Below are 72089 nucleotides of genomic sequence, written 5' to 3'. Positions count from 1 at the left end.
TTTTATCTTTACAACAACCCTGTATAGGTAGCTTGGGCTAAGAGATGGTGGCTGGCTCAGGTTTGAGTCACCATTTGAACTGACGTCTCCATAGTTTAACTCACACTTTCCTTTCAGTCACCCTGTTGGAGCATGCCTCTCCCATGTAAAGGTAGGGGTGAACAGAGCTGATGGGGCCGAATCCTAGTTTTGTAGAGTTCTATATCACACAGGGAGTCTCCAGGAGTAAGGCAGGCTCCCTGCATCAGACTTTGTCCAACAATTCATGGAGAGCAATGGACCTAGTGATGCATTGGCAGTTACCATGTTGCCTTTATGCATAAGCCTGTGTGGATGGTTTGTTCAGCTTTCAGCTCTATGTTCCTGGCTGCCACTACCTGTTCCCATTCTCATTGGTTGGTCTGGAACTCTTAGATGCCTTCATTCCAAGACTGAAAAGAGATGATCCTTAGGTAGTGGGCATCCTTGGTAGCCTTAAGATCAGATCTTGGTATCCTTAAGATCAGACCTGCACAGCTTGTTACCCACCAAGCCAATCACGGTTAGATAGCCAGGAGGTTGTTAAGCCTCAAGATCTCACTGCTGTCCATGACTGCAGAAAAACAACAACTAAACAAAGGTCCACATACCAAACCAATCAAGAAGTTAAGCCATCTGGCAGGCCACAATACACAACCAATGATGTGTGTTCAGCTTAGTGAGTCACAAATTGAGCATGCCTGCATTTGAGCTATCTTGTCCCATCTGTTATTCCATATTAATCTGTGGCTACATCAGATTCCTTAGCCTAGAGAAAAATAACCTCAACTATCACTGAGGTCACCCCCAACCCAAGCTGAGTCCAGCAGACCTGGGTTAAATTTGCTGTGGAATTTCATGCCTTGATGAGTCAGTTCCCCAGGAGCCTTTCACTTCACTGAAAGAATGTGCTAGGCACACTCTGTTTGAATGGTCCCGCTTCTCTGGGCATACAGACTTGAGTAGTACAGGCAAAGAATTTATGAAGCTGCCAACTTCATGCAACCTGAAGTTGGGTGTCAGCATATACTGAGGGCACTCAGCTATATTTCTCTTTATTGTTTGAGGACATGTTGGCCTGGTTTCTGGCCACTGTAACTGGATGAATGAGGGCTAATAAACTGAGACTGATCCCTGACAACATGGAGGTACTCTCCATGGGCAGTTCTTGGGTCCATAGCTTGGGGAGGGGGAGGCTTCTAGATCCAATTTTGTCACCAGGTATCTTCAGTGGCTCGAAATGCCTTAAGCCACCTTGGCTTGCCAGCTATAGTCTTTCCTAGATAGAGATAATCTCTGGCCATGGTAATCCATGCTCCAGTAACCTCCTGACTGGATTATACGACATTCAATGTGGGGCTGCTCTTGAAGACATCCCAGAAACTGCAATTGGTATAGAATGCAGCTGCTACACTGTTAGGCAGTGCCCTGGTTCGAAATCTGTCATACTTCCAGCCAATACATTTCCTGTCCATAAGTGTTATCATATTGTTTTAAAAGTATGGTGCGAATGTGGACAGCCTTCTTGGAAATGTGGACACTGCTGACTCGTGGCATTGGACCTAGCCCCAAGGGGAGGGAGAGGGTCATAACTCATTGGCAGACCATTTGCTTTCCATGTAGAAAATCCCAGGTTCAATCCCTGACATCTTCAGGTAGGGCTGGAATTAGGGTTGCTATCTTTGTTCTGACAAAATACAGGACAGGGTGGGGAAACTGGTGCTGAAGTGACTTTAGAGCAATCCATTACACTCCATTGCAGCCTAACAGGATGGTCCCTCTGGAATTGGACCTCCCACCCAGGGGCATCTTACCCATAGAGGCTAGTGGCGCGGGGCGCTGGGGCGCCAAGTTCTGGAGGGTGCCAGGGAAGAGGCGGAGGCTGGATGCGGTGCCTCCTGGCATCAGCTCGCTGCCCTCGCCCGCCTCTGCCATGCTGCGCCGAAGCAGCGCCACGCCCGGAGCCTCAGTCTGCCATGGCCACTGCAGCACGAAGTGGCCAGCTGGCCCGAGAGATGTCGTGTCCAGCCTCCACCTCTTCCCCGCCGGAGGAGCCGCCCTCCAGCCACTATCCACCTCCTCCAGCCCCGCTGGCAGCGCCGTCTTCTCTTAAAAAAACCTCTGGGGAACGGGGGAGGGGGGCACCCGAGGGAGCTTTGCACCACACGCCGGATATGCTTAAGACAGCCCTGCACACACCCAAGTTTGTAAATCTGCCTGTTCTTGGCTACCCAGACCTTAAATACTTGAACTTTCACACACCCTTTCAAACATATGCACCATATGTTTAGCCAGGTATTTTGCATTATCCATCCAGATCCAGTGGGACTACACCTCCCATCATCCCTGCCTGCACTGAGGCTGATGGGAGTTGGGAATCCAACAACATCTAGAGAACCACGGCTTCCCCATCCCTGGTGTAGGCATCACAGAGCTATATGGACCAGTCTTCTGATTCAGCATAAGGGAGCTGCCTGCCTACCTCATTCGCTACTGCGCTGCCATTCCTTTTCGGTCAGCATTGTGCAGTGAGCAGAAATTCCCCTCCAACTTCCCTTTCTTCCCCCTCCTTTTCCTCAGTGCCTTCAGGCTTGGGGATCATCCAAGGAAGCCTGCTGCCTCCAGACACAGGGAGAGAAAGGGAAGCTCATCCTCACCAAACACATCGTTAACTCGCCAAATGGTTTGCTGGGAGATATGCGGCAAGGAAGCCAATCTGATATAAGGAAGCCCAGTGCTTTGGATTTGGACAAGACTGGGGGGTATGCATGTCTGTGTTACCAATGGCATCATCTGTCACCTAACTGAACAGGGTTGTTTTGAGGACAAAATGCCACCCTGTGTTCCTTGGGTTGCTTCCAGGTGACCTGGTCATGGAGCAGTCATCCTGATTTGTTTGTGGGCAGGCTTTATGACTCTGGCTGTTTACTGAACATGTATCCCAATCGGTTCATTGGGGGGATATGTCCATTGCATTTCCACGCTTGTTTCCTCACTGTAAAAAGTCCAGTTTTGGAAAGCAGGGGAGAAGGTTTCACCTAAGAACATATTGCTAGATCAGGCCAATGGCCCATCTTAGTCCGCCATCCTGTTCTCACAGGTGGCCAACCAGATGCCTGTGACAAACCAGCAAGGAGGACCCTGAGCCCAAGAGCTCTCTCACCTCCTGTGGTTTCCAGCAACTGGTATTCAGAAGCATTGCTGCCTCCAACTGTGAAGGCAGAACATGGGCATCATGTGATAGCCCTCTCCATCAGTTTATCTAATCCTTTTCTAAAGCCATCTAGGTTGCTGGTCATCACATGCCTCCTGGGAGAGCGAGCTCCAAGAACTACCCTGGTCAAGAAGATGACGTAATTGTTCCTTCTATGGGGGGGGGGAGGCCTGAAAGTGAGCTCCCCATCCTCTATACCACTGCCCCCATCGTTCCAATACTGGGCTAGAATGGAAACGGCCTCAAAATGAGCCAGACCATTGCTCCAACAGGCTCGTTGTTTAAAGCCCAAAACGGCCTCGGTCCAGTATACCTGAAGGAGTGTCTCCACCCCCATTGTTCTGCCGGGATGCTGAGGGCCTTCTGGCGGTTCCCTCACTGCGAGAAGCCAGGTTACAGGGAACCAGGCAGAGGGCCTTCTCAGTAGTGGCTCCCACCCTGTGGAATGCCCTCCCACCAGATGTCAAAGAGAAAAACAACTACCAGACTTTTAGAAGACATCTGAAGGCAGCCCTGTTCAGGGAAGCATTTAATGTTTAATAGACTATTGTATTTTAATATTCTGTTGGAAGCCACCCAGAGTGGCTGGGGAAACCAAGCCAGATGGGCGGGGTATAAATAGTAGTAGTAGTAATAATAATAATAATAATAATAATAATAATAATAATAATTCTATGCTAACTTGCAGCTTCTGCAGCATTTCATTTCAGAGCCCCTCCCAGCCCAGATGCCAGGGACTGGACCTGGGGCTTTCTACATGAAAGGTATATGCCCCATCGCTGAGCCATGGCCCTTACCAGCATTTCATAGAATCACAGAATTGTAGAGTTGGAAGGGACCTCAAAGGTCATCCAGACCAAACCCTTGCAATGCAGGAATCTCAACAAAAGTATCCATGACAGGTGGCTATCTGACCTAGGCTTAAAAACCTCCAATGAAGGAGCATCCACAATCTCCCGAGGGAGACCGTTCCACTGTGGAACAGCTCTTACTGCCAGAAAGTTCTTCCTGATGTTCAGTCCGAATCTCCTTCCTTGTAGCTTGAATCCATTGAATCAAGCCCTGCTCTCTGGAGCAGAGAAAACAAGCTTGCTTCATCTTAAACATGACAGCCCTTTAGATGTTTAAAATGACTTTAAATTAAGACATGATGCTATATGACTTACTATACAATACGATAATCTTTACTGTCATTGTCCCATGCAGAACAACGAAATTGAAAAAATCTACATCAGACATTCAGAAACTAACAAGCCTGCTATCCCAGCTATCCCAGCCTGGTTAGCCCCCTAAAACTGTAATATCCCATAATTAAATACAATATACTCCCATAGAGACTACCTTACACTGCATTTAAAACCAAAATCGCATTTGAATAGAAACTGTTTCTCAGGCGGCTAGTCCTAGTCTTTATAACCCTGTACCTCCTTCCAGAAGGCAGAAGCTGAAAGAGATCATTTCCGGCATGTGCACTATCCTGCACTATCTCTGCAGCTTTCTTATGACACCTGGAAGCATAGATTTGATCCAAGGTGGGAAGAGTGCACCCAGTTATTCTCTCCACAGTCTTTACAACCCTGGACAGCGTTGTTTTGTTAGATGGAATATTATAATTTTTAAAGAACCGGAGAAATTAACAATGGCATATCTGAATAGTCTGAAGCAGTCACCTCATCAAATGCAGAGGAGGGGGCCTGTCAGAGCATCAGACAGATACTAAGGTGGGTGGGAATGATCAGAAATAACTATTGCTTTCATAGAATCATCGGCTTGTGGAGTTTGAAGGAGCCACAAGGGTCATCTAGTCCAACCCCCTGTAATGCAGGAATCTTTTGCACAGCGTGGGGCTGGAACCCCCTGCCCCTGAGAGGTTAAGAGATTAAGAGTCTCATGCTCTACTGATTTCTCTCCATTCAGCAATCTCTCATACTCCATTCTTGAGTTTCCCTGAGCAGCCTGGCTGGCTACTGTGAGCAGTTTCTGGATTAGGCAGATCTCTCCTCTGATCAAGGAGGGTGTTCTTGCCTCCTTAATTGCAGAAAACTAAATTAAAAACAACAGCAACTCATTTTGCTACCAGCATGTGGTCTTCAAAACAGCCTCTCCCCCTGGCTGTTTTCTGCTCCTCCCCCTTCCCCCACAACTTGGCCTATTGACATTCCTGCTCCTGAACCACCTCAGGTAAGATTGTAATGCAAAATACCTGGCTAAACAAGAGCCTTCCAATAGGGCAGAGTTTGTTCCATTATCTGATAAGAAACCACCAAGGGGGAAGAAGCTTCCATTGTCTTCTCGATGGGAGGTTTTCCCTTTGCTTATGTGTGAAAGCTGCTAATCCCTCTCTAAATGGGTTCTGTGATTAAGAGGGGAGGGATGGGTAAATAGCTGTTAGGTGTCTGGAAGCAACGCCAGCCATCAAGGGAAATTATAACCGTGAAGAAGCCAGCTCTGTGTAAAAGAGGCTGATAGACTGATCCTTCTCCACATGGTGGGCTGCTTGAAAAAATGAAAGCACAACCTGAAGAAAGAGACAATGCACTTACTTTTGGAAACAAAGTAAATCTTTAATTATATATATATATAATTATATATATATTTAAAAAATCAGGAGCAGGACACCATCTCTGTTGCAGCAACTTGTCTCCTGGAAGGGATTTAACAAGATTGTCTGGGTGTTGTTGCATGTGGAACTCAAAACTGATTTCGTTTGTTTATTTTTGCATCTGGCAGCTTTTGGTAACGTGGATGTTACACACATCTGCTAAGAAGTATATTCTTCTTTTATATTCATTTATACTTCCCTCTTCCACTTTCTGTCCTGGAACACAGGAAACTGCCTTTGATGATGATGATGATAATGATGATGATGATGATACTCCGCCCATCTGGCTGTGTTTCCCAGCCACTCTGGGCAGCTTCCAGCACATATAAAAACATAATGAAACATCAAACATTAAAAACTTCCTGATACAGGGATGCCATCAGATGTCTTCTAAAAGTTGTGTAGTTCTTTATCGCCTTGACAACTGATGGGAGGGTTTCCCACTACTACTGAGAAAGCCCTCTGCCCTGTACATTTAAAGTGCTATGATGCCCCTTTTAAATAGTCCTGGCTTCTCCTAGAGAATCTTGGGAGATGTAGTTTGCGAAGGGTGCTGAGAGTTGATAGGAGACACCTATTCCCCTCACACAGCTACATTTCCCAAAGTGGTTTAACAGTCAATTCCTCTTCACAGGGAATGCTGGGAGTTGTAGCTCTGGGAGGGGAATAGGAGTCTCTTAACAATTCCTTGGCACCCTTAGCAAACTACAGTTCCCAGGATACTTTGGGGGGAGCCAGGACCAGTGGCGTAGCGTGGGTTGTCAGCACCCGGGGCAAGGCAAGTAATTTGCGCCCCCTAACCCGTGGATTTGCGCCCCCTAACCTGTGGATTTGCGCCCCCTAACCCTAACCCCCAGATGTTGCGCCCGGTGCGGCCGGCCCCCCCCTGCACCCCACACGCTACGCCACTGGCCAGGACTGCTTAAAGTGCTTTAAAAGTATGGTGTGAATGTGGTATTCTGACAGGCAAGGACTCATCACAGAGTCCACCTGTGTTAACAACATTAACAGTCTTGGGATCTTTCTAACCAATGAACACCTTTCTTCCAAGTGGGGTGGAGACTCAGTATCAAATAGTGCAGCAGATGGTTAAAAGTACATAATAATACTGCATGTCTGGGCAGGGTAGCCCTAAACAAGATTTTTTAGGGTAGCCCTAAACAAGATTTTTTTTTATATACCAAGTGCTGAAAACAGTACAATGAAGCATTGCACTGGGTTGGACAAGATGGGCCTCAGGATCCCTTCCAACTCTGCAGTTCTAGGATTCAATAGGCTTGGAGTTCTGGAGAACAGGAGCTGCGATGTTAAAATTGGCAAAGCAACAGAAAGCTGTCTTGTGCATGTGGCAGATAAACTGCAGCAGGAGCCTGAACCCCCAAAATTTGCCTGACCACTCTTGAGGGTCACAGAAGATGGGTGGCTTCAGGTGGTATCAAACACCAGCAGGTGGCGTGTTATTGGTAGACTCTTGGGCTTGACATCTCAATGTGTCTTGGTCCTCTTTGAGCGTCTGGTGTCCATTTCTGCTCTCCCTCATCATGCAAGCGTCTCCCTCCTTCCATATGTCACAAGGATGGTATCAGAGCACCATGAGATGTGCAGACTGTACTCATTGGGACCACTGACATGACTGGGTTGTTAAGTCTTGCAGATGGGACCCCTTTAATACTGATGTATTATCTTCAATCTGGGCTGCTGAAGGGGGCTTGTGAAGAAGGCGCAGCAGAGACTGTATTTTTTGAGAATACTAAGGAAAAACCATCTTCCGCAGAAACTGCTGCTTGCCTTCTATCACTGTGCCATTGAGAGCGTGCTAACTTATGGCTTATGTGTGTGGTACGGAAGCTGTACTACCCAGGACAGGATGGGGTTGTGCAGGGTTGTTAAGGCAGCAGAGAGCATTGTTGGCTGCCCACTCTCCACCTTAGAGCAGATTTATGCCACAAGATGCCATAGGAAGGCACTGGACATAGTAAAAGATCCATCGCATCCTGGTCACTGTCTCTTCGAGCTCTTGCCGTCAGGACGGAGATACAGGACGATGAAGACAAGAACGAGCCGTCTTAAGAACAGCTTCTTCTCCAGAGCGATCTCGGCCCTGAATGGGAAGCCTGGACTTTGAAAGTCATCTAATCTCCCTTGCTGTATTATACTTGTCAGAGCTGGCTCCGGGTCCCAGCTCACCAAGGACCAATGCTAGCCGATAGTACAGTATCAAAGTCTTTATTGAAGAATAGTCTCCATTTACAAGTCTCAGCGTCCCAGCTCTACGTCTGGACTTTAGACCGGCGAAGCTCTGTCTGGGTCTCCGCCCCCTGTGCACCAGTTTAAGACTCTAATCTTACTCCACCTCTTCCTTCTCTCTCTCTTCCTCTGGGTCTTACTACCCCCCGGGGTCTCATTCCTCCTGGACTCTTCTGACGCAGACGTTGACCCCTCTGACTCCTCCCCCTCTCTTCGGCGGGCTTTAGGACCTGGCTCCCTACCCGGGCTGCCCACCTTGCCGCCCTCCTGTACATTTGAACTTGGCGCGCGCGCGCGTTTAACTTTCCGGATGACCGTTTCCTCGCTCCCTGACGAGGGTGTGGTCACTCCTGCCTCACGTTCTCCCTCTGCCTGCGCGCTCCCTGATCCCGATGCCTTGGACTCCTCCCCCCTACTGCACTCTGGGGGGGACGCTGGTCCGGATTTCCAGCTGCTACTCTCTGAGTCCCCTCTGGCCCCTTCTTCTCGAGGTGTCCCCCTGGGCACTCCCCTTGCCCTGACCATGGGGGCCCCTTTCTGTGAATCCTCCGAGTCACTGGAGAGACTCAGAGACCTCGGACTACTGTCGTCGCTGACATTTCCTTCAGACTCCTCCCCCTCGCTCTCCGTTTCCTCCCTCTCCTGTGACTCTGCTCCTGAACCCCTGACAATACTGTATTGTTTAAGTAGTGTTTTTATGGAGCAATCAAGTAATTTCGTTGTCCCCGAAGGGGGCAATGACAATAAAGATATTATTATTATTATTATTATTATTATTATTATTATTATTATTAAATTTGTAATGGGATGCGGGTGGCGCTGTGATCTAAACCACTGAGCCTCTTGGGCTCAGAGCAGAATGTCTGTGGTTCGAATCCCCACAACGGGCTGAGTCCCCATTGTTCTGTCCCAGCTCCTGCCAACCTAGCAGTTCAAAAGCATGCCAGTGCAAGTAGATAAATAGGTACCGCCGTGGCGGGAAGGTAAACAGCATTTCCATGCACTCTGGTTTTTGTCATGGTGTCCTGTTGCACCAGAAGTGGTTTAGTCATGCTGGCTACATGACCCGGAAAGCTGTTTGTGGTTAAATGCCGGCTCCCTCGGCCTGAAAGTGAGATGAGCGCCGCAAACCCCTAGTCGCCTTTGACTGGACTTAACCATCCAGGGGTCCTTTACCCTTTTTTAAAAAACCTATTTAATTTGTGTAACCTGATTGTTCCTTTCCATTCCTAGCACAAGGTCTCAGGACCCAACTTAACTGTATAGCTGTTTCTTCGGCATTTTCACATTTAACCTCCCATTTATGTTTGAAACTCAATTTAAAGAAATTGGGATGGCGCCGACTCTCAAACATCTAATCCAGTGGCTCCCAAAATGGGTGGTATCACCCCATAGAGGGCATGGTTGATTTAACTAGGGGGTGCTAAGAAGCAAGGAGGCAGTGGGGGCAGCAGCTCTGGGGGTGTCAATGATTATCAGACTTTGAAAAAGCTGCTAAGTTCATCAGTTTTGTTGAATTGATTAAAGCAAATAGTTTAAAGTGGATTTTGAATAATGGTGCAATTAATGGTTCCTGTTTTGGATTTCATTGTGTTGCTGTCTTCCTTAGTGGGTTGTGAAAAGTGCTATTCTGAACCATGTTTTTTAAACAGGGGTAGGGGGCACTGGGGATGAGTTTATGGGACCAAGGGGGGCAGTGGCCCAAAAACGTCTGGGAACCGGTGGCCTGGTTCACGGAGAGTTTGATCAAGAGTGCTTAAATTCAGGCATCAGAGCGAAGGATAATGAAAAGGAAATACGGCAAGGGGGAGATCGGCAACCTCTTCTGAGGGCTCTGCATGCGTAATCTAAAACCTTCATGTTTGTCTAATTAATACATAGCATATTGAGTGTATCATCCATGAGTGCTTCATTAAAAAAAAATACTATTTGGAGACTTGAAGTTATTAAAGTTAGAAAAGGCTGAGGTGGGGGGGACGGGACCCTGAGGGTCTTGGATGAGTCTGCCTGCTTGCCTTTCAGATTCTCTCTGCAAGTTATCTACCAGATTCCCACCCTCTTTTAATTACCGCTTCATGGTTTACATGCCGTCCAATTAAAAGAATATTACATTTAAATCAGGAACATATTGTTGATGGGAGTTCAGATTCAGATTCACTCTTGGCATCCTCAGCTTGTCACTAGAATTTCACTGTGGCTCTGGAGTCTTGGATGAGATGTGGATCCTACCAGAAAAGAGGCACGGCGAATTTTCTGGTACATGTGCTATATCAAATTGATAAAATATGTGGTGCGATGGTTAGCATGATGGACAAAGACTGTATCAACCCAGGTTTAGATCCCCACCCAATCATGAAGCTCACTTGCTTTTTTTAGGCTAGCCAAGGGTTTCCCAAACTTGGGTCTCTGGCTGTTTTTGGACTACATCACCCCTAGCTAGCAGGATCAGTTGTCAGGGATGATGGGAATTATAGTACAAAAACTGCTGGAGAACTAAATTTGGGAAACCCTGGTAGTCAGTCCTACCATGCAGGGCTGTTTTGGCAATAAAATCAAGGGGGCAGGGACGTCCCATGCAGATCACTTGAGCTCCTTGGAGGAATACATAATAATAATAATAATAATAATAATAATAATAATAATAATAATATGCATTGTATATATACACTGTTTTAGAGAATGACTGGGCTGTGTAGCCACCTAAGTAGGCTTATTGGTCTGCTCTGAGTATGGCAGAGTATTCCACAATATTAGGTTGATGACACTAAATGCTCAGTTGCTTGTTATTGTCAAATGGCCCTTGCCAACTTGGGGAATGAGCAATGACACTTCTGCAGATGATCTCAGTGACTGAGCTGGGATATAAATGCTCAGGCTGTCCCTGACGTATTCTGGACCTAAGTTGCTCAGGGTTTTATAACTTAATAGGAGAACCTTGAGCCCAACTTGGTAGTCGATGGGCGGCCAGCGAGGATGCTGTAAAAATGGTGTCCCATGTTCTCAAGCATGCAGTAAAGGTTAATCCAGTCTAATTGCAGACCTCAAGGCTTCAACATCCTGGCTGATTTTTGTAAGCCCCTTTCCCTTATTCCCCTTAACTCCTGCTTTGGGTAATGTCTCTAGCCCAATGGAAAATAATTATGGCACATTTGACAGCTTATGCACCATTTCATTACATTTTGTTTGGTCCGGCTGTGAGCATGCACAGGTACATTGTCCAGCTATGGATTTTAGAGCCCCCCCCCCCGCTTATGGGCCAACACAGCTGCCTTTTTAAAAGTAATAATAAAAAAATCTTGTTATTCCCCTGAGTGAGTCAATGAATCAGTCATTCCCAAATATTTCTATGCAGACAGATAAGTCACTGTCTCCTCACTGTAAATCTCCATTCATTTTATTTATCTCTATCCATACAAATAAGTGTCTGTGTTCTGTATGGTAGACCACACGTATGTGCCTTTCATACATTTCTCCTTGTCCTTGAAAACAAATATAGGTTTATGACTTTCTGAAAGAAGTCAAATTCAGCCTTAATTGTAAAACCACACAGAACTCAACCCTGCTGATGTAGATTAAATCAACTCCCAAACTGTGTAGTCTCATCCCAGACACACTTTTTTACTTGGAAGCAAGTCCAGCAGAAATAAACAGGGTTTCTTCCCAAGTCATTAGGGGATCTTTATGGTGAGGCTAAATACACTTTCTCAAAATCAACAGGACATATGCACACAAACATATTTAGGATGGAGACAGCAGAGTACAAAGGAAAAAATAAAAGTCCAGAGTCTCCTTTACCTAAGCTTAACTTTGGAGGTTACATCAAAGTGGCAAAAGTGAAGGCATGAATGACTTGTGTATCCACAGTTCACACTTCTGATGAATCTTGTGGGGTTCTTGGGTTTCACCTTCAGTGATAGAAGCCTATTTTATATTATATTACATTAATAATATAATATAACATAACACAATACAATACAATACAATATATTATAATATAATATAATATAATATAATATAATATAATATAATATAATATAATATAATATAATATAATATAATATAATATAATAAATGTTAGCTACAAAGTTTATTTAAACCACCTTCAAAGGCCCATGGTTTGTTTTAAAAGAAAGGTTTAAAAAGCCTGGGTGGATAATCAAGTCTTAACCTAGTATGGAAAATATTGTAAAGGGGAGGTTGGTGAGCTTCTCTGCAGAGACTATTTTTTAAGTGGGGTGCCAGCACTGAGAAGCGCCCCTCCTTCAGTAGCCACCTGAATTCATAAAAAATAGTAGCCACAATTTATAAAAATTGAAGAGAGGAATGCATTGCCGATGGCGCTTCCTCCCTTGCCAGGAGCCTTTCCACCGAAGACCAAAACCCAGGAGGTGAAATTAATTGATTCTGCTGCCCGCAAATCTTCCGGCTGGTGGCAACTGACAGTTTCAACGCCACTTTCTTTTGTGCGGGTGACATGAGCGGCACCACACTCCGCCAGCCCTTTTTCTCTGAGGACTGGATTCGAGCCGGCTGCCTGGAGCCGCCGCCCTTCTTGCCAGCTCTGATGCGCTCTCCCTTTGTGTTTGCTAATTAGTTGCTAACAGCGCCGTCATGCAGACCTTGATGGATAAGCGCACCATTAACACCCAGACCCTGCAATTCACGTTCTAGCTGAGCAGGGGGATCAAGGCCAGCCCCAGCCTGAGAGTTGTAGGTTTAGCATTGCAGCTTTCTTTGAGGACCATTTTTGGGGACTTATTTTCTAGTCACGACACAGGACACACACCAACCGAAGTTTTTGTGTGTGGAATCAACTTCTCCACTTACCAGAGAAATCGATCAAGGCGCAATATTTGAAGAGGGAGGTTTAAACACTCTGTAGCTCAGAGAAAGTTTGTAGCTCTTCCGCCCATGAGATAAAACCTCACAATCCTTTGTTGATGGATATGCAGAAGTGAGTCCCGCTGGATGCATCTTAGTTCTATTACTAGCAAAACATTTGTGTCTAGTGGGGTTTACTCTCAGGTAAGTGTGTCTGGGATTGCAGTCTCAGGCAATCCCATTAACCTCAACGCGATTTACTTTTGAGCAGATAGGCACACAGGGGACTGAGCTGGGAAATCTGAAATATTCATTCGCCTTAATGAAGGGCGCTCGGTCCATTTAAGACTCGCCACTTTCCTCTGCCTAGAAAGCAAATTTTCTGTTCGCCTCATTTAACACCCTCGGCCAACCTAATCGCGGCGATTTATCGCGGCATTGTTGCAACTGTGTATTTTAAATCGGATTTATGTCTGCCCCTCCAGGCAAAGGCGATTCAGCGCCGATGGCTGAGCCCCGCCTCCCATTTACACAAATGGCTTTCCAAACGACCCATAATTTGTAGGTGTTATGGGGCTGGCTGAAGGGGGGTGGGGTAGGGGAGGTAAAGTAAGGTTGAGCTTCATTCAGTAGCCTTAAAATGCCAACCTGTATTGAGCGGTGATGCTGAACACCGACATGTTTAGAGTAGACCCATTGATTTCAGTGGGCCTACCCTAAACGGGACCAAGTCTGGCTTCTACCCACTGACTTTAAAGAAACCACCCATGTTTACACGGGAGTAAACTCGAGTGAGTTCCGTGAACCTTGTTTCCTTCTCACGTAAGCAACCATCGATATTTGATATTGATCTCTAGCAGTACAAGGGCCAGCTGCGAGCGTGGCACAAGCACAGTCTGAAATAAACGTTTATTCCTATTTATTACAGACAGGCATTTGTCCATAGCTTTAAATATGTACAAATTAATAGGGAAAGCGGTTCATCAGCGCTGCCATAAAGAATAAATGACCTCAGGCAATTCTGAAGTTGATATTCAGTTTGGGACATATTTTTGAAAGGTCAGCAGTGGGGGGGGGGGGGGGGGAGAAAAGCAACTTTCCTCGTCTCACCCATCCTTCTTCTGCTGCCCACTTCCCTCGCTCACATCGGCATTCCGACGCGGGCGCTGCCTGTTCCACAGAGGCTCCTTCACGCGTATGATTCATGGGACAATGTCAGGAGGGCGGCAGATGAAGGGGCGCGGCGGGAGGGTGAAAGCGACGGAAGTATCTGGACAGCTCTTGAAGCATTTGAAAATACACCCCACCCACCCACAAAATCACCACTTGATCATAGATAGAATCGTCACAGCATCCTCAAAATAAGAGGTTTGGAAAAGATAGAGGGTGTCAGTTTGTCCGGCTACGACACGCGCATACGTGCACTAAAGTAGAGGGATGAACTTCTGTCTTCAGATGGACACCCTGGGGCAATCGGAGCCCCAAATCCAGAAAGGTCGAAGCAGAGAAATAACCTTCCAATACACCCATCCTCACCTCCCGCCCTCCGAGTCCTGACGATTTCCTAATTTACAAGCTCTACTTTCCGCATTCCGACGACCCCCTTTCCTTCCCTGCGGGTCAGGCGGCGATGCCGCGAACCAGCCGCCGGGCAAGAAGGGGCCCCATACCCGGTCCCATTCCCCGCTGTCTTCTGCGGGCGACACCGTTATCGAGTCCGCGGCGCCTCCTCCAGGAGCCTCCTTTCCTCTCCGCCGCAGAAGCGCCCTCTGGGACTCGTAGTCCTCCCTCCCCGCGCTCTCCCTTCTCCGCGCCGAGCGGGAGACTACCTTTCCCATCCACCCCCGTGCCGCCCTCCGCGTTCCGCGGGCGGCGCCGAGCCGCCAATCAGGCGGCGTCACCATGTGTGCAGAACGCTCGGAGGATTCCAAATACATTTCCCTCCCCCGTTCCAAATGCGAACTCCCCTCTCCCTCCTGGCAGGGGTGCAGCTAATAATAAGCGCTTCGGGGAGGCTTTATAAAGGCGGCGCTGGAGGAGGCAAGTGTCATGAGGGTGGCAGGGCAGCGGAGCGGTGGCCGGGCAGCGTGAAGAGGCGGCTGGCGGGTGCTTTTATTTTTGGGAGAGCCGCTGGTGGTTTTCTTTCCTTGGCCGTCGCTGCTGCGGATCTGGAATGTTGCAAAGGAGCTCGCGGCAGCAGCCAAGCTGATCAGCGGCAGCAGCGGAGGCAAGCAGCGGCGAGCCGCGATCGCTGCCCTGCCCGAGCTCTCCGGGGCGATGAAGCGGCGCAAGCTGGCCGTGGCCGCCGGCTTCTGCATGTCCTTCCTGCTGGGCACTTTGCTCAACGTCCTCTTCATCCCGGCCTTTGATCCCCAGCAGCAACAGCAGCAGCTCAGCGCGGGCGTCACGCACTCGCTGGCGGGCTCGCCGGGGGAGGCGGGCAGCAGCAGCAGCAGCAGCAGCAGCAGCCGCCCCCTCCCCGAGGACCTCGCCCGGCAGATCCGAGAGCGCTACGAGGAGGTGCTGCGCTACCAGCCGCCTCGGGAGGCAGCTGCCGCCGGCGCTCGCCTGGCAGTGCGACCCCTGGAGCGGCGGCTCATGGATCTCGCTCCGCAGCGGCTCTCTTCCTCCTTGTCTTCTTCCACGGAGCGCAGCAGCAGCCGCCCCAAGCTGCCCGGACCCCGGGCTCCTTCTTGGGGCGGCGCGCCCTGGGACCACCCGCGAGCGCAGCTGGAGCTCTCGCTCGGCCCGCTGGCGCTCGGCTGCCGGGACATCGGCAACGTGAGCAACGTGCACTACCTGGGCTCGGGCTACACCAAGGCCGTCTACAGAGCCGTGCTCAACCGGAGCCTGGCCGTGGCCCTCAAGTCCGTCGATTTCGGCGGCCACGACATCGACAACTGCGTCAAGCTGTACGCCTCCTTGGAAGGCTGCTACCGCCTGGCTTCCTATAAGATCGCCAAGGAGATGGTCTTGTTGCAGAGGCTGCGGCACCCCAACATCCTCCAGGTAAATTGGGGGGGGGTCCCCCCGGTGTGAAGAATTGGGGTGGGGGGAGGTAGAGAGACGCAGACACAAACACTGGTTTTATTCTTTATTAACTGTGAGCGATCGAGTGGAGCAACCTAGTTAAACCTTGGGGTTGGATTTTTTGTTGTTGAGATCCTGCCTTATTAAAAATTGTTTAGACGTGTATTGCATTAGGGGGAAAAGGGGGAATTTTGAGAGGGAAGCCATTGTACTGCCAATTCCCGGCGGGGCTGTATTCTTTGCTTCTGGAATAATGATGTTTTAATTGGGCTCTCTTGGAACTGGCGGGTTTGTGGAAGGAGAGTTCATCTGCACCACAGTCCTCCTGACGCGTCAAGTTAGGGAAGTTTACCAGCGCGGTCGGCCACGTGCGACCTCTCGGTGTTGCTGCTCGCTCCTCCCAAGGCGAAGATGGCACCTAGGTGTGATTTGCAGTGTGATTTGGGATCGAGCCGTCTGGCAGCACATCCGAGACCCGTTTGCTTCTGGAAGTTCCCTTGCGATCTGTCCGAAGGCAAATATGCGCTGCCATGCTCTCCAACACAAGATTTAGTTCTAAAGCCCATTTTGGCCACCGATGAACTTCATTTGGAAATAAATCCTAGAGAGATGATACTTTGGGTGTGTGTGACAGAGAACTCTCTGAATTTGCACTTCCAGGAAAAAGTGAATAGGATCAGGATCAGGTCTCCTGATTTTGGCTAGACTGCTTTCCCGATCCTCGACACCTAACGCTGTCTCCTCACAAGGAAGCCCCAGTGAGTTTCGTGAAACGTGTCCTTATACAGTACTTAAGGTCCCGGCCTAAACTGCAGCTTAAATATTGGACGCACGAAGCTTAAAGGAACTCCTATGAGATTTGCTTCCTTACGTTAATGTGCCAATTAAAATGCTTTGATAAATCCCCAGGTTGCAGTCCTAAACGCGCAGACTTGGGAGTAAGCTCCATTGAGTTCAATGGGACTTCCTTCCGTGTATACATGCATAGGATGTTGCCGTTCCTCCGTGTGTTTCGGGGTCGGGATGCTTGAGACAGCTGTTCTGGGGGTATTTCCCCCAAACCTCTAATCCGATGGGGGAGAATGCTGGATAAATCAGAAATATTTGGCAGCTTTAATTGCGCTAGAGAGGGCCACAATCCTGAGGAAGCCCAAACTGGAAATATTCTAGTGGATTTAAGACCTCGCCTCCTCTTAAATTTGCTTTAAAAAAGAGAGGAAGTGCCGTAGCTCATTGGTACAGTCTGATTTGCGCTCCAAAGGTCTTTAGTTGAATCCTCAGCATCTTCAAGTAGAGCTGGGGTGGGAACCCCGCCTGAAATGTTGCAGCTCGTTGTGGAGACGATATTGAACTAAATGGATCAATGGTCTTCCTTGGTTTAAGGTAGCTTCGTAACAGAGATACACAGCTAGCGAGGTGGAGGCTTAGAGGAAATTCTCTCGAGAGCAGAACGTGCCAAGTTTGGGAGTCGCACAGAGTTCTTTATCTGTTGCTGCCCGATGATTTGTGCTGTGTCAACAGCCTGGATCAAGAAGAAAAGTTGAGGAGTTGGGGTAGGCAAATAGGACTTTTCGTATGTCGATTGGGGGAAACAAAGCCGCGACGGTGGCAGTCCCGCGTGTTCAAACCCGCGAGTGCCACAGTCGTGTAGAGGTGAGCGGGCGACGTGTTTTAGCAGCAGAAAGGAGGCAGAGACGTGTAGATCCCCCAACCAGCTCTCCGTTTTAATCTCTCTCTGAGCTGGAGACAGGGGAGTGCCAGAAACCCGGGAGAAATCGTGCGAGCTTTCAACAACTCTTGGGAGGTTCGGCGTCCCGTCGAATCGGTGTGGATCTTCTCTGAGATGAGGGGGTCGCGGGGTTCACAGCTCCGCCACGTCGGTTCTCTCAGTAGCGCGGCGCGCAGTGGGATTCTGCCTGAGCTTGCAGGTAGCACCCGAGCGCACCCGGAGGACTAGCGCCGTGAATGCCTAATTGGAAGAGAACCTTGGCTTTCGCTTGATGTAGAGAGCCGAGCTGCAGACTCGGAACCGCTAAGCGCTCGCTTTAAGTTGTGGATAGTCAACCGGGTGGCTGCGTTCAGCAAGACAAGGGGCCTGGATGACATCAAGTCGCAGTTCTTAGCCGAAGAGGGCATCGTGGCCGATCTTAGAACGAGCAGATTTGAATCGGGGATTTTAAATACTCGTATTAGAAAGAACCCCAGTTCCTCGCGGAGGTCAAGCCTCCGGATGGTGCCCGAATGTCTGTTCTCGGTGCTCCTCGGGACAGGGAACTCATACATTCTCCTGTTTTGTGCAAATATCCATCGGTTGATGTCTACGGGTAATAAATCACACCGTATTCTGGCAAACTGAATCACTTGCAAACTTCACACACACACACACACACACACACCCGCTGTGGATGCATTAAATCAAGCCTTCATTTTCTCCCGTTGAAATAGCACGGGATCTGAAAACGATTAAGATGGGGATCCTGTTCCCGCTTACTCGCGAGTAAACCCAGCGGAAGTCGATAGGAGTTCGTATGCGAGAGGAGCTTTATAGCTGCTGCTTCTTTTTCTTCTTTTTAAAAAAAGACCACCCGCTATAGTACAGTTGTAATACAGAACCACCAAAATAAAATATTGGTGAGTACGTGTGTGTGGAGGGGCAATCTGTCTAAACAAGAGTCTTGGCGGCCTGGATGCCAAACACAGGAGGCGGCGATCGGCAAAGCAGTTGAGCAAGAGCCTGTTCCAATCGGCTTGGGTGCCCCTGAGAACAGAGACTCTAGCCTGGAGGAACCACGCAGGCTTCGCAATTTCGAATCTTGGTTTCTTGACCCGGTTTGGCAATCGCTTCCCGCTCAGGAAGGAGAAAGAGAAACGGCTCATAGCTGCGATCCTGCCGGAGAGGGGGTGGGGAGGGCGGCGAGGAGTCGGGAGGGGAGATGACCCGAGAGAGGGGGGGGGGGGAGAAAGATCTCCCCTCTCCAGAAACAGCAGCGAGTGGAGAAGGAGGTCTCTGTTAGCAATTTTGACTCGGGAGCACATCAGATTGGTCTTGTCAAAAGCGCAGACAAGGCGGTCGATGGAGCTTGACAGCCATAGCTTCCCTCCCCACCCCTCTCTGTTGTTGTTTTTAAAGAGGACTTTGTTTCACCTTGTGTTTCTCGCTGGAGATGGATGTGCGCAAGTTCTTCCCCTTTGGGCCTGTCGACAATGTCATAGTCTCAGATAAAGGAGAGAGAGATTGAGACTCCCTGTTTGTACCCCTTCTTCCCTCCCCTTGCCACTGTTTGGCTGCCATCCTATGCCTGGGAATAATCCACAGTGAATCTGCTTGCTAATGGGTCTTGCTTTCCAAATCAACATGCACAAAACCTGATTGGAAACCCCTCTTCTCTCCCCCCCCCCCCAGCAATACCCCAGACAGCCTCTCATTCAGGCAGTTACATTTCCTACAGATGATCCCTTTTCAGGTCCTCGCTCAGGGCAGAGCCACTTCTTTGAACTAGCTCCAGTTTTGAGAAAAAACCACCCTTAAGGAAAAATCTGACCTGTCCTTGGGAAGGAAGGTTCGCTGAGTTGAAATGGGCTTACCCCGAGGAATACCAACCCTAGAGAATTCCCAGAGGCCAATTTATTGGGGCTTCAGGGTCTCTCCGACAGCCAGGATCCGACTTCATCTCAAGCTGTAGCCATCGCTTTCAGGCCTCTTTAAGGACTGTGCTTGTTAACAAGAGCTTATGTGGGCTTTTCGGTGGGGTGGGGGACCCACACAGAATTTGGCTGGCCTCCTCGCACAATGAAAGCTCGGCCTCTATAAAAAGCTGGGCATTTAGCTTCTCTCTCTGTAGACACCCAGCCGCTCTGCAGAGAAAAGATTTGTTTTGAGCGAGTCTCTTCCATCAGGCCCATGAAAATCAGAGGAGGCGCAATGAGCTGTTCCTCTGATTTGTAATTCCATGGAGCACGTCTCAGAAATGCCTATCTTCTCTTCCCCCTCCCCAGTTCCTTTTGTGAGCAAATATCCCGATGGGGAGGACCCTGAAAGGGAATCAAGGGCCATCCAGTTACCTCCTTTCAGAGCCTCTTTCTCCCGCCTTGGTCAATTACGACTTCATGGATTAAGTGCCACCCCAATTATGAGTAAATTTCATTTAAATAATCAGAACCATATTTGCCAATGGGGTTTAGATTGCTTTGGCTTCCTCGCAGGCTCAGTAAGGCTTGCTCAAGCAGGATCCCCAACACACCGGAGGGAAGGCAGATGTGAAACAAGAAGAACCGCCAGCATAATTTCATTTTTTAAAATCCTGGTGAAATGCAGGCAAGCGCTAAATGCTTCCTAAGGCATTACAGGCAAAGGATCTGAATAAAAAGGAAGCCAGTAGATCTAGCTGGATATTATCGTGGACCCACTCCCACAGATAGATCTATTGTTGCTCTGAGAGCTTTTGAAATAGCTTTTTCAGAGGATGTTTGGGGAGTGCGGCTCTCTGTTTTGTGTATTCAATATTCATGCTTTGAGAACACCCCCCCCCCGCCAAAGGATTTCAGTCAGCTTTGAGGTTGTATCAAGCTACAGATATACTGTGAACACTCCAGTCTGACTCTTTTCTGCTCCAAAATAGTGAGCAGCGACCTGTCTAGAATCCTACGGATTGCTCTCGAGCAGCGGTTCCCAAATGCCCCCCTTTCTGCCCACGGACCACTTGAAAATTACTGGGAGTGCTGGGGGACCACTTAAATATTTTTCTACCCTTTGTACCAACTGCAATTCCTTAGACTTCAAATGCAATATAAGAAAGAAAAGAAGCAATTAAAAAGTACATTAAAAATTAATATCAAATATTCAGTGAAATGGATGTGCCCATTTCCCAGCTTCAACCACTGATCTGCAGGCACACTGTGGGGCCCCTTGAATGAAGATCACAGGCCACAGTTTGGGAGCCTCTGCTTTAGAGTGTCCCGTTTTTAAACTGAGCGGGATTTAACGGTGCGTTCCAACAAACCCCTAGACAAGCCAAAATCCTTTTAAGAGTCTAGAAGGCTGAATCTGTTCTGTCCTTGAGGTTTTGGAATATGGTTTAAGTGCGTTTCTCATTCCATTTTAGCTTTAAAGTGGATTTTCTTTTTCAACTGGGCTCGTCTCCATGCTGGAAGCTGGATTCTGTAAGGATGCTATGGAGAGCCCTGCTGGACTGCAGCAAAGTTCCATCTAGTCCAGAATCATATTTTGAATGCTGGCCAGCCCCAATATTTTTGGGAAGCACCCAGCACAGCCCGAAGCCTCCTGTTTTAATTGCTGCACTGTTGCCTTAGTGTATATTTTATTTACAAATGTCTATATCTTAATGTTTGTGCAATTGGCCTTAATATTTTAGAAGCCTATTTTTGGCATCAAGCAGTTTTTCATTAAATACTACTACTATTACTGCTAATAATAATGATGATGTTAAAGGCAGAAACCCCTGCAAACTGTCTCTCCACTTCTGCCTCAGCATAAAGAGGGTCTTCTAAACACGGAGATCCCATTTAGGACTGCCTGCCTTCATATAAGCCTATCTGTGTTTAAGTTTTTAGGAAGCTGCTTTATGCTGAGACAAACTGTCTGTCAAGCTCAGCATTGTTGACACTGACTGGCAGTGATTCAGATCAAGGGACCCTCCCAGCCCTACCTGGAGATGCCAGGGATTGAACTTGTGACCTTCTGCATGCCAGGCAGATGTTCTGCCCCTGGTCCTTGCCAAGCCTTCTTCAGAGGCTACCTTCTGTTTGCTCCCCACATCTGAGTTAAGGTGTATACCAGCAATGAGAGAGACAGGGCCTTCTTCGTAGTGGTGCCGTTCACTTGGTGCCTACTACTCTGTCCATCTTTCCAGTGCCAGTGGAATCATTCATATTTTCTAGACGTTTTTAATGGTTTTGCTTGAGTTTATCTTATTTTGGTTTTACATGTTGTTTTCCCCTTCCCTCAGTTGCTTTTATTTTATTTCCTATAAAACCACCCTGGCCAAAAAAAAAAAAAAAAAAAAAAAAAAGATGCAATACAAATATTATAATATAAACACACAAACAAAGAAAAATAATAATTTGAACAATAATGAATATTAGCCTCTCCTTCATGAATTTGTCTCATTCTTCCCCATCTGAGTTTCTGGCCAAGACTTCCATAGATTAATTTTGCATGCATTTGTGTGACAACATTTCTTCTGCTTTATAATCTTAGTTTCTGATTTCATCCTCTGAAGTGAATAATGGCAAAACCAGCCTCCTGCAAAAAGCATCACTTCACTGATCTCTTTATACAAATTTCTGGGAAAGCTTGAAACTCCATCCCTTGGCACCCCTACCCCAGGCCCTTCTGACTTCTGATTTAATTTTGACAGGAGGGGACAGCCTTTCTAAATAAACCCAACCTGTTTAGGCGAACTTCCTAAAGCAAAGCTCTTAGTGTCCAGAGAAAGTGTAGAGAGCTTTCAAGAACAGAAGCTCATTTTCCTTTTACTGCTTCCTTGAGTGCAGGGAATACACTGGAGACCACCCATTCTCCTGCTCTTCTCTCCAGCTCAGCAGCACATCCATCTACGGTGAGTGACGGGTTGCCACGGGCCTCCAAAGCATTAGTGAATTAGCCTATTTATCCACAAATAGCCCCTTATTCTGGAGCAGCCTGTAATCTCCAATCAGAAATCAGAACTCGTGGCTTGGAATCCCAGTGTGTGTGTGTGTGTGTGTGTGTGCGTGTGTGTATATATATATATATACATACATATATATATATATATATATATATATATATACAGGATCACTCAACACAAACTATTTACCCTTTCAATTCCCTTCAAGCAGTACTGGCTCCAGACAATCCCATACATGAGTTTTGAAATCCACGTGGCATCCTTCTTTGCGCAGTGAAAATATAATAGTAAATTCAGTGGCAGGTTGACATTCTTTCCCCATTTTTGGATCATTAGAAAGCCTTTATTGTTTCTGAAGGGACACGAGTGGCGCTGTGGGTTAAACCACAGAGCCTAGGACTTGCTGATCAGAAGGTCAGCGGTTTGAATCCCCATGACGGGATGAGCTCCCGTTGCTCGGTCCCTGCTCCTGCCAACTTAGCAGTTCGAAAGCACATCAAAGTGCAAGTAGATAAATAGGTACCACTCTGGCGGGAAGGTAAACGGCGTTTCCGTGCGCTGCTCTGGTTTGCCAGAAGTGGCTTAGTCATGCTGGCCACATGACCCGGAAGCTGTCTGCGGACAAACGCCAGCTCCCTTGGCCAATAAAGCGAGATGAGTGCCGCAACCCCAGAGTCGGTCACTACTGGACCTAATGGTCAGGGGCCCCTTTACCTTTTACTGTTTCTGAACGTGACAACTCTTGCTCCACTGGTGACCCATGCCTCTGGGAGGTCAAGGCTTGATTACTGCAACACAGTTTCTGTGGGGCTGCCCTTGAAGGCGACTTGGAAGCCTTCTTACCTGGTGCAGAGAACTGCTGCATGCCTTCTGATACTCATCCTGTTCTATGACAGCTGCCAGTTTGCTCCTGGGCCCAATTCAAGGTGCAGGTTTGAACTTTGAAGGCCTTGCATATCCTGGGACTTTTGTATCTCAAGGATGTTCTCTCTCCCCCTATAATCCACATGAGTTCACTCACCTGTCAAGGTACATCATTGAATATATATGTGCTGTCTATATTTGCAGGAAGAACAAACTAGGATGTCTTGGGGTTGGGTACTCACAGTGGCAGCTCCAAAACTGTACTCTCTTACTGACAGAGATTAGACTGGCTTCAAGAGCAGTTTCGTTAGGTTGACTTTTGGCTGAATACTTTTTCTGTGATTCTTCACAGTAGAGTGGATTTATTTTAAATCCAAGCACCTCTTTTGCCAGCTGGGAATGGTAGCAGATGAGGGGAGGCAGAAATTTATTATTATTATTAAATTTTATATACCACCATATACCCACAGGTCTCAGGGTGGTTCACAGGATTAAATCAGAATATAAAACAGCAAAATACATTATCAAAATAAAAACAAAACAACCCAATTACATCCCCCGCAACCCCCCCCCCCCCATTTTAAAAGGGCGTAGGATGTCAAAAGAGGAATGTTTTTTGCCTGGCGCCTAGAAATAAGAACGTCACATTATGCAAACATGGACAAACTACTTTTGTTTTTCAGCTGGGGTGCAGACAGTTCAGCTAAATGTCTGTTTTTGATTCGGGGTTTTTTCCTTAAAGGTAATAATAGCTAGTTCATATTCTAAAAATAAAGTGCCCCCTTTTTTTCTTAAAGCATTTAATGGGATATAAATAGACTGAATGCACAAATGCTTCAGAACAGCTGTTTAATTTATAAGAAAATGTAATTGAGTGATCGATTGCAATTTGAATCAGCATGGATGCCTTTAGTCGAATGATGACCCTAAAATGTAAGGAAACTGATTCGTTGTTTTTTTTTTTGTGAGTTTAAAAAAAGAAAGAATTCCACCATATTTTCCTTTTTTGTGTACTAAATTTTGACAGGAGCACACATATATTAATAAATAAAATAAAATAAATAAGCATTCACCTTCAGGAGTCCAGATGTGCCAAATGAGAATGTAAGGAGAACCCCAATAGATCAAAGCAATCTGAGTTTGTCAACATCCCTGCCCCTTGTTGGTAGCAGACCCTGTGGCTTAAGTATGTGCTGTGTGAAGAAGTCCTTTGGTTTTGTCTGTCCTGAGTTTTCCAACATTGGATGGCCAGAGTTCTAGTATTATGAGGGAGAAAAACATAATTCGGTTGAATCACGCCTCTATGACGTCCCTCGCTTACTTGCCTTCTTTCTTTCTAAACTAAACAAGCCCATGCCTTTTCTTATAAGGGCGCTGCTCCCAGCCCTGTGGACATTGAGAAAATCAGAAAAAAAATACAGGGAACAAGATGAAGGGATATGGAGGAGAGTTCAGCTGTGGAAGGCCTGTCTGTACCCAAAAATGCATGTTTGAAAAGAAAATACATGAGCTGGCTTGCCCCCTTACAACTATTGCTTCTAAATAACAATAACAACTGTTTCTAAATAAGAACAACAAAAATGTGTGTGTGTGCGCGCACACACACACACACGCCTTATGGGGCATTTCAAGTTGCTTGTCAATTTCAGTTCCTCCACATCTCGCACCAAGTGTGGTTCCACCCCCGCCAGCCATTGTGATGGGCAGGTGCAGATCAAAATGAGAATGTCGTTTGTTCTGGAATGAAGGGAGGTGGTGGAGGAGCAGCAGCGGAGGAGAGTCTCTCATTAAGGTTGATTTAATAATGAGGGGCATTTGAGAAAGGGGGGGATCTGGGTCACTGACTTATTGTATCTGAAGATTTAGAAGCCCCACTAATTGCTTTGCAGCCCTCCTCCATCAAACTCGGCTGATGGCCTGTCTATCTCTTTTCTCCTGACCTGTAAGTGGGGAGGGGAGGGGGAAGAACCACCAAAGTCCTGGATTTTTATATAATACTGTGGAAAACAGCAGGCATATCCATATATTGACTCTGTACCTGCCGCCACCTCCCAGTCTGGAGAAGACAGAGAAATCCTTTGCTTGGTAACTGCAGTAACTTAGCTGTTAATTTCAAACAATGGCTGTGATTGTAAAGAGACAATAGCGATGTTTGATTTACTGTAATCAAACATAATTATAAGCCTCATGTGGGCTCAGCCAGTCATAAACAGCTAGTCTCAAACAATTCTTCTTCTGATGTTAGCGCCAACTGGAAGGAAAGCTGGTTGAAACCGTCAAGGGACTTTGGAAATGTGGTGTGTTTCTCTTAGGGTTCTGTTCACCCCATAGAGGCTCCCTGGGAATTGGGTCTGTCCAACCAGCTTTCATATTTCCCCCCCACCGTGCAGTGAAGACTTTACTGGAGGGGTGTGTGTGTGTGTCTTCGGTGCATGTTGATAAAAACGAGCTTCTACTCATCTGTTTCCACCTTTTTGGGGCTGAACTTGGCAATCCTAGATGTATACATCTGGAATGTTGCTGGCAATGGGAAAAAATGGAAAAAGTCATTTTAACATGTGATAATTTTTGTCTTTATGTGTTTCTTTGGTGTGGTGGTTTTTTGTTTTGCTGAAAGCCACCTTACAATACGATACGTTATCTTTATTGTCATTGTCCCATACAGAACAATGAAATTGAAAAACTACATAAAACATTCAAAACCCCCTAAAAACTCTGAAACCCCATTTTAAAACACAATAAACTATAGAGACTCTTTATGCTGCGTTTAGAACCAGAATTGCATTTGGGTAGAAACTGTTTCTCAGGCGGCTAGTCCTGGCCTTTATAACCCTATACCTTCTTCCAGAAGTCAGAAGCTTAAACAGATCATTTCTGGGGTGCGTACTATCCTGTGCTATCTCTGCAGCTTTCTTATGGCACCTGACAGCATAGATTTGATCTAAGGTGGGAAGAGTGCACCCAATTATTCTCTGTGCAGTCTTTACAATCCTGGACAGCATTGTTTTTTCTCTGGCCGTGCAGCTCCCAAACCACACACACAGACCATAAGTTAATACACTCTCCACAGTGCAATAGTAAAATGCCATCAACAGGTCCTTTGAGAGATTGTTTTTCTGGAAGATTCTCAGAAAATATAACCTCTGTTGTGCTCTCTTCACCAGGTCTTTGCTGTTCTCTCCCGAGGTTAGGTTGTCTCTCAACTGCATTCCCAGAAATTGAAACACCAAGACCTGTTCCACACACTTCCCCTCAATAATAAGTGGGGGGTACATATTAGTACAGGGGTACTTGGGGTACATATTAGTACAGGCATCCCCAAACTCAGCCCTCTAGCTGTTATGGACTACAATTCCCATCATCCCTGACCACTGGTCCTGTTAGCTAGGGATGATGGGAGTTGTAGTCCCAGAACAGCTGGAGGGCCGAGTTTGGGGATGCCTGTATTAGTAGAATAGCTACTGATTAAATATGATAAATGTTTTTCTGTTTTGCCAGTAAAGTCACACACATAGGGCCCAGTCCAACCACAGGCTAGATATCAAACTATCTTTCCCCTTGTTATGTCATGAATTTGAGAGTTATCAGACCAGTAGATGCTGGTCTGCTCATTCAAGAAGGGTGAGGATAAATCACCATCCTAATCTTACCTCCCATGGTTACATGAGGACAAAATGGGGGACGTGGGCATGATGCCCTATGTTCTGCTTGGACCTCCTTGGGGGAAAAGCAGGAAACAAAGATGCTAAAAGTAGGTAGTTAAATATTCTGTGATAAGTAGCCTTGAGGTTAAACCCACTGAAGCATCTGCAGGGGGCTGCTGCTTCTGCTTCTTCTTCTTCTTCTTCTTCTTCTTCTTCTTCTTCTTCTTCTTCTTCTTCTTCTTCACTGTTTTGCACTGACTCATGCTGAAGATTTCTCACTGAGGGTTGGTTGTCTTCTTGCTGTGGACGAGACATCTCAAGGTGATGCATGTATCCAGCCAGATGGGCGGGGTATAAATAATAAAATTATTATTATTATTATCTTGGTTGGTTCTTGATGGAGGGTGAAGCGAGGTGGTGAGGTCAAAACAATGCCACCTCCTGGCAATTTGCTGGAGTCCACCAGGGTCCAAGGAAGGTTGTTGGAGGGGGCTGGCAGGAGACAGGAGGTGGGTTGAAGGAGAAGACAGATGCAGCTTGGTGTGGAAAGATGAATTACACAAAGTGCTTCTTTCTTGCGAGAATGCTTCCCCAAAGGCCCAGATGTTATCCTGAGCCTTTAAGAGTGAGGAAAGGATCTGTTAGCAAGAACTCTGCTGCCGTGGGAAGCCCAGAGCTGATAGAATTGCAAACCAGCCATAACTATCCATGTCATTATTAGACGAGTGCCGGAGGTCTCTGCTCTGAAAGGGCTGGACTGCAAATTCTGGCTTAGGGGGGAAGGCGAGAGGAGGCCCAGTGTAATTTTTAACAGGAAGCGGGTAAAAATGTACCCGATAATGTTGAATAAAAGGCCCCACCTCCCTCCCTCGCTTTCCAAACTGCCCTTTCTCAAAATAAATGCAGCCCAATTTATCAAGTTGCATCTTTCGACACCCTCTATTATTCCTCTCATGTAAATCACTCCCTAAGGGGTCTGTTCCACTTTGCTGTTTCTTTAATAGGAGCGGGTGACAATCTTCATCTGCTTTTTCTTCAAAATCCTCACCACAAAAGGCCGGTTCTTGGACCCGTAGTGACCAATTTCAGTACCCTTTCGAAACAACTGAGGTTTACAACAGAAGGCAGTTTTATGTCGGAACAGGCTGATGATGTAAAGCCTGCATCTAAAGAGCTGGTTGAAGAGTCATTCCATTTCACCAGCCCTGAGCACTGTAGGAAGTTATGCAAGGAGAGCCAGGGATTCCTAACACTGAGTTCTTTGCACTTTCGCTATGATCCTGTCTACGCTACACATTTAAAGCCGTAGAATACCGCTTTAAAATGACATGGTTTCTTCCCCCAAAGATTTCTGGGCGTTGTAGCTTGTTAACTGCATCCTTACCCCATAGATGCCCACTTGACCGCTTCAGTTTGCGGAACTGACACTGTTGCAACTGCTATGTAACACTCACTCCACATTTGTAAGAAATGAGTCTTTTAGTGTGGCAACTTTGAAACTCCCTGCCTATTGACGTCAGTCAAGCGCCTTCACTGTACTCTTTCTGAAACCTGCAAAAACCTATTTCATTTTGGCAAGATATGTAGAATGCTGGCAGGTGTTATATATATATATATAGTCTATTGTTGGTTTAAATTATGTTTTAAATAGATATTTTCAACTATTTTTTTACTGATGATTTCATCCTTGTGTTTTATTCTTCTTGTGAACTGCTCTGAAGCTTTTTTTTTTTTTAAATTAAGCATCACATAATTTTTACGAAATTATATAAATTTGAAATGCTTCTTGGGAAGCAATTCATAAATTAAATAGATTTTTAATTTATTTTAATATACCTCCTCATGGTATTGGCTTGTGATGAAAATAGCATATTTTCCAGGGCACACAAAAAGCAAAGGTAGCTATGCTGGTCTGTTAGAGAAGAACTCAGAAATAAAAATCCACAGCTTGAGTGATGACTTTTATTAAGACCGACCAAACAGCAGCCACTGCTATCAGGTGACACAGAAAGATGTTGCCCAGCTGTGGATTTGGGGATTTTTTCCCCCAGGAGCATCATTTGAAGTTGTGGTTATCTTTTTTTGGTGGGGAGTGTGCCTTTGTGTGTATGTATTTGTGGCAAACCTGTGTATGAATCAAGATGCAATTTCCGACAGCATCGTGTTAAGAACATATGATGCAGTTATATATATATTTTTAATGCTTCTTGATTTCCAGGGGATGGAGCAGCAGGGAGAAAATCTTGATGAAAAGCAACATGTCTTATAGGCTTTTCATCTGCTGCTGTTGACTACAGTTAATGTGGTGCTGTTTAACTGCTCTCTGTTAGGTTTCCTTTCTTGAGATCTTTTTTTTTAAATAAAAAAGCAACAACCCAACAACTTATTTTTTATTTTAAGCCACCTTTTTAGTTTGATTCCCTCTTGGAAAAGTAGCAGATAATTATCCAAATAAAGAATGTGATCTGAAATTCTGAGTCAGGCCAAATGTTCTCACTCTTCCCTAACAACATCCTTGGCATCTTTCAGAACTTGGCTGCTTCTCAGGGTGAGCCAGCATGGCTCAGTGCTGGAGTATGCAAAGAGGAGTAATAGAAGATTTTACAGTGGCATTTGTTAAGCCCTTTATTCAAACAAGCGGAAGGGCCGTGGCTCAGTGCTAGAGCATCTGCTTTGCATTCTCTGGCATCTCCAGTCCAGGTAGTGATTGTTGGAAGATTCAGGACAGATAAGAGAGAGGACTTCTTCACACAGCACATTGTTAAACTATGGAACTCCCACCCACAGGAGCCAGCAACTTGAATAGCTGTTCTCTGCTTCCACGGTCAGAGACAGTAATAATAATAGTAGTAGTAGTAGTAGTAATAATTAATAATAATTTATTATTTATACCCTGCCCATCTGGCTGGGCCTCCCCAGCCACTCTGGCTGGCTTCCAACAAAACACTAAAATACAATAACCTATTAAACATTAAAAGCTTCCCTAAACAGGGCTGCCTTCAGATGTCTTCTAAAAGTCTGGTAGTTATTTTTCTCTTTGACAACTGGTGGGAGGGCATTCCACAGGGCGGGTGCCACTACCAAGAAGGCCCTCTGCCTGGTTCCCTGTAACTTTGCTTCTCGCAGTGAGGGAACCGCCAGAAGGCCCTCAGCACTGGACCTCAGTGTCCGGGCTGAACGATGGGGGTGGAGACACTCCTTCAGATATACTGAATTTTGAAATTAGTGAATTTAGCTTAAGTCATGTCTACTCTGAGTATTTATTATGTTTTTATCCAAGGAGCTCAAGGTGGCATAGATGGCTCTCCCCTTCCTCATTTAAGCCCCGCAGCAACCCTGTGAGGCAGGTGAGGCTGAGAGGCAGGGACAGGCCTAATGTCACCCAGTGAACTTCATGGCATAGTGGGGATTTGAACCCAGAGTCTCCCAGGTCCCAGTCTCAGAAAGCTGAGGGGTTAAGTCAAAGCATTTGTGGATGTAGCAGGCTTTAAGATTGGTTTGGAAGAGAATTCCTAGGGGAATTCCAGGCATTTGGAGCAGCGAGGGAGAGTGGTCAGAGGCGGTAACTAGAGCAGAACACCTCCATGCAGTGCCGGGTTGGATTATAGGAAAAATGCCTTTCTGTGAATTATTCTGGACTTGCATCATCCTTGCTACATAGAAGCTGGCTTTTAACTGTTTCTCTCTTTGGAACATTTTGTCCCTCCCTCCTCCTCCTCCTCCTCTCTGGGCATAGAAAAGCAACACTTTTGCTAAGGCCTTTTCTTGGCATGTGTTCTTTTCGACAAATCCAGCTTTGGAAATCTCACTTAAGCCAGAAAGGGTTTTCTGTTTGTCTATCTCTACCCATTGACGACAGCTTACCAGGGGTCTTTTATTTTGTGTTTCGAACATGTCGGGTTTTGTGTCCTGTCTGACCTTTGGCTTCTGTTTGGGCAGGGGGCGCGTCTGAAAAAGGGTTTGTCCTTGTCACTGTAATTTGTGGTTCTCTCCCACCTTCAAAAGAAATCTGAAGAAGCAGGAAAAGCCTGGCTAGCGGTGCAGTGGTAAAAATGTGGCAGATACACACTGCTTGGATTTGCCCAAGGAAGAATTAGATGGGTGGGAGCAGCCCTGAATGGATGCAACAGAAAGAGGTGGAAATGCAACCCATAGTGGTTAAAGTGAGGTTGAGAGGCCAGAGTTTGAACCCCCACTCAGCCATGAAGCTCATTGGGTGATTTGGGAGCAGCCATAGTCACTCAGCCTAACCTACCTCACAGGGTTGTTGTGTGCAGGTAAAATGAGGGGTAAAGAACTGTGTTTTCCACCTTGAGCTCATTGAAGGAAAGGGTGGGGGAATATACATGCAATAATAATTAAATTAAATTAATAAGGGAGAGAGTGAGCGAGCAAGATGCAGGTTTGCAAGCTTCACCCCGTGGAATTTGACCCTTGGCAGACTACGCCCAACAAAATGCAGCCCTCTCCAGAACAAAGGTTGACAATCTGGGGTCTGGGGTCACTGCAAACGGTGCACAGTTCCAAAGGATTTTGCCTTCTTCACATTGTTGTAACAAGTAGCCTTTGGCATTGAAAACTGCTACTGGTAGGAACCACTGGAATTAACGGCTAATCTTCATGCTGTTATATGTAGGCCTCCATCCCCGAATTGGCATCACTTTTAATTTGTCTTGGTGGACTCCAGGCAATTCCTCAACACAGTTCCCACTGCTAATGTTCTTCTTTCCCCCCACCTGAAAGGCCAGCTGCCTCCTGCTTCTCTTTGACTTTTGCTTCTTTCCCTCTTGCTTGGCCTAACACTCCTTTCCCAGTTCTCCGCCCCAGAAATTAAGGTGTAAGAAAACTGCCACAAGTACAGATCTGATGCCAAAGTGTCTATTGCTGGTTTCAGTGTCCTCACCCCCCCCCCCGCTTTTAACATTCCCATTTGTCCGATGCTCCCTTTCCTAAAAGTAGTGTTTTGATGTGCAAAGGCACTTATTTCAGACAAGGAGTAATTACTTCATACAACCATGCATTTTTCGAAAGGCTCGGTTTCCCCAGACAGTGACAGATCTCTGGCATGGGGTTGCAAGAGTCAAAGCTGGTGAACATTCATTCGCACATTTTAAAGTGGCATTAAGTCCTGTGCACGCTTACCTGGGAATAAGTTCCACTGGAAACATTTGATTCTGAGTAAGACATCTCTAGCAGGGGGGGCTGACCTTTTTTCAGACTGGGTGCCACCTTGAAGCTTGATCAGTCCCCCAAAGGGCTGTGTGTCAAAATGTGTGTGGCCAAAGTGTAAAAGTAGGCAGGGCAATAAAAAAGGGGGACACACACAAAAAACCCCTTTGTATAGCATTGCACAGTAAAATTCTCTTGCTATGACAGAAGGAAAGATTGTGGCAGCTTCTCCTTTCCTTCCTCTCCCTGGTTCTGCTGCCCATCTTCTCCAGTACAGTAGTACCTCGGGTTAAGAACTTAATTTGTTCCGGAGGTCCGTTCTTAACCTGAAACTGTTCTTAACCTGAGGTACCACTTTAGCTAATGGGGCCTCCCGCTGCCACCGCGCCGCCGCCGCGTGATTTCTGTTCTCATCCTGGGGCAAAGTTCTTAACCCGAGGTACTATTTCTGGGTTTGCGGAGTCTGTAACCTGAAGCGTCTGTAACCTGAGGTACTACTGTACTGTACTGTGTAATTGCTCAGAAGTGTAAATAGGCCTGGCTGCATTGAAATATCTAAATTAGGGGTGGCTTATACATGGGCTGATTCTGACTCAGCACTTTTTTTGTGCACTCCCAAGACACCCCCTCTCAGTAATTTTTTTTTTTTAATGGCTGCTCCCATGGGTCCCATGTTGGAATCAATACCCCCCATGCCCTGCGCAAGAGAGAGGTATTGCCAGGCTTGGCAAAATCCTGAGGTTTAGGGGACCCCCACAACAGCTCAGTGGGACCTGAGCATGTTCAGTGGCCCCAGAATGCTATCTGAATGTTGAGGGGGCCTAGGAAACCGAGTAGTGGGGATGGGCTGGACTGAACAGGAAGCCCCGCGCACTGCAAGATTTTGTTGTGGGTCCCCCTTGTTTCATATTATGTTGGCAAACCGTACCAAGGACCTAACTTTGAAAAGGTAGGATATAACCATTTTTAGAAAATAAATGCTGATCTTTTCATTGAGGAATTTCAAATACACTTCTGAACAAACACCAGGGTTTCTTGACATGCTATTTGGAAAAAAAGCCCAAAACAAAACACTACTGATCTAAGGGGAATCATTTATAAATTATTTGCTGTTGAAGATTTTTTCCCTCCTGTATTATAACAGTGCATGAACACAGCACATGTTTTATTTCAGTGTTTATTTTCTTTAGTTTATTTTCTAAAAAATATATCAATCAATAAATTTTGTGACTTGTCTGTCAAGCTGCATTTGGGGGTGGGGGTGGGGATTTATTGATGTAGTCCAGCCTTCCCCAACATTTACCTTCCAGATGTTTGGGACTACAACTCCCATCAATTCCAGACAGCACAGCTGGTTGAGAGTTGTAGCCCAAAACATCTGGAGGCTGAAGGCCCTGAGCTAATGTGCTGGGTATCGCCTAACATGTGGAAAGGTCTCCCCTCTAGATGCAGTCTGTAAGCTGATGGTGCTTATCTTCCGCCTGTAAAAAACCTCCCAACATCTAAGCACTTAAAATTTCTAAACTAGCCTTCACTCAATCCTCCTTGAGATACTAGCTTTCTGCTTGCGGGGGCGCTTTTGGGTAGCAGCAGATTTAAGCAAACAACCCCCCTTCCTTCTGCCTAAACTGAAGTATACCAAAAGAGTCATACTGTTAAGTGAGTCCCTCTTAGTCTTTAATACACATCAGATGGGGAGTTCAATTCACTGATGATATATATATATATATTTTAAAGTATGCATACGTTCAAATAATGTACTAATGCCTCCTTTCCCCCACCCGCATTTGCAGCTTCACGGATATTGTTACCAAGACAGCAATGACATCGCAGACACCCTGACTGCCATCACAGAACTGGGCTCACCCTTGGAGATGATCCAGCTTTTACAGATTTCCTGGGAGGACAGGTTTCGCGTAAGTAAAGTTTCAAAGCTGCAATTTGAAGAGGCATTAACCGTTGGTGGAGGTTCAGAATATGTGTGCAGAGTGGAGCAGAATCCCCAGGACCAGTGCAAGGCAGCTGGCAGCTGAATCTTACTTTGCCCCCTGTGGTAGGATAACATCACTGCACCTGAGGCAGCATGATAGTTTGGGGCGGCTGGGACAGACCACGAAGCATACAGAGCTGTGTCTTCCGACAGAGGGAAAGTGGCCTTAGGAGGAATAGACCAGAGGCTGCCAATTGCCCCCTTCCCCCTCGCATTGGCCACCTGAGGCAGTTGTCTCACTTTGACCAACGGTAGGGCCAGCTCTGAGGATCACACCTGCTGTCTCAAAAGCAGCTGGTTGGGTGAAGTGGCAGCACTAACTCTACTGGGCCCTCTCCTATATCGGTGGTCTGTGGTGGGCGGGCTTATGTGACAATGGCAAGTGGCAGCACTGTGATCAGCATGGAGCAACTTTAAGCTCCCGCAGTGGTGCGTTCCAGATGTTGAGGACTCCAGTTCCCATGTTTCCTGACCATTGACCATGCTGGCTCTGGTGCACTGTAGTTGAAAACATCTGAAGGGTTCTCCTTTGGCTTCCCCTGCCCTTGGGTGATGCTGTGTTGTGGGCAATTTTAATGGCAGCTCCTAGCCACCTGATGTAGAGGGTCAAGGGCAAGTGTCAGCACAACAAGGGGGCCACGTGGAGCCCCACTAGCTGCCTGAGGATGCTGTCTCCTGATGCGGCTTTTGGTTGCCTCCAAAGCTCAAGCCCAGGGTTTCCCAAACTTGGGTCTCCTGCTGCTTTAGGACTACAACTCCCATCATTCTTAGCTAGCAGGTCAGGGATGATGGGCACTGTAATCCAGCTGGTGACTCAAGTCCCATCTCTGGCTTGGCTTACTGGAGGAGTGAAGAGCCAATCGTGCTCCATATATCGTTGGACTACAGCTCCCATCATCCCTTGACCACTGGCCATGCTAGCTGGGACTGATGAGGGGCTGGGGACCCCAGCAGCATCTGTAGAGAAACCCTGCTCTAGCCCTACAGATGTTGCTGGGGTCCCCAGCCCCTCATCAGCCCCAGCTAGCATGGCCAGTGGTCAAGGGATGATGGGAGCTGTAGTCCAACGATATATGGAGCACGATTGGCTCTTCACTCCTCCAGTAAGCCAAGCCAGAGATGGGATTTGCAATGGGTCTTGCAATGGTGTGTTGGCTTTCCAAAGATTAATGTGTGCACCTATGCGCTAAGCCTACATTTCCCCCCGGGACATCTAAGGGGACAAACTTGTGTGCTGAAGACCAGGGGAAATGATGGAGAGATCTTCTTGTGTGTGCACTTGGCTCTTGTAACCACCCAATCTGTTTCTAATGATGAAAGGGCTGTTGTCTTTTTTTCCCTTTTTCATGCTCTGCAATAATAAACAGATACTTCTAGGACGGCCTTGTTAGGGAAGCCAGGCGTGACAACGTGGCTCTTGTTGTTTCAGATCTGCTTCAGCTTAGTTCAGCTTCTGCATTATCTGGCCCACTCTCCCCTTGGCTCCGTGACTCTCTTGGATTTCCGACCCCGGCAGTTTGTGATTGTGGACGGAGAGCTCAAGGTGACAGATCTGGATGACGCCAGCATCGAGGAGGCCTCCTGCACGAGCAGCAGAGACTGTTTCATGGAGTTCCCAGCAAGAAACTTCAGCCTGCCTTGCTCTCCTGAGGGCAAATGCCAAAGTATGAATGAGAAGAGGAATCTTTACAATGCCTACAGGTATCGAAGCAGCTGGAAACGAATGGCTATGGGCTGTCAGGAGTGGGAAACCTTTGGTTCCCCCCTGTTGAGGTTCACATTTCCTTGGGAGTGTTGGGATCCACCTCCAGAACCCTTCTGAATGTTAGAGACGGTTTTATTTCAGGAGTGGGGAACCCTACATTCCCCATGTGGCCCTCCAGAATAACAACTCCCATCATCCCTGCCCATTGACTGTGTTTGTTAGGGTTGATGGGAGCTATAGCTGAGCAACACCTGGAGGACCAAGGTTCCCCACTCTTGCCTTAGGGCCTGCATGCTGACAGTGAGCAACACCAGATCCCAAAGTGGGCAGGACTGCCTAGTGCATCCCCTCTTTTTTGTGCTATCTCATCTCTCACCCTCTGTGCCACCTTCCACCATCCTGTCCATTTCAGCTTCATCCGTCTCCAGGGTAATGTTGCACCAGAGGCTCACTGTCTGACTCACTATGGAGCAGTCATATTCCCTTCTCGCTCTCCCCACTTTCTCACCTACTTTCTTACACACATAGGCACCAACTCTATGGGGCTGACAACAGCTCAGCTGTCCAAAGTTTGCAGACTGAGCCCCCCCCCCCCGAATCTTGAGGGCCCGGTCGTAGTAATGGTGGGCCTTGTGGCCTCCTCCCAACACACGTGATGTCACACGCACAGGGGACAAGCTCTCCCTCATTTCACATGAAACTCTGTGCCTCTGCTCACACAGAACACAAAAGAGAAAGAGACCCTGAAAAAGAGGGGCCTGGAGAGCCCCGCAGTGTCTGGTGGGCTGCATGAAATTAGGACAGGGGGTGTAACTTCCTCACTACTGATTTTCTTCTTGATTATCCAGAAGGACCACATTTGGAAGGGATGTCTTTAAAGACACGCAGCAAACACAGTCTGGCTCTGAAGGCCAAATAAATGCTAAATTTAAAGTGTTACATTACTCACACTTTCTCCAAAAACACGCTCATGATGTTTGTTTTGAAGAAAAATCAGCTGCAGGGCCCTGAACTGCAACATACTCCCAACTTGAAGTAGGGAACAGCAACAGATTCTTGCTGGGGAAAAAATTTCCCCATAGCTTTTTGCTTCTGAAGTTGAAGTTTGCCACAAACAGTACATTTTGCAGGGGAGAGGAATAGCAACTGGGTGATTTTCAGCAGTGAGCAACTGGGTACGTATTCTGGACATGAGCCCAGCTGCTGATTTTCCTTGAAAATATTTTTTAAAAAAGCATTTTGTTTTAAAGTGTGAGCAGTGCAAAGTTTGGCCTTGACTCTCTATGGTTCATATGGTGATCAGGATTCTATGTCTACTCCCCATGTGTCTTCATGTTCTCAAGGCATGGTTTGAAGGCATGCGATGTAGCAATCTACTGAAGCTAAGCATGTCTAGGTCTGGTCAGTCCCTTCGGTGGGAGACTGCCTGGGAACCCTATAAAATAAAGCAACTCTTTATAGTGTAGCTCATACAAAACCACTCATCAGAGCTGAGAAGGACTTTTAACTTGAACCCAGCTCCGTATTCTATCTGCAAACCAATGAATCTTATATTAATTCTTTCCTGTGACTTCATTTAACACACATGCAGCAAGTGTTTTTATTTTCTCCCCCAGGTGTGGGCGACTTTTTAATATGACTGACAGCAGGATCTATGCATGCAGAGAAAATGTTATTTCTTATTTTTTAGGACAGGCGTAGGGACAGGGCATCATCCATTGAAACGTCCTATTTATGTTACCAATCTGCCCATGACCTAATAATTTACGTCTCATGGGTCTGTTTATACTGTCCATTTTGTCAAAAGTCACTCTGAAAAAGAGACGTGATAGACTGCAATGGTAGTATGGGATTGGCAGAAGAAATTCAAACTTCATATCCCTTGATAAATCATGCCATTGTGGTTTAAAAATTACGGCATCCCACCGCCTCTGTTATTCATGCGTTTGAATGTCATTTCCTGGGTTTCACAAATGGGGAGAGTGTTGTTGCACTCATGTTCTCCTGGTGGCCATCCCATAAGGTTGGTCACTGTAAGAACACGATGCCAGATCAGAGGGGTCTTTAGTCTAATCCAGCAGGGCCCTTCCCACAGAGTAATCCTATTTCTGGCTGAGAAGCTGGAACAGAGCAGTGGAGTTGCTGCCTCATGAGTCGCTGCCACTCACCCCAACCAAGAGTGGAAGGTAGTTTAACAATTACTTTCCCCAGGCAAGTCTGGGAATTGTAGCTCTGAGCGGCGAATAGGGGTCTCCTAACAATTCTCAGAACTCTTAACAGACTACGGTTCCCAGGATTCTTTGGGGGAAGCCATGGTTCTTTAAAGCTGTAGAACACTGCTTTGAACACATAGTAGAGATGGGAACCTGAAGTCTAATCATTTTATTTATTTATAATTTTCAGGTTTATACATTTCAATAATTTTACCGTCATTTTAACATTTCAAAACTTGACTTCCTTCCCGCTCTTTCTGTGGTTCCTTAAATTTATTATTAATAGTTTCTGTATATCTGAATTAACTTAATTTGTTCATTTATTCATCTACTTTAAATATATATTATGAAACTGCAGGTTATTACAATAATCCTGCCAATGTTTTCATCTGTTTACAATTTGTTTGTAAATATTCCATAAACCATTTCCATTCTTTTATAAAATGTTTGTTATTTTGATTTCTTAGTTTTCTGGTAAGTTTTGTCATTTCTGCATATTCCAAAAGTTTTTGTATCCATTCTTCTTTTGGAGTCTAGTTGATTCTGCTTAACATTATCTGCACCCCATCTTGAGACTATTATAAGCTCCAGCTTACAAGTCTTGCTCAACTTTTCCTATTCAACCCACAAGTTTGATTAACATCAAGCCTCCAGAAAAGTTCTGGACAACTCAGAAAAGTTTAATTGCTACTTAGTGACATTTTGATTGGTCCAAATAAAGTTATTGCCTGACTTTGGAGCCTTTGTGTAGCAAATTATGCAGAGCCACTAATGAAAAAAGGCTCAATTAAAAAAGAGAAAGGGGAAGAAAACCTATTCTGAGGCATTGTAACTCAAATTCTAACAATGTGAATTGAAATTATAAACCAAATTCTGTCGACTGAATTCTGCGTCTTACATAAATTGTGTCATATGTGCCATACTCTTGCCGGGAAGCACTGAAAAATATTAGTGGTTTGATGTCAATCTGGCTGGTTGCTTTTTGGGATTGGACACGTGAAAGACGTTTTGAATTTACAGTCCTTAAATAAATAAAAAGCCTTGTCCAAGCAGAGGCAGACAGCTTTACAAATAGATCAACTTCATGGTGTGTGTGTGTGTGTTTTTACTTCAAATCTCTACATTAATAAAGTATTTACAGGTAGTTAGTTACAAGGTGGCCTTGTCCAAAGCATCTCTGTCTATGCTTCACCCAGCAGCTGTGTGAATATAGCCGCAGCTCTATATTTAATTATAGAATATGATTCTATTTCCTGCATAGCTCAGAGACTTGTAAATTACTGGAATTTTATTATTCATTTATGATGTTCTGCGGTTACTAAACTCGCAAAACTAACAACTTTCACTTCTTTGTAGGTTTTTCTTTACTTATCTTCTGCCGCACAGTGCCCCTTCATCCCTGAGGCCGTTGCTCGATGCGATTGTCAATGCTACAGGTAAGAAACGTGTCATGATCTCCATGGGATTAGACTGAAAGCTTCCCTTCTGTCCGGCATCCTGCATCCCACTGTGGCCAATCCAATGCTCTTCCTCCATCAGTACATTAGAATTCATGGGCATCCTATGAAGCTGAGCGCTGGAAGATCCAGGACAGAGAAGAGACAGAGAAGATGGATCTTGCTCCTACAGGAAGCACAGTGATGGCTGCAAACCTGGATGACTTTAAAAGAGGATTAGACGCCTTTGTGGAGGATAAGGCTATCATGATGGCTGTGCTCTCCTTGGTCGGAGGCATTAATGCTTCTGAATACCAGTTGCTGGAAATGACAGGATGGGGAGAGCACTGTGGCGCTTAGATCCTGCTTTGTGGCCATGGGCATCTGGTTGGCCACTGGCCTGCTCCATCAGGGCTGTTCCTGTGTTCAAGAAGTCCGGATGCAGGATTTGAAGGCAATACAGTGGTACCTCGGGTTACAAACACCTCAGGTTACAAACACTTTGGGTTACAGACTCCGCTAACCTGGAAGTAGTACCTCGGGCTAAGAACTTTACCTCAGAATGAGAACAGAAATCGGGCGGCGGGAGGCCCCATTAGCTAAAGTGGTACTTCAGGTTAAGAACAGACCTCCAGAATGAATTAAGTTCGTAACCAGAGGTACCACTGTACAGTGGACGCTTGAGTTGCGAACGTGATCCGTGCGGGATGCATGCTCGCAACCCGCAGCGTTTGCAACCCTCAGCGGCACGTCTGTGCATGCGTGGGTTGCGATTTGGCACTTGTGTGCATGCGCAAAGCACGATTTAGCACTTCTGCGCATGCACGACCGCTGAAACCCGGAAGTAACCCGTTCTGGTACTTCCGGGTTTCGGCGGGTGCAACCTGAAGTGGCTGTAACCCAAGGTATGACTGTAGAGAGGTCTATCATCCCCCAGCAACTGGAATGCAGTGGGGGGAATGTGAACGTTAAGAACATAGGAAGAGTCTGCCAGGGCCCCCCATTTGCTGCTCCTTAGAGAAAGACAGAAGTGTGATTAATAATAGTTTCGTTTGTTCTCCCTTGCTGTTCCATCTATTGCCCCAACTTCTGTCATTTTGCCCCCTATTAGCCTCCACAATGAAGCTACACCTCGCCTGTCTAAAGCTCCCCTGGCTGTTGCTGTACACCAGGTTTCTTGCTGTCCCTAAGATGTTTCCCTTGTTATAGGAGAACTTCAGTGGGGAATAGACGAAACGGCTGCTCAGCTTGAAAGAGTTTTGCATTTATACAAGAGTGGCATGTACCTCCAGAATTCTACACGGACACCCCAGTCAGGTAAAGTATCACTCCCTGCGAGGCAGCAAATTAGTCTTGACTCAGGATGGCTGCATGCTGCCTTTCTGGCTAGGGGCCTGGTTGTTTTGTTGCAGTCCCACATGGGTCTTGATGGAGGGTGAGAATTCAAAGCAGGGCCACCTTTTGGTCTTCTTCTTCGGCAATCACTCGTAGCCGAGTAAGATTGTCTTCCATGAACACAGTCTTAACAGTGAGTTCATAAGTGACTGTGGAGACCAGTTCTGGATCCACACGTCCTTCCACAGTGGGGACATAGGTTTCCAGGCAGGAGTTGATCACGGTGAGGGCTTGCCAAGCATGCCTTCCGCCTCGCTCATTTCTCACTTTCGTCCTGAGTGTGAATGTCTTCAAAGTCCATGACACCTTTGGTAAAGGCTGTTCTCCAACTGGAGCGCTCGCAGGCCAGTGTTTCCCAGTTGTCTGTGTTTATACCACATTTTTTTAGATTCGCCTTGAGACGGTCTTTAAACCTCTTTTGTTGACCACCAGCATTACACTTTCCATTTTTAAGTTCGGAACAGAGTAGTTGCTCTGGAAGACAATAATCAGGCATCCAAACAACATGACCATTCCAACGAAGTTGATGTTGAAGAATCATTGCTTCAACGCTGGTGATCTTTGCTTCTTCCAGCACACCCTTCTGGTAGCTCACTGACAGCTCAGGGGTGGGGTTGGTAAAGGTGTCATTGGATTTGGGGTCTCAGACTCCTAATGGTCACTGAGCATCAATCTGTCTGTGTCTTTTTATCCCGGCTTGAGGTCTCTTGGCTGTATGGTGCTATCATATGGGTAGCAGAACTATAGAAGTATTATCAAGTAGCATCCAGGTAGTCAGATGACCTCCCAACCACCCTATGGGTAGGTTTTGTGTATGGCTAAAGACAAGAGGGATGAGCAAAGTAGAAATTTTTGTGAGGGGACTGTTGTGGGAGTAGTTCCATTCCTCTTTGTTGGGTTGAAACCACCCCTTAGGCTAAAAGCAAAAGTCCAGAGCTCTTGACTGGGTTTCCATTTGGTTCCATAATTACTTATGGAGGAGATGAGGCATGCCAGTGTGGACAGCTCCAGGGTCAACATCTTAGTAAGAAACTGGCAGGAAAGGTTGGTACAGGTGCTCCTTTAACTTTTCATATTTTGCTGTTTTCCATCACGCACTTTGCTGAGTGACAGTGTCAACACAGCCCAATTGCATTTCAGCTGCACAATCCATCCTTTGTTGGGAGAGTGCCAGGATGCTGGGAATTATTCTGGGGTGTCTGCTGAATCCAGTTTTAACAGCATCAGTAGAATAGAACAAGGTTCACCCTAAGAGAAACGGTGCGTTGGCCTGCTAAGATGGAGCAAAGCTACGCTGACATTCAGCTGGAGTAACATCTATTCAGACTTAGTTTTTATTCCTCGGAAACTCATGTAACAGCAACTTCTTAGCATCCAACTACCTCTGTTTTGGCATTGGCTGAGATCCAATTTGTTTAGAAACCATTACGATAGTTCTCCCTAAACTGCCAGAAGAGGCTGGGCTTTAAATCACAATAGTTTTTAATTATCTGCACATTTCATCCCTGGTCCAGAATCCTGCGTGGTATCATGCAGGCTATTCCATCTATTTCAGTGGCAGCAGCAAATCTGCCTTTCCTGTTCAACGCTCGAATGCCCTCTGCTGCTGCTGGACTGAAGGTTCTTTATCAATGTATAGGTAAAAATGTTTAGAATAGCCTCGCGATTGAGCCTGAACTGTTTCCCAAAGCCTTTTCCCATGCCCAGTTAGTAAGGGAAAGTGTCAGTGGAAAAGCAACTTCATGGAAGTTCTTGTCAATCTGAGCTTTCCCATAAATAAACGTTAACAAGATAAATCTTGGTCATGTTACAGAAGGACTTGGGTCTTAAGCTTTCACTGTGCTTTGGTTGTAAAACTTTTTATAGTGCCGTAAATTATATTCTACTTTGGACTTCGCTTTAGTGATACAGAAACTAAGCATGTGTGTGTGTGTGTGTGTTGCCGGGGGGGGGGGGGGAGACTTTAATAGTCATGTGTGTTTTCCCTAATCGTAAATCACCCCATTATTGAAGTTTGTTATCTGGATGCTGGAGTATTTAAAATGATGCTGAATTCAAGAATACTTCTACAGGTGTTTTTTAAATACAGGTTGCAATAAACCCTGAAACAAAACAAAAAAGACTGTAAACAGGGAGGGCTAATGGATCAAAATATAAACCACCTGCTTTTGAATATATTTATAGGTGGCACAACAACTAGAAACAAATATTCCAAATTTTAGAAACAAGGGTTCCAGTTCTTTAATTTGCTTATTCCCATATTATCTCTTGACAGTATCAACAGGAGTAAAAAGGCTTCTGAGTAGCTTTTATGTATATTTATCTAGAAAATGGCTATGCCAATACTGCTTCCATTTGGAAAATTCATCTCCCTGATATTATTGGGCAGTATCTGAAGACGTACTTCCAAGCATGGGGGAAACTTTTCTGTTTGTGACTGACGTTGCATCCTGGTCCTGCTTGCAGGATTCTCATTGCCAACTGGGCGGTCACTGTGAGAACAGGATGAGGGACTATCCAGCAGGCTCATGTTCTTTGGATCTCAGAGAGCAGAGGTTCTTAATCTTTTTGAGTCCACATCTCCCTTGATCAACTGCATTCTTTCTGTGGCACCCCTGTGGGGCTCAGGAGCCCAGTTGTGTCACCCCTTGCCTGCAGAGCTGGCAGCTCCTCACCCCTTTTCGAACACCCTCCCTTGGGGACCGTTCTCTCAGCCTCCTCTTCTCTTCTTTCTCCTTGGGAGTCCTCTGGTCATCTGCTGCTGCCATCCCTGATCTCTAAGCTGCCCCTGCCCAAGAGAGGTGCTTTCCTTATAGCCAGGGCTGCTGCAATAAACAGCTGTGCAAGCCTTTGGCAGGCAGAAATACAAGAGGACATCAGAGGACGAAGGGAAGGGGAAAGAGGCACAGAGGCCAGTGTTTCCTGCAGCACCCCTGACCAGCATTCAAGGCACCCCAGGGTGCCACAGGACACTGGTTGAAAATGACTGTCATAGTGGCATCCTGTAATGGAAAAGGAGGAGAGAGGTTTTCGTCGATTACCTCTTCCCTCTGTAACGCTCTCACTGCTACAGATGCTGTTTTTAATGTCTTTTCACTCTTTACTCCAGAGCAGCGGTTCTCAACCTGTGGGTCCCCAGATGTTGCTGGACTACAACTCCCATCATCCCTGAGCTCTGGCTTTGCTAGCTAGGGATGATGGGAGTTGTAATCCAACAACATCTGGGGACCCACAGGTTGAGAACTGCTGCTCCAGAGGAAGCTAGGAGCTGTAAATAGGATGGCTGCATGTCCTGGTTCACAGAAAGAGGGCAGTCCTCTGTTTTGAGGCAGCCACTGTTTGAAGGGCTGTTTGGTGCAAGTCCACCTTGAAGATGGAAATCGTAAGAAAGGAGAGCTGGGAGGACCTTGAAGTTGCCCATCCATGCCATGCCAGCAAACTGAGCAGGCCACCTGGTCACAATCCTTTCCATTATGCTGAGATGCATTGTATTTCTAGTTACATGATTTATGAATTTGTATTTAGGCCTATCGGTTAGCATATGTAACTTTTATGCAAATCCTTGCCCTCCATTTTGGCACCGCCTCAGCGGCTCCCCTAGCTATAATGCTGTGCCATTTTGCAAATAAGTTCTAATCACTTCCACTTCTCATTTTGGACCCTGCCTTTGGTATTTAATTTGCCATTACAACAGATGGGTGGCGGCAGGGAGAGTAAAGCGATTTCTTTGTCAAGGCTCCCCGTTGCTGCAGCTGTGTCCCTGGACCAGGGCATATTGGCAGGTGATAAATAGAAAAGGAGACTGGGCAGCTTTCCAACTGGTAGCTACAGTTGGTAGTAAAACACACATAGACGCACACACACCCAATTGGGCTGCTGCGGCTGAAATAAATGGCCATTAGGACTGATTAAATTCAGGTGGAGGGTGACTCGAGCAGGCTAAAAGGACGAAACCGCAACCTGTTTTCCCTAATTTATATTAAATTGCCGTCCCAGAGCGTATGCTTGCGACTGAGTCTGGGGAGAGGCTGGCGTGCCTGTCTGAGCGCAGAGAGCCAAGGTGGCTTTTGGTTTACTAGTAAGAAGGGAGAGAGACTGTTCCACCGTGATGGGCTTGCAAAAGGCACTAAGTCCAGCCCCCAGCAATACCAGTTAAAAGCAGATGATGAGAAAGGTGTCTCTGCCTCCAGGTGTGTGGGGGGACGGACTGTTTTTTCTACTGGGGGGCCTCAGTCTCTTGAGACTAATCTGTTGGAGGCCACATGACAGTGGAGGATGTGGCTGGAACCAATGGGGGAAGAAGAAAAATATAACAGCAGCAGCAGCAACAACAACATCAACAATTTTCTATTTGTACCCTGCCCATCTGGCTGGGTTTCCCCAGCCACTCTGGGCGGCTTCCAACAAAGATTAAAAATACATTAAAATGTCATACATTAGAAACTTCCCTGAACAGGACTGCCTTCAGATGTCTTCTAAATGTTAGGTAGTTCCACAGGGCAGGTGCCACTACCGAGAAGGCCCTCTGCCTGGTTCCCTGTAGCTTTGCTTCTCGCAATGAGGGAACCACCAGAAGGCCCTCGGCGCTGGACCTCAGCGTCCGGGCAGAAAGATGGGGGTGGAGACGCACCTTCAAGTATCTCACTGCTGCTATCCCCACCCCCACCAATAAGTTCAAAACTCTTAATTTGTCCTGAGAACTAGCTCACACCCTCCAACATTTCTCCAATGGAAATAGGGAGTCCTATTTAACAACACAACAATAATTTTTTATTTATTTATACATCTGACTGGGTTGCCCCAGCCACTCTGGGCAGCTTCAAGCATATTGAAAAACATAATAAAATGTTAAACATTGAAAAAAACTTCCCTTTACAGGGCTGCCTTTAGATGTCTTCTAAAGGTTGTATAGTTACTTGTCTCCTTGTCTCGGGGGTCCCATAACTCCATACCCTCCAATATTTCTCTGATGAAAATAGGGACACCCTAAGGAAAAGCGGGACATTCTGGGATCAAATCAAAATCCAGGACAATTTCTGTAAATCCAGGACTGACCCTGGAAAATAGGAACACTTGGAGGGTCTGATAGCTAGGAAAATGGAAACTGTTGAGAAATTGGAGGGCAGATTTTGGCACTGCGGGAGTACCCTCACTTCATTGACTGTCTTGTGAACTTTACAATAATAGTTTTAAGCAGAAATAAGAGTTTGGGAGTAGGATGATGAGTACATTGCAATCTCTATAATGTGACATTACAGTGGTAGCTTTAACCCATGCCATGCCACACACACACACTCGTGTGTGTGTGTGTGTGTGTGTGTGTGTAGCTGAATGTGTGAATTTATTGCCACTGTTATAGTATTAGGCAGGTTATTTATAGGTTTTTAACGCCATTAGTCTGGAAATTGAGCAGAACTTTGACCTTTTTATGATGTGAGTTGCTACAAGGAGCCTTCAAATTCCATGGACACCATTTAAGCAGGTTTCAAGTTTTGGCGAGACAAAACAATCCTGGCTTGAACCAAACCTTTCTAAGTGGGGTGACTGTGGTGGAATTCCTAAATTTAGTTCTGAGTACATTGAATAGAAATAAGGCCTGTGTCACCAAATGGCATCCTATTACCAGGAGTTTTTTTGGGGTGTGTGTGTGTGTGAAATAATAGTAGTAGTAGTAGAAGAAGAAAATATGGTTTAGGTTTATTAAATTTATGTATTGCTTCCCACTAATAAAGTCCTGAAGCAATTTAGAACCAAGTAAAATTATAATGTTGAAATCACTAAACATATTTAAAACAGATTTAACAACGCAATACCAAATCATTGGTCTTGCCCAAAGGCCTGTGAAAAGAAAATATTTTTTTACTGGTGGCAGAATGCTGACAAGGGTGAAGCCAGGTGGGTCTCCTTGGAGGAGAGCAAACCAGGGGTCAGCAAACTTTTTCAGCAGGGGACCGTCCACTGTCCCTCAGACCTTGTGGGCTGCTGGACTATATTTTGAAAAAGAAAAAAAGAACGAATTCCTATGCCCCACAGATAACCCAGAGATGCATTTTAAATAAAAGGACACATTCTACTCATGTAAAAACACACTGATTCCCAGACCGTACGTGGGAAAATAGGGACACTTGGAAGGTCTGTAACTCCTGTAATAGAGTTTATACACACCCCCTCCCCAAATGTCCACTCACATTGCTGGATTTAGATGAAACCACAGACAGGCAGACCACATATTCCACCACCCAGAGTCCATGTGCCATGGCACCTGTTGCTATGGCGACAGCCAGGTCGGAGCAGGAAGTGTGGATTGTGAAGAGCGGCCCAATTTAGTCCTTTGGTGGTCCAGTCTGAACCTACTTATCTCCTTTAATTGCATGTACAATCCCCCCACAAAGGATCCCCGTTCAATTTTTCTGTATACTTTAAATACCCATGCGACTATAGTATAGTCCTCCAAGGCCTGAGAGGCACACTTGCCATAGGTTTCTAGTGATATTTATGAGTTCGTCATAAAGCTCTTGTTTCAAATGGGCCTAATTCTTAAGAAGCCATTACAGCCAGCATCTCTTTCTCTTTGTCTAATAGTTTGCATCCATCTGTGCTGTGCGTCAAGGCTTCTAGCATGTGCTGACGGCTTTATGGATCCCCTGGGCCTTGTCTTCCAGCCTGCATAGTGCGTTTTGGGTGTGTGTGTGTGTGTTTCTTCCATTGGCTGGCCTGCTCTCCACTCGCTTCTTCCGTTCCTCTCTGGCAAGGCAAAGCAAAGCAAAACAGAGGACAAATAATGTTGCGTTCTTTTCCCTCCACCGGGTGTTCTGCCAATTGTCAGCCGGTGTGGTCCATTTGACAGAGTACTGGACTTTAACCTGACTTCAGACCTTCGTTCAGCCATGAACTCAGTGGGTGGGCTTTGGCACATCATTTTAGTGGGGAACGATGCAGGCCCACCTTAGAAAGTTGCTGAAGCAACAATGAGCAGGTACCTCACAGATTCTTAAGGCTGTTTTGGTTCCCCACTTCAGTGAGGGACAGGATGTTCCAGAGCAGTGCTACCGAGCTTGATTTCGTTGGATGAGACTGTGATGGAGACTTATGTCACCTCTGCGATATTTGAAAGTAGCTTTTCAAAAAGCTTTTGAGAAAGTCCCGCGAGTCAGCTTAGCAGTCGGGGAATAAGAGGAGAGGTCTTGTTAGGACTGGGAACTGATTAAGAAACAGGAAGCAGAGAGCAGGGAAAGATGGACAGAGCAATAAAAAAACAACAACAACTGCAAATATATTTAGAATAAAACAGTGCAAGATTCAAAATAGGCACCCATGCTCGAGAGACCCATTCATCCAGTTGAGAAAAAGTGCTCGAACAAAAATGTCATCAGTTGTGTACCAGAAAGTGCAGATAGTTCCTGTCATATCACAACAGGGAAATAGAAAGTGAAGTCCCCTAAGGATTGCTATTGAGACCTGTGCTTTTTAACTTGTTCATTAATAAACTAGAGTGTTACATACTCCCTTGGACGTACCTGCTTTTTGCCTTAAGCAACTAGGGATGTTGCTATTCACAAAGCTAATTTTAAAAATTAGTAATTGCTCTTCAGTTCAGACTGCAAATTTAGGATTTTGAATCGAATAGGTACAGTTGGTTCTCAAACAGAATGCGTTCTGGGAGTCCGTTCGACTTTCAGAACCGGTCAAAAACTAAGGCACGGCTTCCGATTGGCTGCAGAAGCATCCTGAAGTCAACCAGAAGCCGTGCAATACATTCAACTTCTGAAAATCATTAAAAAACCGGAACACTCACTTCCAGGTTTTGATCGTTCGGGAGCTGATTTGTTTGGGAGCCGAGGCATTTGAGATCCAAGGTACAACTATACAGGTAAAAGTCCAAAAAATCACTGGTGAATACCAGTGATTTAAAGGGGAAGGGTCACAGTTCAGTGATGGCACATGCTTTGTGTACAAAATTTCCCCTGGCATCTGGTGAGGCTGAAACCTTGGAGACCTACCACGACTCCTTGTAGATAATACTGATCTATTTTACATCTTTCATTTATCTGGGCTCTCCTTCTATCCTGGAGCCCAAGGTGATGCACCTATGGTTCTGAATCAGTCCAGACCTAGCCCTGTTTAGCTTCAGCAAAGTGGTGGCCTCATGGGACTTCAGATCATCCCCTGGAACCAATGGTCTGGTTTGGTGTGAGACAACTTCCTGTGTAACTATAGGGTTGGAGAACCTCTTCCAGCCGTGGAGCCATATTGCATCCTGGCCAGAGGCAAAAGGTGTCAGAACAATAGATGGGACTTTTTTACCTTTGTGCAATGAACTAAATCCCAGCCACCCTCCATCGAGGCTAGCAATGGGCATTATCAGAGTTGAAAGACAGACCTCATAAGTTGAAGGCACCCTTCAGCCAGGTCAAAGCAGCCAAAGAGCGTGCAGAGCAGGACCAGTGTGGGGTGCAGCCTGCAGAGAAAGGCCATGGCCTTTGAGAGTCCTGAGGGCCAGATAGAAAGATCTTGAGGGCCACATTTGGGCTTCCTCACTCCTGCTGCAAATAGTTCTTGGACATTGACAGCATTTGCCTCTTCCAGTTTACGGGTGATGTTCTCTGTGTTCACAAGGTCAGCTGATACTCATCTCGCTCTGTGTGGGGCACTGTCTCATTCCGTTCCCCCACTGGCCTCGCTTTTAAACTAGCATGCAGACGGAAGAAAAATAACAACTGTTGAAAATCAGTGGCTATTCCAAGTTCCGTGCCAGTCTTGAGAATCTGCCAAAAACTGCTCCAAACAGAGGCCCTGTGTCCTCATACAGGGCCCCCTTCCAGTTGTCCTCCTGTGGTGCTTCTTAAACCTTTCTCTTTCTCAGATGGCAGCTTTCTACCTTTCCCCTCCTGTTCAGCAACTTCCTCATCTTGGTAAGGATGGATGAATCTGTCAGATTCAATCCTCACCCCCCCCCCCCATTTCTCATTTTTCCAGTTGTAATTTTCCACATGCATTGCTGCTATTAAAAAAAAGAAGTCTTCAAAAAACATCATAGCATTTTCGTGCACATGAATCCTAATATACACATTACTGTACTTGCTTTTCGGTTGCGGAGCTGCAATGCAAAATTCAGGAGAAGTGTGAATTTCAAAGGGTGGTTGCATTTTTCAGTCCACGTATAGTTTTCGGGAAGTGGGAATGAGTTGGGTGGTTCTCATTAGAACGAGACCAGAAATTATTTCTCGACTCATCTCGGGACCCAGCTAGTCCCCCTCCTCTCTGCACATTTGTGTGCAGCCCGCGTTGCCATTTACTAAATATGTTATGACATAGTATTTATATTAGTCCAGAGCCCGGAGACCTTTGGAGACCTCTGTGGCTTCCGGGCTCTAGGAATTTGACAGATGGGTCTGTGCCGCATACCTCTGCAAGCTGCCAGGAGTGGAAAGATTTACTTTATTTGCCTGAACCTTTTCGCAGGAACAGAACACGTTAGGTAATATTACAAGAGCTTTATTTAGAGCACGGAACTCACAGGGGCTGGGGGTGGGGGGAGAAGAGTGACCGTTAGTCTATCTCTGGTAATGACATTTCCGAGCAGGCAGAGCAGTAGGGCAAAAGCAAGAATTAATGGCAGCAAAAAGGACAAGCTATGCAGACGTTGCTTATTTGATAATAACGAATTGGTCAGATGCTGTATAGAATCAGAGAATGGTAGGGTCAGAACGTCCCCCAAGGGGTAAAGGTAAAGGGACCCCTGACCATTAGTTCCAGTCGTGACCGACTCTGGGGTTGTGGTGCTCATCTCGCTTTATTGGCCGAGGGAGCCGGCGTACAGCTTCCGGGTCATGTGGCCAGCATGACTAAGCCGCTTCTGGCGAACCAGAGCAGCACGTGGAAACACCGTTTACCTTCCCACCAGAGCGGTACTTATTTATCTACTTGCACTTTGACGTGCTTTTGAACTGCTAGGTTGGCAGGAGCAGGGGCCAAGCAATGGGAGCTCACCCCGTCGTGGGGATTCGAACCACCGACCTTCTGATCGGCAAGTCCTAGGCTCTGTGGCTAACCCACAGCGTCCCAGCCCCCAAGGGGTAATCTCGTCCAACCCACAGCAATGCCATACCGTTCAACTGCCCCATTTTAAGCAGGAATTACAGAAGCCAATCCTGGCTTCTGACCCTTTTTTGGTCCAGTACTCTGGTGTGACCCACCTGACTCACACCAGAATGCCAGACCAAAAGATGCAGCAGGTTGAACTAGATGATCCTTGTGCATAGCTGTCCTCTTTTCCCTTTTCTTGCGAGGAATCCTATTTGGAATAAGGGACTTTCCCTTTAAAAAAGGGAAACATTGACAGCTATGTCCTTGTGGCCCCTTCTGACCTTCTGACCTTACAGTGCTATGATTCTATGAAGGCATCTCCTTGGGGTTCAACAGGAGTTGCTTTAGCATGACAGATTTCTCCTTTTGGCTTTGAGCTGCAACCTGGAGCTTCAGTGGGTGAGGAGTGAGGTGGGGCTGCGTGTCAGATGAGCTGGAAAACAGCGCTCAGCTTACACTCTTCAGGCTTTGAGCCAGAGCTGGTTAAAAAGCACCAGAAGGCTGGGGGAATCTCACCTGCTCCTTGGGGGAAGGAACAGTGAGATGTCAGTGCACTAGTTTAACCCCAGTCTCAGGTTACCAATCGTTCTCATTCTGAATTGCAGATTCAGTGCTCTTGCCATTCTGGCTAAGTCCCTGTAAGGGTCTCTTGTCGTCTTTCTGGCATATACAGAAGGGACCCAAGGGTCATTTAGTCCAACCCCCTGCAATGCAACTAATACAGAGGATTAGTTGGGTTTTGTGGGTCTTGGGAGTTGATCCCAAGGTTTGGGATTTTATCCTTCTGGTCAGCACCCAGGAAAGGTGTCAAATATCAGGGTTTAGGTCCAGAATTAAGAAGGCAAGTTATTTTGAGAACCTCTGTGGTACCCATTTTTTGTCTGGATTTTGCTTTTAAAAGTGGTTGCTGGCAGCATGAGACTCTTGGCTTTCTCCACCATAATTTTTTTTCCAGGGCGGGGGGCTTCAAAAGCAAATTCCCATCCCTTAGGATTCAGATGATAAGTTTAGTGGGCAGTACCTGGTGTCTGTTCGCACCCTGCATAGCTTCATGTCTCTCTCCCACAAGTGGCATGCAAAGTTTGTGACTGTCCTTAATATGGACAGCCTGCAGTAGGTCTGCTCAGAAGTAAGTCCTGCTGATTTTCATTGAGGCTTACTCTCAGATATATGGGTATAGGGTTGCAACCTAATACAGGCCGTAAGATCCGTCTGTGCAGAATTTTAATTCTGTTTCAGAACCCAAGCTCTGTCAAGAATGCAGGAGTCTACTTCCTGAATGTGGTTTTGCATTTTGCTTCCTCGTTGTCAGAGGAGAAGCCCAGGGCTGTGTGAAACCAACGTGTGTTTACTAAATATTTCACATACTTTCCAAGGAGATGGTGTGTGGAATGCATGCTTAATGGCGTGGGGAGCAATTTTTATATAAACCAATCTGTTGTCTGTTAGATTGTGTGCAGTCCCCAGGACGTGAGGCCTCCTCTCAGGTAAGCCCGTGTATAATCGCAGCCAAAAGTTAACTCTGTGACTGTTGAGTTGGAAGCATCCTTAACAAAACCCCGTTCCAAAATATCAACAGGCTGAAATTTCATAGCTGCAGGCAAAAAAACAAAACAACCCCCTCTTCTTGAACTGAAATGACTCCAACAAAACACGAGGCTGTGAAACTAGAAATTCAGCTTACAGTTTGTTTAATGGGTACAATTAGAAGCGCGTGGTTTTGTTTTTTCTTTTTTTTCAAAAAAACGGAAGGTTGATTTGTGAGTCCATCGGCTAAGTAGAAATGTTTATAAATGATTAGTTTGATTTGCCTGGTGCATTCATAAACCAGAGACTGCAGGCAGCTGGGAAACAGCCTAGAGCCTTGAACAGGGAACAAGACAGAGAAAGGCGCTCAGAGAAGGAAGGGAGACTGAACGGCAGCCAATTGGGGCAGCTAATCCACAGGCAATGCCGCAGTGCTGGGCAAGCCCCGAACAACCCCATGTCATTCCTCCCCCCCCCCAGCCCGCCCCATGCCTTTATCTCGGGGGCCCCATCAAGCAAACTGCCCTTTTGTATTCCTCCTAGGAAGAAATAAAAAAGTTTGCTTAATTAAAAACCTGTCTTTTCTTCACAAAAGCAGAGAAAAACAGCCACGCTCTCCTGACTCAGAAGGAGGGCCGAGACGCCTCATCAGGTCTTGCCCTGACAATTCAGCCCCCTGTTCAGAGCAAATGATGGCTGAGTCGCCTGTTCATTCAAGTGGATGTTGTTTGCTCAGTAGAACATTCTCTCCATAAAGAGCACGACGAAATGAAAGGCTTGCAGCACGCAGGAAGGAGACGAGGGACAGAATTTTAGGGGCAGATGGAGTTTCTTGGCAAACTTTTTTCTTTTTTCTTCTCCACCAAAACGAGCATAGCAAAATATTCCTTTTGGCAGATATTTTGTGCGTGATTAACACACACATACATACACACACCAGCAATATATTTCAGAAACGGAGAAGAGGGCCAGTAACAATTTCTAAGACTATGTTGGAGAGGACCCACTTTCCTTAAAAATAGCACGTGTGGAATATTTGCATTTCTTTCCCCTACAGATTACAGAATGGTGCCTGAAGCCACTATCGTCAATGAGGATTACAGGTGCTGGCCCTCCTACCATCACAAGGAATGTCTCCTATCCGTGTTTGACGTTAGTGAGGCCATGGAGGTTTGCGAGAGTCATTCCCAGTGCAAAGCTTTTGTGCTCACCAATCAGACAACGTGGACAGGTAACAAATGCCGGCGGACTGGAGTTACTATCATTCCCTCCTAGCAAGATGGCCACTAAGGAATAGGATTGGCTTGAAATGGGCATCAGGGCCCTGCTCTCCTTTCAGAGCTCAAACATGCAAAATAAGAGGAAAGTGATTGGTCTGTTTGCTGCTGATGTCACAGCAGCCTCTAACACTGCTGCATGGAGAGTGCCTTTCCCTCATTTATTTTCTCTAGAAAAATGGCAAAAACAAGGGGTGTATGGGTCTTGTCCACCTAGAGCAGGGATCGGCAACATGCAGCCCATGGGCTGGATCTGGCCCATGAAGACCATTTTACTGGCCCCCAAGCCCCCGAACTGAGCTGCCCGCTCAGTGAGTCCCCCCTGTGCTGCGCTAAACCAGCGCAGTGCAGCACAGGGACCCCTGACCTAGAGGGCGCCAGTTTCAATGAGTAACTTTTTATTTTCCCTGAACTCTTCAGCATTCCAAAAGTTTATGGAATGTTTCTAGCTGTCTTCCTGGGGGCCCATTTGCACGGCCACCTATGTTCCAGGCTTTCGATCACATTTCGGTTCCCAGGAGTTCCATATAGCTGTTGAGCATAAGAAAATCTCTCTTGGCAGTGTCCAGAGCACAACATTATGTTGCTGATGGAAGCACTTGAGAGGCGGGTAGAAATTGTATTAAGTTTAGGCAGAAGGTAGAAAACAGCCGAGCAGCTGCAGAAGCAATCCTGCAAAATGCATTCCAGCACCTTGCCTTTATCGGTCGTCACGAGTGCCATAGAGATTAGTGTGTGCGCTGGATGACCGCTTCCAGCTGGATGAAATGTGAGCAGGATCTTCCTTTGACAAGCAGAGCCTTCTGCCCTCCCATCTAGACATTGGCAGATGCGAACAAATGCTACTTTACTCAAAGGGAAGCCTCAAATGAACTCTGGGATCTTTGTGGGGATATACGTTAGAGGTCATGCATGTTTCTGGTAGTCTTACTTATTTAATATTAACATTAAAAAAACCCTCTTTCCTGCCTAGGAGAGGAACTTTGAAAGAGTTAAACCCAATTAAAAACATGCAGGTTTGCACTGTTGAGGTTTATAGGGAGCTCGTATGCATTGCTACTTGGAAGTAACTATCATTGAACTCGATGGTGCTTATCTCTAAGTAAGAGGGTTTCAAGATTGCACCCTAAATTATGCACAGTGCTGGAAACCTGCATAGCATGATATTTATTCCCATTTGAACATGAAACCTGAAATTTCAACATTTAGTATTATTTGGAATGCTGTTCTGAAATCTCTCATCCAGTTCTTTGTAAGTTTTCACCCTCTGCAAAATGTGCCTCCATTTTTCTGCCTCATTCTCAGGGCACTTCAGAATTCCAGTGGGTGCAGAGTTTTGAGCTCATCTTACTGTTTCAAAATGGCCATGGGCGATGAACATGTTCTCTGCAGCCTCCTTGACTCCCATCACTTCCTAATCTGAAAAAGCTCTAGTGTTTTTGTGTTTTTTTAATCACCGTTCTTCTTTGTTTTCTGCCTAGGTCGTCAGCTGGTCTACTTCAAGATGGGCTCCACTTCCATTGCATCTGATCATGAGAAGACGACCTACGTGAAAGTGATCAACTGAAAGCTAGCCTGACCTACAAGTCCAATTCTGTGCAAATTTACCCAGAAGTATCTCCTATGAAGTTCAGCAAGGCTTACTCTCCAGTCGGCATGCATAGGATTGCAGCCCTAGTTGCAAGCTAGTAAAATATGACTGCGGTCAGCACGCCAATGTAGAGACTGCTGTTGTACGCAAAGAAACTGAGGATGGAGGGGGAATTGCACTATATCACTCCTTCTAATCTGCAGAGCATGAAATCAAACCTTAAAAAGAAGAGACCAACATGACCAGGACGAATGTGCAATAGGATGACATTTTTAAGATGTGACTTGGAAGAAGCAGAATGAAATCCAAAATGTGATACACTGTGTGGCTATCTATAGGTTGCTAAAAAGGAGCAGCCACCTTTAGTGTGCTTTTCTCACTATGTATAGGGTTTGCGTAGGCTTTGGTCGGAAATTCTTGTTCATTTTCACAGGGAGTTTGGAACCTCCAGTTCAGATATTTATACAGGCAAGTACAATCACTGCAGCGTTGTTAAAAGCCTCATTGAGTTCCACAGCTTATGATGAAACCTCCTGGGAGACAATCAGTACTTCTGTTCATTGAACCAAATATGCAAGACCAAAAATTATGGTTGTCCTTGTGCGATGGAATGCTATAGCATCTGTTAAAGTTGTCACACATTTCCCCCCCCCCCCACACACAAAAAGCTTGCGTTAAGTCAGCTTAAATGGATATAAATCTGCATTATTTGCCTAAGAGGGGAAAAATGCAATAGTTCAAAAAGAGGACAACTTTTTAAAAAGATGATACATGTGCATGTTGCAGCAGGCATTGTTTTAGGGAAAACAATCCTCCACTCTTATGTAAGAGAGAACGGAAATCTAATTGGTTAGTTGACTAAATGTTGCAGCCAGATTATCTACAGAGTCAAAAACATAGCCATTTTCCAGTTTAAAATAAACTAGCAAGATGCCCATCATTGTGATGGAGAGAGGAAAAAGAGAGCCGCTTGCTACAGAGACCCAATGCGTGTGCCTGTAATTAATCAAATGGACACACTGCATCTGTCTCTATCAGTGCACCAAATGGTGCCCCAGTAGTAACTGGCTATTTACTTTTCCCATACAAGTGAATGGGAGCCAAGCTCTTGGATAAAGTAGAAGGGTGTAAGACAGCACTGAGGTTAGGAGCCAACCCTACCCCTTATTGCTGCATAAATGGAGGGAGATATTGTCCCTGCCTAAATCAGTTTTTGACAAAATGCATCCTGCTTGCATTATCCCATATCACTTAATGGGAGCCATTGACAATCAAACCTGTCCTTATCTGCGCAACACTCTTGGCTTGATCCCAATAAAACAGGATAGTGGAGTACAAAGAGGCAAAACCCAGGAACTGGTTTTCGGGTAAGCTGATCAGCAGCTGTCTTAATTTGAAAGCCTGTCCTGGTTTTGTTTGTTTATCTCAAAACGAATGAGTAGTATCATCTAGGTTCGTGTGATATTTCATTACATTGGGCTAACGCAGATAGTTTGTGTTGGGTGAATTTAAAAGGCTTAGATACTCAGGCTGAAATAATGGGCTTTCTTGGGGACTCGATCAGGGCCAGCTCTACTGTTTGGCCCAGTGAGACAGATGCCTCAGGTGGCACAGAATCTGCAGCCCCTGGCTATTCCTCCTGAGCCTCCCCAGCCATTCCACTTTGCCACCACACGGCCTGTTCCTCATCAGACCTGCTACCTCAGGTGCAGCGAAGGCACTACTGCATCACCCAGTTGAAGTAAGATTCAGCTGCCTGCTATGTTTGCCTTCTGTATGTAGAATGCCACCTTGTACTCTGTGATAGGCAGCAAAATCCCCCAGGCCGGCTCTGACTCTGGAAGATGTTCTGGATTGCTGGTATCTCCAATGGATATGATAGGATCGCTCTATCATAGGGATGAGAAACCTGCACTCCTCCAGATGCGAGAGTTCAGCTTCCAAGGTAGTCTGTGGATGGGAGTTGGAGACCAATCATAGCTGGAGGTCCACAGGCTCCCTATCCTAGCCCTCTAGGAAGCCATGTAGATAACTCATGCTGACCAAAGTTCTGCAGATGTACGTGTTCAGAAGAACACCTGAAGGAAAACTTTGCATCTGATTCCCGTACGTCGCATTGGGACTGCCACAGAGAAGTGTATCCCTGACACATCAGCAGAGCCGCTATTCAAAAAGCACAATTTTTCAGTAGTTGCAACAAAAGGTACATTTCTGCTACTGGATCTTTTGCATTCTGAAGGTGCTGCTTTCCTGTCTTTTAAGAACAAATAACCTTTGATGGCAAATGAACCCGAGCCTTAATAAATGCAATAGAAATAGCAAAATATTTTTTTTTATAGGCAGAGTGTGTCTAAAAATATGCTTTCAGTGAAAGCAGGCGAGAAAATGTTTAAAAGTGACAAATGTCATACTGTTTTCTAGTTTGTACATTCAGAATCTTTTGTACTTTGGTTCTTAAATTGTTTATTTTTGTAATAAAAAGAAATGAAATGGATGGACTTGTTTTTTCGCCACTGCTATGATTTAATCTCTCTCTCTTTCTCCCCGTCTCCCTCTCCCCCCACCCTGCTCTCTTTTGTTTTTGGATCTTTGATCCTTATAACTGATTTGCTCCAGAGCTGTAGATTTGGTCTGAAGGTACCTTAGGCTACCTCATGCTGAAGCTAAGCAGGTTTGGGCCAGGTCAGTGCCTGGATGGGTGACCAGCTGGAACCACATGCATGCTGCCTGGGGTTCCATGATGGAATACAGGCAGGAAATCAATAAAATTGTCTTTGCTGTCTTTAATGGGACACTTCTATTCCCCTAACAGAGCTACAATTCACAGAAAGGTTTAAGAATTGATCTCTTTGTCCAGGGAACTCTGAAAATGTATAGTGGGGCTTGTAGCCAATGAAGTTCTGCAGTGAAGTATACTAATGAACCTAAGTTACACACTTAGCGCTTGGACTAAAATTGCCAACCAAATGCTTTCACCACAAAAGTTATTTGTGGTATGATTATTTTCCTTCTAGTCATTTTGACACGCTGGCACCCTATTTGCAAAATTTAACAATTCCAAAATACAGACGCGCTTTCACTTACGCAAGATTGAATTTTCTGCCTTCGGCTGTACTTGAGGGTCAATTTCAAAAGATTCCGCTGGAAAAACGATTATGTCCATGTGGAGATGGCGATATTGAGTCAGTGGCTCATGTGCTTCTGGCTTGCACTCTTTACAAAGATTTGAGGAGGGTTTTTTTTTTTTTTACCCCTCTATTATTGTCCATGCCTGGTCACTCAATCATTGCTACTGTGTCCTTTCTTCTAGCAGAACAAGATAATCAGGTGACAGTAAATAGTAGCTATTAGAATAAGATCTATTATTTGATTATTGACGTAAACCTCCAAAATGTATTTTGGTATAGTTTAAGTTTTATTGCTATGGCTAGTGGCTGACGGAAATAAATATTTTTCTGATCTGAACCTAAGTTAGTCATATCAATGGATTCCAATGGGTCTACTCTGAGTAGGCCTGGCATTGGACATAACCCATAGGCTCTCTGCAACACTCTATCAAACCCCTTTCCCACTGTGGCATAATGTAAGAGATGGCAGGATTAAACGGTAGTCAAACTTTGGTATGGTGTGGTGCAGTGTAGTGGTTAGAGAGCTGGGCCAGGATTGGGGAGTTGTTGTTGTTGTTTAGTCATTTAGTCATGTCCGACTCTTCGTGACCCCATGGACCAGAGCACGCCAGGCACTCCTGTCTTCCACTGCCACCCGCAGTTTGGTCAGATTCATGTTTGTAGCTTTGAGAACACTGTCCAACCATTTCGTCCTCTGTCGTCCCCTTCTCCTTGTGCCCTCCATCTTTCCCAACATCAGGGTCTTTTCCAGTGAGTCTTCTGTTCTCATGAGGTGGCCAAAGTATTGGAGCCTCAGCTTCACAATTTGTCCTTCCAGTGAGCACTCAGGGCTGATTTCCTTAAGAATGGATGTGTTTGATCTTCTTGCAGTCCATGGGACTCTCAAGAGTCTCCTCCAGCACCATAATTCAAAAGCATCAATTCTTCGGGGATCAGCCTTCTTATGGTCCAGCTCTCACTTCCATACATCACTACTGGGAAATCCATAGCTTTTACTATACGGACCTTTGTTGGCAAGGTGATGTCTCTGCTTTTTAAGATGCTGTCTAGGTTGTCATTGCTTTCCTCCCAAGAAGCAGGCGTCCAGGTTCAAATCCAAATTCAACCATGAAGCTCACTTTCAAGCCTAACCTGCCACACAAAGTTGTTGTGAGGATCAGGGCAGGGACTGTGTATGTTGCCCTGAGATCTTTGGAGGAAAGGTGGGTTATGCATGGTGTCAGCTAGCAGGTGCCAACAATTGCGCACAAGCTTAGAAACCTACGGAAACATGTTTTAGCTTGGAAACCTACGGGGGGAAAAAATCAGTATTTCCTTAGAACTGTGGATAGAGAAGATCAGGTGGGTGTGGCAAATACATATTGGATGGACTCAAGTCGTTTCTGGCCTACTGTGGTTCCTAGGGACATCAAAATATCTCTGATGCCCAAAGGAGATGTACTGTGTTGGGATAAGGGATTGTCAGAAGCTAATCCCTTATGGAGAAAGTTTGCAGCCTTTGGGTCTTTTTAGTTTATAGAAAAGGCAAGTAATAGAGAATGTGACAGAAGCATATAAAACTAATTCATGGAATGGTGAAAGATTCCCTTCCACCTTTGGTTTTAATGTACTTATGCAGAGGGTTGTTGCTGTTCATTTAGCTGTTGCTTTGAGTTGCCTCGGGTGAAAAAGGTGTCTATAACAAATTTAATTAAAATAAATGGATAAGAGAGTCATTTTTGTCCTCTCCACTAGAACTCGAGGACACCCTAGTCAACAGAGTGCTGGATGGTTCAGGGCAGAGAACAGAAAATAATTATTCACACCGTGGGTGTGAACTCCCTCCCACAAGAGGCGGTGATAGATGCCAACTTCGATGACTTTGAAAGATGATTAGACACATGGAGGATAAGGCTATCAGTGCCTGAATGCCAGTAACTGGAAACTACATGAGGGGAGACTGTAACTGCACTCACTTCCTGCTTGTGGGCTCCCCACAGGTGTCTGGTCAGCTATGAGAGATGCTGGACTAGCTAGGCCGTTGGCCTGATGCAGCAAGCCCTTCTGTTTGGTTTCAGGATCGGTTCAGTTGGTGCCCTCTGTGGCGATCACACAGGGCCCCTGGACGTTTCACTGTCTATTGATCCCTGTGCCACGACTTTATTTCTCGCTACAACCACCCAGGCCCTACCTGGTACAATACTGAGTCCAGTCAGGGTTAAATTGGAACCTAAACTTCTGTTTATTTATTGCAGTTTAACAAGCGTGTGGTTTCATAAACGGTATCGGTCAATTACAATGATGGGGTGCCTATCCAGTCCTATAACTTCCACTACCTGCTCTCACTCACTAAACCACCTCAGATTTTTACTTGTCTTCCTAGCTCCTAACTGTTCCTGACTCAGCTTATTTCGCTAGACTAACTCAACCTCCCCACAGACTCTATCCCAATTCACTCCCACTCCAACCAACTCCCAACGAACTCTCCCCTTCACCCCTCCCAGAGCTGGTTTTATAGTCCCTCTGACTCCACCCCCTGGGTTCTGATTGGGTAACGTGTTTAAATATTTCACCTCCAGCACTCTCATTTGTTAATGTCACATACTCTCACTACAGAGCACTACACGTATAGGATTTATTTGTGGTTAAAAGTGGTTTTTTTTTACATATATAGAAAAAATCATCTGTTTAAAGTTCTAGCTGGTTTATACATTTCCTTGGCTTCTTTTAAACAACTTCCTGCAGCTTCAAGGTAGGAAAATGAAAGAAGACACCAACTCTGCTCTAAACAATTGATCCTCGGGATAAAGGGGAGAGAAAATTCCTGAGATCGGAACACAGAGATATTATTTACAGAGAGCAAAAGGAACTGTCAACCTATGAAATGAGCAATCTGGCGGGCAACTTATCGAATGGGACAGGGGGAGTGGAGGGGAAGGTAAAGTTTTGTCTCTAAGAGGCAGCGTTCTTCAGAAATGTCAGCCATGCTCTTGATTTGAAGGAGTTTAACTGCAAATTCCATTATTAGAAGACTGGGATATTCAGATGGTTGTGGAAGGGGGCATTTGGAGAAATTTGCTTATTTTTGTTTATTTCATAAAATCTGTATAACACTTGAACCTTCAGAGCACATTACAAAAAGAATAAAACAACGAAATTATCAGTAAAAGAAGTTAAAAACAGCTATCTAAAACATCCCATAAAAGATGGAAAAATAAGCTAAAAATCAGATTAAAACATATGCCAACTTTTTTACCTCTGTATAGGCTTGTCTTAAATTTTTTTTAGCAAGCACCGAAAATGGTACGGTGACGGCACATGCCTGATGTCAATAGGCCGGGAATTCCAGAGTGTGGGTGCCACCACATTAAAATATTGATTTCTTACAGGTGTGGAATGCATATTATGTGGCACCTGTAGCAGTTCCAGTTCTCCTTGTCCCCCAAAGTGCCTGTAGTGCTTCAGTTAGGGAAGCCCTACTGATGGGTTCATCTTCTGTGTTCAATCAACATACAAAGGAGCAAGGATAAGTATGCTAGCACTGCACCCTACACTTCCATGAGCTGGAGGGCATTCAGCTGAGGTGGGGACCCTGAGGCACCCATGGAGGGTCCTGCATGATGTACAACCCTGATATTCCAGACTTCAGACAGTCACCTTCCAGCTTGAGGAGACGAACAGAGGCACTCCTGTGAGGGGGAGGGAGCTAGTGTGCTCATCCCCCCTTTCTCTGTTCATGCAGCTGATTTAACACAGAAGACTGAAGAGGGCTGGAGCGCCATTCAAAATTGCAGCGCCCAAATGGATTGCATTCATTAGTTTCAACGTTCTCCTCTGGTATCTGTTTCAGCTGCAATCACCACTCCTGAGCCACTCCATTCATCCTGCTTCTCTTTCTGTGGTCACAAAACCACATGCTATAGGTTAATGTTTAACAGAAGTCTATTTTCAAAACCAGTATCTTTTGAAAATAAGCTTGTAAGTTCAAAGAGCATTCAGCATGTCACAGACTTTGGGCTTCTTGTTCGTGGTTGTTTCTCTACTATCCAATCGGTGGTGAACTAGACCTATGTATTCATAGGTTTGCCCCTGTTGAGGGGGTGGGGCAGGGGTCATACATGCACTGAAAGAGGGCTGGATCCTGGAACACCCTGCTGTCAGATGTCAAAGAGATAAATAATCATATCACCTTCTATAGATATCTGAAGGCAGCCCTGTATCAGGACGCTTTTAATGTGTGATATTCTGTGGTGTTGTTGTTTCGTATATTATGTTGGAAGTCTCCCAGAATGGTTCGAGCAACCCAGTCAGATGGGCAGCATACAAAAACCATGTGCTGCTGCTGCTGCTGCTTCTTCTTCTTCTTCTTCTTCTTCTTCTTCTTCTTCTTCTTCTTCCTCTTCCTCTTCCTCTTCCTCTTCCTCTTCCTCTTCCCCTTCCCCTTCCCCTTTCCCTTCCTCTTCTTCTAGCCTTAGCCCTCCCTTGGTCTCATTCCACAGCGACTGATGCTCAGAGGCATATTACTTCTCAAAAAGTAAAGTTAATAAACTAAGTGACGTAATGGAACAACTGACCAGGGATATGTCTTGCTCAGCACTATGGAAGTTGAGGGATGTAAGAAGAATTCTGTGGGATCAGGCCCATCTAGTCCAGCTTCCTGGTCTCATGTTGGCCAACAGCATCCCTAGGGGGGTGTCACAAGCAGGACCAAGGAGCTCAAGGTGGAGTACATGATTCTCCTCCTATATCAAGGACTGGCTGGAAGCAGAGGAGTGGCGGGAGGCACCAGCCCCAAGAGAAACCCCAGAGGAGGAAGGCTCAAAGCTATGGGATTGGTGGTGGAGGAGGAGAGGTCTGAGGGAGAAGATTGGAAGAAGGGGCTGGATGCTGAAGGGGCAACAGGGTTTAGTGAGCAGGGAGAGCCTGTGACAGAGAGCAGCTCAGACTCTGAGGCTGAAGCAGAGGTGGGGTGTGTGTGTCAAGAGGCTGCTGCAGAATCCAAGGAGTCTCCTCCTCCTGCTGCGACAAGCTCCCTTCCCCCCTGGTCTCCAAGAAGACCAAGATAATGAGGAAGGCAGAACAAAGACAAGAGGTGCACAGGCACAGTTTGAGATTGCTTGGGAAACATCCTAAGAGAGAGTGGAAGGCAGAGACCGTCAGTCCCAGCACCTGCTCTATAGGGGAAGTGTTGCAGAGTTGCATGCTGTTTCCTTGAATAAAGAGTTAACTTCACTGACAACGGACTGTATCTGACTCCAACTCTGACATCCCATTCATTTTACCCTCACAATGATCCTATTTGGTAGGTGAGGCTGAGAGAGAGTGAATGGCTGAGTGGGGATTTGAGTTCTGGTCTGCAAGGTCCTAGCCTAACCCTCTACCCACCATGTCACACTAGCTCTTTTGAACTGATTTCCCCCCCTTCTCGCCTCCTTATTTCCAAGTGGTTGTGAAATCTTGCTTCCCATAGTGCATGGTGTGCTCAGCAGGGAGGCACTGCCCACAGCATCCCTGTGGCCATTTTTGCAGCCTTCCTCTGCTGATATTGAACGGTTTGCCGCGGGGAGTCAGGCGAAGCGATGTACCGCCATTGGCAGCTTTAGCCGTGCTGGAAGCTACACAGGATTTGCCCATAGCAGCAGAAGACTAGCATCTTTGTATTCATGTGCGCGCACTATCTCCGAGGAGGATATGAGTGCTTGAAAAGCATGCTTCTGGCACAAGCTGGCAAACAGATCTAATCCTGCAGGTGATGTGTAAAGGGAAAAAGGGAATAGAAAGTGTCAAAATAAGAAATATATCAGTCAGGCCCGAACAAAGACATGGTAGATGCTCGCTCCATGTGCTAAACTGGTTGTGGCTGCATGACAGAAACAGTACCAGAAATTCCACTCAGAGACTCAAGGAAGGATTAATTTTTAATTCCCCAAAGCCAAATCAGGATACAGCACAGCTCATGCTGTTTCAGTTCCCAGCTCCTTAAGAATTTCCTTCATTCCTTTTTGCAGTCCAGGGCTGTCTGTGTTTACACTCCTTTTTGGTTCCTGAATCCTGCTGCTCCTCTCGGCTCCAATCGCTGGATACTTTATGCTCCCTGCATGCAAATAACACCTTGCTCAGACATCATTTTTAACTTGGCTACCCAGAAACCCTCCATCTGCTCCCAGCCGATTTCTATTTTGTTAAACAGTCCTCAAACTGCAGAAGCCCTTTCCTCACCTTGCTTATTGTTTAAAAATAAATAAAATAAAATAAAATAAAATGAGTGTTTCATATGGGTAGACAAAAGTAAATTTAAAACAATGTTAATTATTTGTTTATTTGTTGCATTTCTATCCCATCTTTCACTCCAAGGAGCTCAAGGTTACTACACAATGGTCTGCTGATGTTTATTTCTATATCTTTTGCTTTTAAATCTTTTGTTTTTAACTAGCTATGATTTTACTGTATGGCTTTATATTGTTGTAAACTGCTGTGATGTTATCTCTAAGACACAGCAGTATATAAATGTTTCCCTCTAAATAGAAATAAATAAATAAGGTGACATAAATGGTTCTTCCCCTGCCTTGTTTAATTCCCACAACAGTCCTGTGAGGGAGGTTTGACTGAGAGGCAGTGCCTGGCCCAAGGTCACCCTGTGAGCTTCATGACTGAGTAGGAAGGACCACAGAGTACTTCCTGTTCCTCTCTCTCTTCCTTTGACCAGTATTGGATGTAGACATGCCTCCACTTGCTCCAGCTTTTAGGCACATGCATGAAGCTGGTTATACTGTAAATAGAAGCATTTTGCCTGCATAGTTTTCACTGCTGCCTTTGCTGTGAACCAATGTGTGATTATAAAGTAAGCAAATCTTATTTTTAAACTTGCTTCCCAAGTTGTTGCTTGAGTCTTTATTAAGTGGGGTACAAAAGGAGAGGAAGCGTACTTCATAGCTGGACTTGCTCAAAGGTTTTACGTTCCTATGTTTTAAATTTTGCTGCCAAGGATGGGATTTAAAAACTCCGTTCAACCCACACATGTGGGCACCTGGAGGGATAAATTGCAGTTAATATATCCTCTCTTACCTATTAAAACCCATCCCACACATAATACATGGGAAAGCGTTGGGTATCTTTTTCTCTATCTCTGTCACACACATTTGCTGTGCTCTTCATTCTGACTGGATGTTTAATACGCTGTACAATGTATTTCATCTGAAGACTTAAAGACATCACTACAATAGTATCCATGCTGCATTTTCTTACGTACCCAATGAGCTGTGCATACAGTATGTTGCCTCAGCATCCTTACAAGAACTTTGAAACCCCAGTATCATTCTTCCCACATAGCAGAGTGGGCCTAACCATTACACTTCACTAACTAGTCAAAGTAGTAGGAGTCTCCTAATAATCTTTGTCCCAAACTGGCAAATGGAGAAATTCAGTTTTCGAGCTCATCTACACTTTCACTTGACTCATATTTTGATCATATTGTGTACTAGTCAGTACCCCGGGGGACCAATAGCTTTCCTTGTTGCTCTGTGGCTGTGCCTTGCGAAAATCCGAACTCACCCGCAGAATCAGAATTTATTAGATATGCGGAAAATCTGAATAAATATTTTGTTTAGCCGAGCTTCAGTTCAACTGGTATGATTGGATTTTCACAAGGCACAGCTGTGGAACAGAGAGAAAAGGTTTTGGGCCCAAGGGAAATCAGTCAGAATGCAATATGATCAAAATATAGGTTCAGTGAAAGTGTGGACGAACCCTTAAATTCCTTCTAAAGCTGTGAAATCAAACTGAAGGTTTCCATTTTGTGATTTCATAGGAATGATGGGATTCCTCAGAGAGTGTTAGCTGGGCACAGTGGTGATGCCAGGGCAGGATTTGGAGTAGAAGTCCTGGGCTCTGCTCAGCAAAATTGGCAAGAGAGGGGCTGACGGACCACATTCCGAAGGAAGCAAAATAATGAATGTTACCATGTAAAGAAGTAGGCTGACTTTAGACCATTAAGTCCAGAGTCTAAAATTATCTATTGTACTACGTGACTGAACAAACTGAAAATATTTTGCTTGGCCAATGCATGTTTGACTATACAGTCCATTGTACACAGGACTTGGTCAGACAATCTCTTTTTACTCGACTCCCATTAGCAGCATTAGAACCGGCCCAGTAAAGTCTGTTCTAACTGCATCTTGGGTAGAGATGGGTGAGCCTGGCAATTTCTGTTGTTCTCAGCTGCTCATTTCCCCAACTTAAGTTCACATTTCCGCATCGGTTTGCAAATTGTTAATTTTTTTTTTAGGTCCTCCGGAAAATCCATCTGCATTTTAGTGCAAATTTCTCACAATTTGTGTATGTTTTTATACAATTTTGCCCACATGCGCCCGTTTTTGCAAAGAAACTGCAAAATAATACAATGCAATTTTGTCTGTTAATTTTGCTAATATATGCATTTTTATGCATGCTACCTCAGTATATGCATTTTTGTACACATTACTTGACTGGACAACTGCATTGCAAAATTCGTAGAAGTGCAAATTCTGAAAGACAGCTGCATTTCGGTTTGTGTGTTGTTCTGGAAAGCACAAATTAGGTAGCTTTGCGTTTTAATGTGAACTGAATTCTCCCCCATCCCAAGTCCCAACCACATACACACCTAATTCCTTTTTTAAAATGGAGTTGCCAGGATAAATTTTGGGCCCTTTTACACACAAAGATCATGCTATTCTATGGAGCTGTGGCCTTTCTCATAGGTTGGCTTTTGCAATAACCATTTATGTTGATGCAGAGTGTAAAAAGAACCCTGCTATCTGAATCTATCCCAAAACATCTTAAATAAAATCTTCACATTCTCCCCCCACCCATTTTTTTACCTATACATGATAGTTTGTACTGCAGACAAAATATTAATGACATTTCAGACATGGTGCTGTCATTATATCTCTGATCTATTCAAGCTTAGGGTGATAAGATTTCATATTGCTGTCAAGCAGAAAGTCTTGGGCTGGGAACAGGGGGAGGCAGGGAGAGAGACCGGTGGAAAAGAAAATGGCAAATTTGCTATGTTTAACACATTGGAGGCCATCTGTATTTTATTCAAATGGGGTTATATATTTTGTGAGAATAAAAAACAGCTTCATGAGTCAGTGTGTGTATGGCAGTCGCTTGAATATCCCATAATGGGAAACATGTTTTAGCTTGGAAGTTGCAAAGGGAAATCAAATGTTTGAAGTGTCAAAGCTGGAGATACATAAAATATGCCTGACACCGTAGCTATTGGAGCCAAAAAGAATAAATCATTGTCTCAGGAAAGAAAACCCCACCAAGCTCTTGGCTGTAACACTCATTTTCCTACACTCAAATAAAATTACATACAACCTGATAATTTAACCAGACTTGTCAATGGGGGGAAATGATTGATTCCACAGACATCATCTCTCTATGCTTCGTTTTATAGGCAGGAGCATCAATTACATTATCTGAGAAATGAATTGAAATGCCCAAGGTCTCCTTTGCGAATCAGGAGACATGGGGAAGGGGGTCTTAAAAACACTAAGCTGGTTATTAAAAATGAAACATGGCAATGTTCCGTTATGGCCGGTTATTAAAGGAGAAAGTAGGCTGGTTATTAAAAGCAATGCATTTTGGTTATATTTCAAGAGCAGCAAAACCTTTAGGAATCTAGAAAGCTGCCTCATACTGAGTCAGATCTTTGGTCTACCTAGCTCAGGAGAGTCTAGACTGAATGGCAGTGGCTCTCTAGGGATTCAGGCAGGAGATTCTCCCAGCCCAAGCTGGAGATGCTGAGGATGGAAACTGGGACCTTTTGCATGCAAAACAGATGTTCTCCCATTGAGCTATGGCCCTTCCCAATAATGCATAGACTGCTTCCATGCAGGAGGTCTTGGGTTTGCATCCTGACATTTCCACTTCAAAGGATTTAAGGGTCCTGAGAAAGATCCCTGCCTGAGACTCTGAAGAGCCGCTGCCGGACTAGATCAACTGTAGCCGACATATGTTCTCCAGATGTTGTTGTACCACCACTCCCATCAGCCCCAGCCCACATGGTCAATAGGCAGAGATTATGGGAGTTGGAGTCCAACAACATCTGGAAGGGACCACATTGCCTATCCTGAGCTAGATAGAGCAATGATTAAATTCAGACAGATTCATAGGTTCATGGTTTAGCCAACAGCTTGTTAACTGCTGAAGGTTTGCTCCTGAGTCAGTTCAGTCCTTTATGACAGGGCCAAGAAAAAATTGCTCTTTGAAGGGCCAGTAACCCATGGGAAGAGTCAATTGGGGCTGGCATCTGACAGTGGATGAGGCTCTAGGTAATGGGGGAGGGAACCAAAACTGGTAGTGGCCTCGACATCTATGACCCTCCCCAAAATGCCCACCCCACCCCACAAAGTTTCTTCCAAGCTTAATTTCAGCTGGGAAGAAATGGGGCTTTGCTGTTTATTTGTTTAATTGGCATTGAAATGGAAAATGCCTGTATGTGTATTGCTAAGGGTTTAACAGTGGAAAATTCCATTGGGGTACACTAAAGTGAAGGAGAGCTCTCTAAGCACTTAGACTGGTTTATAAAGATTGGCTCTTTCACGTGGATTAACATTAGATCACATGAGTAAAGTGTTTAGTTGCAAATCACCATTTTGAAGGGAGTTGCTTTGGGGTTTTTTTTTTTGTTTTTTGTTTTGGTTTTCAGCCACAGTGGGAGAAAGATGCACAAGTGAATCTCTCTGAGAGAAAAAACAGCTACAGGCTAATGGGGGCTGCAGGGAGAGAAAGATCTTTGAATTTAGGTTTAGAGTTTCTTAACATTTATAAGAAGATATTAAACCTATGCTTGGACAAGCATATGTCTTTTGAAACTAATTGATTGCTTTATGTTCTGTTTTGAAAAAGTTCTGTGAGTAAAAAATTGAATTATCTTTCTGGGTCTGGACAATGTTTATTCCAAGAGGAGTCAGTTTTTATGCATCCTATTGTTTAAAGCTGCACAATATTTATATCTGCAATAAGGAAGACCTCTACAGGTGCTCATGTGGCTACCCATTGGCGACCTATGGATTGTACTTTTTCTCTTGTGTGCTGCTGCTCTGATTAGATTTGCTCCCACTCCCATTGCGTTTATAAAAAGGAGGAAGCTTGACTTTTTGGGAGCTATGAGAAAATCTCATTGCAACTGCTTTTGATTCTCAGACTTTGCCTTTGACATACCATGCACAACACCAATCTAATGGAGGGTGTATTCCTGCCTTGAATGTGGAGGCACAGAAGGAAAAGTAGGTACCCTAACACTAGTGAACCCAACTGACAGGCACTGTGTGTGTATGATAACAGATAAACTGTGGGTGACTGATTGTTTAGATATACTTAAAGACTGAATCAACCGCAGCATTAGTCACTGTACAGAGAGCATGTTCTGTCACCCACATGCCCATAACATCCTGTGTTTCTGTACATTCTTTGAACCTGCTTGTATTCATCGTGTAAATATTCTGTATCAAATGATAAATGAGCAGAGGTTGGGGAAAGGTGTAGGATGAGACATTGGCTGGTTGGGCCTTCACCACAGTGCTAGTGTTAGCAAAGAAACTTAAATAACGTGAATGGAATCCAGGGGGAAAGAATTCAGATAACACTTTGCTGAGCAAACTGAACAAAGGGAGTGTATAATTTGAGGAGAAAGGAACAGAGTTTTACCTTTTTTTAGTTTGGGCCTTGTACACAGCAGGAGGACATTCAACCAAAAGGATACAGGAGGAAAACTCCTCAGAACTAAGCAGCCAAAGTGTGTGTTACCTCAGCGAAGATCATGTCATGATACCGTCAACCATCTCCCTCTTTGCAAGTTGGTTTTAACCCTGACATTGTTAACCCTTAAGTTACCAACTGAATGATCCCTGATGTTGCACTTTCAACAGGTAAAACAGCCTTTGCAAGCTGAAGGTCACAGTTGCTCACATCTGAGAACCTGGAAGCCCCTACCAGTCAGAGTGGGCTAAATGGTGAATAGTGTGACCTTGCAAAAGACTGTTCCTAACATTCCCCGTCACCTCCCCAAAATGGCGCCTTGCCAAACTGGCTCCCATCCTGTTCTCATGGGTGTATTCCTCACCCCAACTCCAGGCTCTAGATCACAGGGAGCCCCTATGTTGGACTGAGTAGAATTACTCAGTGTCTATACTGCTGTTACCACTAAGGTGCACCAGAAGCGGTTTAGTCATGCTGGCCACATGACCCGGAAAGCTGTGGCCTCAGCCTGAAAGCGGAGATGAGTGCCGCAACCCCATAGTCGCCTTTGACTGGACTTAACCATCCAGGGATCCTTTACCTTGACCTTTGATAGCAGTAGTTTCTGAATACCAGTTGCTGAGAATTGCAAGTGGGGAGAGTACTGTTGCGCACAGGTTCCACTAATGGGCTTCTCACGAGCATCTAGTTGGCCACTGTGACAACAAGATGGTGGACGAGATGGGCCTTTGGCTTTTTCCAGCAGGGCTCTTCTTAATTTCTAATACTCAGTGGTTTTATTTGTTTGTTTTTTTGTTTGTTTCTGGAGGTATTGTACATATAACAAAATGGACACTGTGCATACCCTTTAACTCAGGAGTTGGCAAGGCATACTGGCCATGGGCCGGATCACTCCCGTGGAAATCATCCATAGGCTGGACCGGCGCAGCAAGATGCCGGAAATCGCGTCTGTGCATGCCCAGATGCCAAAAATCATGCCTGCACTGAAGCAATTTTCAGCATCTGGGCATGCACAGAAGTGATTACCAGTATCTGTGCGTGCGCAGATGCAATTTCTGGCGCCACTCGGCGAGTCCCCGTGCTGCACTGCACCGGTTTAGCACAGTGTGTGGGGGACTTGCATCTCTGTTCGGCGGTGGCTTGTGGGCTGGTAAAATGGTATTCATGGGCCGCATCTGGCCCATGGGGGAGAGGGAACGATGAGTCACTATTGATGGACTCATTAAGGAATGGGCATTCCTTAAATCTCATAAGCAATGAAACACCATCCATCATAGGTGCCAACTCCCTGGGTTCCTGGGCGCCCGAGCACCCACAAAATTCCCTATGAAAGGGCTGGGCACCCACAAATTTAAGTGCCAGGGCCATGCACACTGCATGGCATCCACAGCCCCAGGCACCCACAGTCGGGGGGCGAAGCTAGCACTCCTGCCATCCATTGATTATCCCGAAAAACATAGTCGTGGAAGGGATGAGAAGCAACCAAAACCAGAACATTGCAATGGAAGGGAGAAAGAAGGAATAAACAAATCCATATTTAAAATCTGCTGCAGTCTGTAAAGTACGGTAAGTGATAGTCCTGCCACATATTGGGGCTCCACCCCAACCCTGCCTCCAAAAAGAGGGCTAATTCCACGATCAGAAAAGCCACCCAATTAGCCTAGGGAAGAAGGGAGATGGCTGTTGGATTGGCCAGGATTCTTGGCCAGCTAATGTATCTCCCTTTCATTTGCAGCAAAACACCGGCTTCCCCTACTTTTTGCTTTTCTTTTTGCAAAA

General features: G+C 45.7%; 1 protein-coding gene across 1 annotated transcript; it reads left to right on the top strand.

Annotated features, from left to right (window-relative positions):
- Positions 1–14781: 14781 nt before the first annotated feature.
- Positions 14782–57952, top strand: PKDCC (protein kinase domain containing, cytoplasmic). The gene is made up of 7 exons (XM_083433095.1): positions 14782–15911; positions 34032–34154; positions 35658–35929; positions 39503–39582; positions 40792–40899; positions 53648–53821; positions 55349–57952. The coding sequence occupies exons 1-7, from the start codon at positions 15180–15182 to the stop codon at positions 55432–55434; spliced, it is 1575 nt and encodes a 524-aa protein (XP_083289221.1). The 5' UTR covers positions 14782–15179; the 3' UTR covers positions 55435–57952.
- Positions 57953–72089: the final 14137 nt, after the last annotated feature.

Source organism: Podarcis tiliguerta, assembly GCF_965153285.1.
Source record: "Podarcis tiliguerta genome assembly, chromosome: 3".
Taxonomy (NCBI): Eukaryota; Metazoa; Chordata; class Lepidosauria; order Squamata; family Lacertidae; genus Podarcis; species Podarcis tiliguerta.
This window is presented reverse-complemented; position numbering and strand designations above follow the sequence as displayed.

What these genes read in the sequence shown, in the direction of transcription:
- PKDCC (XM_083433095.1), top strand. Translation starts at nt 15,180, where the DNA reads ATGAAGCGGCGCAAGCTGGCCGTGGCCGCCGGCTTCTGCATGTCCTTC. An exon ending in GGCACCCCAACATCCTCCAG is followed by an intron (nt 15,912 to 34,031) that starts GTAAATTGGGGG and finishes CCGCATTTGCAG; the next exon opens with CTTCACGGATATTGTTACCA. An exon ending in CCTGGGAGGACAGGTTTCGC is followed by an intron (nt 34,155 to 35,657) that starts GTAAGTAAAGTT and finishes TTGTTGTTTCAG; the next exon opens with ATCTGCTTCAGCTTAGTTCA.